Below are 72,089 nucleotides of genomic sequence, written 5' to 3' on the forward strand. Positions count from 1 at the left end.
TCTCCTTTCCCTTAATTCCTTCATTTGTATTAATTTAAATCTCCATAAAACCCAGCTGACTTGGGTATTTTTATATTTGGGAATTTTCCCATGGAGACCACTTATTTTTAATATAAATCAAGACACTAAAAATTATCTGTAGAGTTTGGCATTTACACAGATAAAGGCAAATAGATTTCTGGAATTTACATCAATAGAGAATTAAAGGAATGCTAAGCACAGATCCACAAGAGTAAAATTGTGGCTGTGCTAGGAACAGAGGAAATAATTGTGACTGGCTTGGGAACCACAGAGTGCCTTTTTATGGCATGATTATTTACAGCCCTTAAATCCTGTACAAATCTATAGATACCTTTTCCCTCTGGTCTTAGATTTGCCTTTTTATAGGGAGAATAGGTGTATTATATTTAGATTTACATGGAATTTTTATTACTTGTTTAATTAACGAGTTTATCACTAGAGAAATTCCATCAATTGCCTCTTTTGATAGGGAATACTGAGGAATTGAAGGAAGTAGACAACTTTTGCCTCAATCTGAACAGAAACAACTGCTTTGATTAGTTCTACATCTGAAGAAGATGTGGCCCAGAGAGACTCAGGTATATTAGCTGTGACTTCAAAGGTGGAGGGTTCCTTCACCCCCTGACTGTCTGAAAGGAGAAGTAACAAATTTAAAAATTCCTCCGGCAATTCTAGCATCATAGAGCCATATTTAAAGCATGTTATTGTGGCTGTACATTTGCATAAAAGTTCTCTCCCTAACAAATTTTTAGGGGAATCTGGCATTGTAAGGAAAAATTTTCTAGTGAGAGAGGTCCCACAGATACCACATGAAGAGAAATATTTGAGACCTTTAGAGGTCCTCTGGACACACCTACTACATTTAATGAGCTAATAGGATTACATTGAGAATCAGGTTTACTCACTAAAACTGACCTGGAAGCTCTAGTATTTAAAAGACAATCACAATATGTGTTCCCAATTTTCAGGGTCATATGAGGTACTTTATTTGGGGAAGAGGAATGAACTGGGATAACTGGCATTAACTTCAGGGTCTAGGAAATCAAAAGTTTCATCCTCCAATTCCAGAACTCTTACCCCAACACACCATCAGAAAGATCCCTGGCTAATCCTCTGGGTTCCCCAACACTGAGGGGGATTCCCTCATTGAGCACAGTGGTTTTGGTATGAGTTATGATTTGCCTCAATCAAATTACTATTCCTCCTATTACAATTATTAAACCACAGGCTTCTATTTTTATTTTCCTAATTCCTCCTCTTCTTACAATTCACAATTAGATGATCCACCTTTCCACAAAAATAACATGTTAGTAGTTTCTTTGTGTATTATTGTGAGCTATGACCTATCCCTGTTTTGCATTTCCACCTGTTTCAGTTAATTCTTTTATTTCCTTCCTTAAAGTCTACACTAAATTGGTGTTCTATTTATCCTTCTATCCCTGTTTTGCAGTTAATTCTTTTATTTCCTTCCTTAATGTATTCATTGAATTGGTGTTCTCTTTCTCCTTTTTCTCATGTCCATCAAAAGCATAAACTGCCACTCTTTATAATTCCTTGAGATCCATATTAGGCCAGTTTGGAGAGCTAGTCAAAAAATACTTCTTAACCATCTTACAAATGTTTTGTTTGTTTGTTTGTTTGTTTGTTTGTTTTAACAAATTATATCTTGATTTGTCTAATATCTCTTTTCCTAGAAAGGTCTAGGTCTATAAATCTGCCTCCCAGCTCAACAAGTCTATCCATACACTGAGAGGGGTTTTCATTGTCTTTCTGTTTTACTTGTTCAAATTTAGTCCACATACCAGGCCCATCAGAACAAGCTGTCATTGCTTTTAGTAATGTATTCCCAGACTGTAGTATTTGTATGTAATCCTCCTCTAAATTTGAGACCCATTTGGAATCTTCATTTGGCAAGCAAATCCCTGGGCCTGATTAAAAAGAGAACAATCTTATTTCTTTCCTTTCTGTTAGCAAGGCTTGTAGCAAATGTTCCACATTAATCAATGTGGAATTATACATGTGGAAAATGCTTTCAACCTTATTTATTACTACAATAGGCTCATTTTTTTTGAGTGTGTGCATAGACATCTGTATTACATATATAGAGAGAGCAATATTGAATAATAGAAAAATATAGGATATAGACATGTATATAAGGATGTATGCATACACATGTGTATTTTAACAGATTTACATAATAAGAATAAAGTAGGTAAAAACATGGCAAGGATAAATAATGCAAAATATGAGTCAATAACAGGTATTACTTCTCCCCAAATGAGGTTCTTTCTTGGTATCAATCCCAGAATCTAGATTAAGGTGAAAGTAATAACAAGATCTTTCTCCATGTTTGAGTTCAACTAAAAATGCTGGAATGCTATTTTAGCCTAATGTTTCTTTTAAAAAATAATTAATTAGTTAGTTTAATTTATAATATTTTTCCATGGTTACATGATTTGTATTCCTACCCTCTCCTCCTCACTCCCCGCTCCTGTAGTCAATGTGTAATTCGTCATTAATCAAGACCTATTTCCATATTATTATTTTCAAGAGTGATCATTTAGAGTCTATATCCCAAATCATATCCTCAATGAACTATGTAATCAAGGAAATGTTTTTCTCCTTCGTTTCTACTGCCATAGATTTTTCTCTGGATATAGGTAGTGTTCTTTCTCATAACTCCCCCATAATTGCCCTGGATCATTGCAATGCTAGTAGGAGAGAAGTCCATAACATTTGATTGTGCCACAGTGGATCAGTTTCTGTGTACAATATTCTCCTTGTTCTGCTCCTTTTGTTCTGCATCAATTCCTGGAGGTCATTCCAGTTCACATGGAATTCCTCCAGTTCGTTATTCCTTTTAGCACAATAGTATTCCATCACCAACAGATACAACAATTTGTTCAATCATTCCCCAATCAAAGGGCATCCCCTCATTTTCTTTTTTTTTTTGCCACCACAAAGAGCACAGGTATTAATATTTTGTACAAGTCTTTTTCCTCATTATCTCTTTGAGGTACAAACCCAGCAGTGCTATGGCTGGTTCAAAGGACAGTCAGTCTTTTAGTTACCATTGGGCAGAGTTCCAAATTGTCTTCCAGAATGGTTGGATCAATTCACAACTCCACAAGCAATGTATTAATGTCCCAATTTTTTTCACATCCCCTCCAACATTTATTATTTTCATTTGCTGTCATAATAACCAGTCCCCTAGGTGTGAGGTGGTACCTAAGATTTGTTTTGATTTGCATTTATCTAGTTAGGAGGGATTTAGAATACCTTTTCATATGCTTATTGATAGTTTTGATTTCTTTATCTGTAAAGTGCCTATTCATGCCTCTTGCCCATTTATCAATTGGGGAATTGATTTAGTTCCTTATGTATTTGAGAAATTAGACCTTTGTGTTAGATTTTTGTTATGAAGAATGTTTCTCAATTTGTTCCTTCTCTTCTAATTTTTGAATGCATTGATTTTGTTTATACAAAAACTTTTAAATTTAATGTAATCAAAATTATTCATTATACATTTTGTGATATTTTCTATTTCTCACTTGTTCTTAAATTCCTTCTTTTCCCATAGATCTGACAAGTATACTATTCTATGTTCACCTAATTTACTTATAGTTTCCTTCTTTATATTTAAGTCATTTACCCCTTCTCAATTTTTCTTGGTATAAGGTACAATGGACTCATTTTCAAAGGAAGGAGTTTTTTCTCTGAATCTCTAACTGTCTTGTGGAGAGAAAGTTGTATGATGTCTAATGTTTAGTAAGTTCTCTCATTTATTATAAGTTGGGACATCCCTAAGAGGGAATAGGCCTTTATTTTGAATTGTCTGTGATTACTACAACTTGGCTTGTTGTTTGGGTTACTTGGCTGGTAGTGGAGAGGGTTGGGGAAGTGGGTAGAGTGGGTGAATGGAGAAGGAGGGATTAGTCAGGGGCTGAGGAGGCAGGGTGAAAGGGTTTTAGGTGGCCCTGGGATTGAGCCAGAGAGTAGGGTTGTGTGTCTAGGGGTGGGGCAGAGAAGAGGGGGTTGGGGCTTAGGGTGGGACATTGAGGTACAGGGTTGGGATGGGACTTGGGTGGAGAGTAGCAGCAGGTAGGGCTGGGGGTAGGACCAGGGATGAGGAAGAGATTCGAGGTTGGGGACTAGGAGGAGATGAGAAGTGAGAAAGGACTGATTGGGGTGAGAAGGGGAGGAAGGAGGAGAAAGAGAGGGGAAGCTAGGATAAACTGAGCAGGGGAGGTGTTGGGGGATGAGACCAGGGGTCAGGAAGGAGAGAGGAAGACATAGTAGGATGGGTTCGGTTGAGAGGAGGAGGCATAGGAGGAGGGTAGGGTTGGTTAGGGGAAGGAGGACAGAAATAGCCAAGAGAGTAAGGAAAAGGATGTTTCTAATAGGAATAGGGAAGGTGGGTGGGGACTGGATAGCAGGGAAGAAGAAACTCTCTGGGGTAAGGGTAGTGGGATTTAGAGTCCAATGATAAGTGAGGATAGAGAGGTGAATTGGGAGGAATGGAGATGGGAGGAGTGGAGGATGAGCAGGGTCGGATAGGGGGAGGACCCAAAGGGGTCAAGTCCTGATTTGGGTCAGTAGGAGGAGAAACTTCCTCATAGTCTGGGTGGGAGGATGATAGGGTGTTTTGCTTGCTAGATCTAATCAAGGGTTCAGGAGGAGGAACTGAAGGAGTTAAGCCAGAATGATCTAGTTCCAAAGAAAGCATTGTCTCCTCACTTGAGGGAAATGAGGGTATGGTTAATTTATCAAAATGATATGTCCATAAGAGGCAGTATGTATAGTCTTTGGAATCTTTATTCTTAATGGCAGATTTTAAATCTTTTAAGATCTTGAAATCAAAAGAGTCATACTTTGGTCAGGTAAGGGACTTATCTGTGCAGGTTTTGCAAATGTTTAAACTGCCTTCTTTGTCATCCAAGTTTCCTTATGGAGATTAGGATTACCCCACAAAATTTAGTAGTTTATTCAGGGGTGAATCTGGAGGAATTTTTTCTGATTTCCTTTGATTTTTTTGCAATATTTCCCATGGGGTCAAATCTTCCTCTCTTAACCTTTCTATTTAAGCTGGTCTGACTATTACTGAGTGGTCAATTTAAACAATAAAAGGTTCCTAAAAAATAAATTTAAAAAAAGGTACAACTTCCTTTAATTTTATTGTAGAAGGCAACTAGAGTGAGATTAAATAAGAAGTTATTTTAAGGCACTAAGTAATTATTGCAATGAAATAGTACCAATAATAAATGTCTATAATAATTATTATTTTATTATGATGTTTGAAAAACAAAACAATGAATTAATATATTTAATTAATTAATACTTCATTGAATTAATTTGGCTTAATTTGGGTTTGTTAATTTTGTTTTATTAAATTTAATTAATTTTTATTTTATTTTATTAGTTTATTAATTTTTAATTAATAATAATTATTTTATTTAAACTTATTTGATTTGATTCAATTTGGTTTGATTTAATATTTAATATTATTTTAAATTTAATATTATTTTATTATTTTTATTTTTATTTATAATATATGTATATAATATTTATTAATATTATTTTAAAAGGAATTTTTAAAAATTGCCTGCAATTTTTACATCTCACCTGTAGGTGGCCCTACACCTATGTGTAGAGGCTAGGGCCTCTGTAAGGGCTAGAGTGGGGTATCCTAAAGTTTAGGAAGAGTGCAAAAAATTGGTGTTGTTACAGACAAATGCTAGGAATTGGGATTAGTCTTTAAAGAATGTTTTGGAGAAGAAAAAGAAAAAATACTTCCTTGTAAGAGTTCTGTCCCTTCAGACTCTCTCCCTCACCCTAGAGATAAAGTCATTGGCCACCTTCTTCCAAGACTGGGGGGTTGGGGTGTGATAGGCCTTAAGGGGAGCCACTTAACTGCCAGTGACTCACCCGTGCTGGTAGGCAGTGTCCAAGGACAGATTTTGAACTTAAGACCTACTGTTTGTAACCCTGGCTCTCAAACCACTGAGCAACCCAGCTACCCCTGCTGTACTAGGTGGGGTCAGGATCTAGGGTTGGCATCCTCAAATCCTCCTCATATATACATAAATTTATAATCCCCCCAGGATTAGTTTATGATCTGCTCAGAGGCAGGCGGACGTGAGGGTGGATACTGTGGGTTTGCTGCTCTCAGAATGGTGGCTGTCCAGGCTGTGCTGTGTGCATGGGGAACTAAGAGCCCCGTCAGCTTCAAGCTGGAAGTCTGTAGCTTTACCAGGGAAGGGGTAGAGGAACTGCTCAGGGACATATGGGGTGGGGGGCGTTTTCTTACCAGAGCAGCAGCAGGGAAGGATTCTGGGCAGGGAAGGGAAGAGGCCTGAACAACTGGGACAGACGGGAATAGCTTATCAGTAGAAGTGAGGGACTTAGCAGTCTTGGCAGGTACCCCCAGCCAGTGCCGACCAAATGGTGGGAGGGGAAGAAGCAAGGGGTTGGTGGTTTTGTGGGAGCAAAAAAATGCAAAAGGCAGCTTTGCAAAATTCATCTATTCCCTACTCTATACTTAAAGGCTTTCATAAAAAAAATTTTTTTTGGTCTATTTTAGAATTCTCTTCCTAAGGTGGTTGTCATATGTTAGGTTTAAATGAATAACTCAAGATTCTTATTTTCTTTAGACTTTAATAATAATCACTTGAAATAAAGAAAGCAAATACAAGTGTAAATTCTATTTTTTAATCTAAGTCTGACCACATGTTGATCCTCCCTCACCATCCTCCTTCAGCCTTCTTGTGCTTTGTTCTTGGGTAGTAGAGAGAGGGTTGAGTCTACACCCACCCCTCTTATCCTCTGACTCTGGCATATCACCCTGTGCAGAGTGTAGGGCCTGCACGCAAAATGTGATGAACTGGGTCAGGAATCCAAGATGGGAGGACATGAAACTCCCTCTACACACTCAGAAGTGGGCAATAGGTTACAAAGCTGTCAATATGCACCTGTTTCTATCACTAAAATATGTCAAGCATCATGTCTGTCCTGAATTTGTCTTCATTGTCTCTAGATTTCTAGGTTCATTTTCCTCTGCTTACTTAGGCTGGAAAAAAGGAATGCTTTTTCTCTTGGATTTTCCCATCAGGATTCAGTCTGGTTCATTTTCTTTAAATACTCATCTCTTTCACTTAGATCATCAGATTTATTGGTATATATGGTTCATATTTCTGGTTCTCTTTGGAAGCTTTTTTTTTTAAGTCGGGGAACTCACGGTATAACTTCTTGATATTTTGCCATACTGGTTCCAAGTTTCCAGAATCTCTTAAATCATTTCCATTAACTTTTCTTAGTTTCTGAAAAAAAAAAAACCTTCCTGCCTCAACTTCCAAATTTAAAATATGCAATTTGACTCTTAAAAATAGTGAAATTACATACAGCTTTCATAGGAGAAGCTTTTGAAACAGGTATTAGATGTAATAAGAGCATAAATATAAAATATATTCATTTGTATATAAGTAAATGTGAATCCCTTGTACCCTAAAGGATTATGAGAAATTATGAGAAAGTTGATAAGCAAGATACTTCTGGCAGGTAGAGTGTGGAATTGGTAGTCATATTTGTCAGGCCAGATCTCCTTGAAACAAGACACTGTGATCAAGTCATATACAGGACACAAATCAGGCACTATACTTCTCAAATCTGTCAGAATTCCAGAGACCATAATTAATGATTACTTTACTCTTCCCCCTGCCCCTTTTCCCTCTCTCTTTTTAGAGAGGGAAGGAAGCTGATCTATTCCAAAACTGCCTATAAGTTGCTCAAAAGTATTTAATCCTTTTAAGTTACCTCTACTTTTATTTACATAGAAAGTTGACTATTATGATAGACAATGATAATCAATACATTATTAATATATATACAAATCGTTGCTCAAATGTTAATGGAAGGATAATAGGGAAGTGCCAAGGAAAAGAGAGATACAGTTTTAAAACTTCATTATTTTGCCAGAACACTTTTTCTGGCTGGGGAAACTGAGTATAAACAAGTATTACTGATTCATGTTTACAACTATATAAATAAGAGGAAATATATTGGGGTGCTTCCAGGCAATGAATAAGAAGTGGTGGCTTGAGTTGCCCAATTATCTGGGCTGGTCTTGAGGCAGGGACCTTTATTTTTCTTCTCATTATGTCCCCCAAACCTTTTGAAAGTAAAGCCATTCTTCTAAAGAGAACAAAAATAAAAACAAAAACAAAACCTAGAGGAGTGGTTAGAGGAAATATGGAGGAGTAATAAGAATTCAAAACAATAATCCTGAAATGGACACTCCCAATCCTGGTAGTTACATCATGGATTTCAGAGGACTCGAGCCAATGAATAGCTCCAGTGACTGCTTGCAGAAGTTTCTCTCTCACAGATTCTAACGTGCTTTTCAGAGAATATGACTACCACCAGTAGATAAATTCAGACCATTGTACAGCTTGGCCAAGAATATGAAACTTGAGAGAATCACTTAGACAAAGAAGAGGTGAGATAAAGCTGACCAACAGCTCTGTTCATCAGCATCAAATCACACTGGAAATTTAACACTAGTTTGTACCCTTTTCTTTGGTACCTTAAGATAACCTCTAAGGGGGGAAAGATTTAATATTATTAAGATTAAAATTATAACTGCTTACTCTTTTCTTTGGTTGAATAAGAATGCAGACTAAGTCTGTTGTTTACCTGTAAACAACCCTCTTAAGATGGTGGTGTAGAGGAATGATAGTGGGCAGAGAAAACAGAGTTGAGACTGCAGAGGTTCTAAAGGAGATCAAATGATTCTTGGCATCCAGAAGATCTGTCTTCCACCCAGAGTGAGTTTGGAGTCTTCCAGTTGGAGATTCTTTGGAAAGAGATGTCATAAAAGCATAAATTGGAATGGCAGGAGAAAGTGGGGGCTTTCTGGTTGGGAATCCAGAGTGAAAATGTTTGCATAGGTCTCGCCCCCAGCTCTTGGCTCTTGGCCTTCCTGTTGGAGGATGCCACTAAAGGAATAGTTGGCCACACATAACTTGTGCTCTCTCTCTGGTCCATTTTTTTATTATTTAATAAATAATTAGTAATTAAGATATAATCTCTAGAAAATTTTAATCTTAATGCTAGTCCCCTCTTCCACCTCTACCTCGACACACATATATGCACATATGACACGTGTGTATATGAATAAATGTGTATACACACACACATACTGTCTGTATTGTTCAGTTGTTCAGTCATGTTTCACTCTTCCTGATTCTGTGGACTCTACTATAGATGGAGTTTTCTTGGCAAAGATACTCAATGGTTTTCCTTTTCTTTCTCCAATGAATTAAGACAAAAGAAGTTAAATGATTTCCACTGGGGCTAGTAAATATCTGAGGCCACACTTAAACCAATCTTCTTCATTCCTTGTCCAGCACTCTATCCACAGATCTCCCTATCCAACTGGCCCTATACACACATATGCCCAAATATAAATTCATAGAATATCTAGTTACATATTTTTTTCTTGAGCAGAGAATACTAAACAAAATGTATACTTTTCTTGGTGACAGCATTTTCCGTGTATTTTATATTTACTCTTTATGAAACTAGGGATGTCCTCAGGAGCTACTGTGGTATGAAAGGCTGTTTTACCCCTACACTAAAATAGAACAAGTCTTCTGGGTTTATTTTGAGTGATTTTGTGTGTAATTCCTTTCCTGTTCTCTCTCATTTTGGCAGGTTATCAGTGATTGATTCTTGCTTCTGTCAGTGTGCCTTCGTCAAGCAAATGTCTTCCCTTCTCTATGATTTTCTGTTGATTTAAATTTACCATGGTCTAAGAAAACATCCTTTATAATTTCATATAAAATAAAAGTAAATAGTTTATAAGTAACAGTCTAAATGGCTCTTGTGATAGGGAATGTTTTATGATGACTGTTTTGATTACCTGTTTTTCAGCTGTGTATCAGATACTAAACTTGTTTTTTTTAAAAAATATATTTTATTTGATCATTTCCAAGCATTATTCGTTAAAGACATAGATAATTTTCTTTTCCTCCCCCTCCCCCCCCCCCATAGCCGACGCGTAAATCCACTGGGCATTACATGTTTTCTTGATTTGAACCCATTGCTTTGTTGATAATATTTGCATTAGAGTGTTCATTTAGAGTCTCTCCTCTGTCATGTCCCCTCAACAGCTGTATTCAGGCAGTTGCTTTTCCTCGGTGTTTCCACTCCCATAGTTTATCCTTTGCTTATGAATAGTGTTTTTTTCTCCTAGATCCCTGCAAATTGTTCAGGGACATTACACCGCCATTAATGGAGAAGTCCATTATCTTCGATTATACAACAGTGTATTAGTCTCTGTGTACAATGTTCTCCTGGTTCTGCTCCTCTCGCTCTGCATCACTTCCTGGAGGTTGTTCCAGTCTCCATGGAACTCCTCCACTTTATTATTTCTTTTAGCACAATAGTATTCCATCACCAACATATACCACAATTTGCTCATCCATTCCCCAATTGATGGGCATCCCCTCGTTTTCCAGTTTTTGGCCACCACAAAGAGTGCAGCTATGAATATTTTTGTACAAGTCTTTTTGTCCATTATCTCTTTGGGGTACAGACCCAGCAGTGCTATGGCTGGATTAAAGGGTAGATATTCTTTTGTCGCCCTTTGGGCATAGTTCCAAATTGCCCTCCAGAATGGTTGGATCAGTTCACAACTCCACCAGCAATGAATTAATGTCCCTACTTTGCCACATCCCCTCCAGCATTCATTACTTTCCTTTGCTGTTATGTTAGCCAATCTGCTAGGTGTGAGGTGATACCTCAGAGTTGTTTTTATTTGCATCTCTCTGATTATAAGAGATTTAGAACACTTCTTCATGTGCTAATTAATAGTTTTGATTTCTTTATCTGAGAACTGCCTATCCATGTCCCTTGCCCACTTATCAATTGGAGAACAGCTTGATTTTTTGTACAATTGATTTAGCTCTTTATAAATATGAGTAATTAAACCTTTGTCAGAGGTTTCTATGAAGATTTTTTCCCAATTTGTTGTTTCCCTTCTGATTTTAGTTACATTGGTTTTGTTTGTACAAAAGCTTTTTAGTTTGATCTAGTCAAAATTATTTATTTTACATTTTGTGATTCTTTCTATGTCTTGCTTGGTTTTAAAGCCTTTCCCCTCCCAAAGGTCTGACATGTATACTATTCTGTGTTTACCCAATTTACTTATGGTTTCCTTCTTTATGTTTAAGTCACTCACCCATTTTGAATTTATCTTGGTGTAGGGTGTGAGGTGTTGATCTATTCCTAGTCTCTCCCACACTGTCATCCAATTTTCCCAGCAGTAGATACTAAACTTGTTAAATAAGACTTTTGAATAAGTGAGTTGTTAGTATTACTTTATTTCCAAAGGTTGCTACTTATAATTTTGACCTAGATACACAAATGCTATTGACAAGACCAATGTAGAAACAATGGTTCTTTCTTCACTAAAGATGTTGGACACCTGAGCCATGAGTATTAATTAGCACCTGTACTTGCTATCCATAGGCACTTCAGTTTTTGGACAGCTTTCAGAATCTAGATTTGTCTAAAATATTTCCTCAGAAAGAAAATTCACATCAGCTATAATTATGTTCCAATATTTTTATATGCATATCAATATATCTTTCATGAATAACTGAATGTGAATACTCCCATAGACCCATGCTAAAATAAGTCTTATTTCACTAACTGTAGGCTAGCAGCTACATAGATTCTCATTTTATAACTGTTTCTTTATGCTTGATCATCAGGCCTTCTGGGATGTATAAATGAAATTGCTAAATAGTAATAAAAGCCATCATTTATATAGCACTAACTATGTGCTAAGCTCTATAATTATTATCAATTTGATTCTCAAAACAAATTTGGGAAATCTTATTATATTCATTTTACATTAGAGGAAACTGATTCAAATAGCAGTTAAGTGACTTGCCAAAAGTCACACAACAAGAAAGTATCAAAAGTTGGATTTGAATTCAAGACTTCCTGACTAGATCTATGACCTTTATGGTTGGTCAATATGTTTAAACTCTTTTGGTCAGAGGAAGCAGTAAATGATTCTGAGATTTTACCTGTATAATCTAATGCTGAACTGTATTTGTATTTGTATCTTTTGCTTGTGTTCAGAGCCTGATAAATTAGAATTGGAAGTTTCCCAACTCTCTGAAAATCTACTCCTATAGGCACCTCTACATCCCTTATTTAATCCTCAAACATAGCTGCCTAGAAAAATTTTTTTCAATCTCCCAGTTATTCGTATTTTTCTGGTGCTAGACACCACAAACTCTTCTATATTAATGTGCTGAAGGAGAGATTAAGAATAGAACCATGCATTTCAGTCAGTCAATTCAGTCATTTCAGTCAACAATTATTTATTACAAATTTATTTTATGCCAGGCACTGTGAAAAATTCTGAAGATTAAAACAAACAAACAAAAAACAAAGACACAATCCCTAATTTCAAGGAGATGATATTCTGATTGGGGAGGCAACACAAAAAAGAAATATATACATACAAGATGTATATGTTATAAATGGGATATAATCTTAGAGGTACTAGCAGTGAGATATATTAGGAAGGAGTTGTTTCTGAATATGGGATTTGTGTAGAGTACATGGAGTATAAAGACTGAAATGAAATTCAGAGATCATGAAATTCAACTACCTTGTTTTAATAGTAAGACACAGAACCTTTGTAAAGTTAAAGAATTTACTCAATGTCCATCTAATCTCAAAGCTATATTGGTGTGAAAATTTCTTTGTAAATTTCAATAATTAAAATTAGTGCCATACAATGAGCCTAACAACATTTGACTTACTTTTTAAAATATGAAACATCACCATTTTGCAAGTTAGTTATTTTACACTATTTGTAAGAATTTACAGGCCTTTGATACATTTTTAAATACTAAGTATTGAGTCCAAGGTAGAAGAGTGGTAAAGACCAAACAATTGAGGTAAAGTGACAACCTAAGATCACATAATTAGGACGTATCTAAGGTCACATTTGAACCTAAGATTTCTCATCTCTGTGTCTGACACTATCCACTAAGTTACCTAGCGGCCCATGACACACTTTTAAATTCACCAATAAATTATATGTTTAACCTATTGGTTAAAAGTGTGCCTTTAATGAACAGCAAAATTTTTCCCAAATCTAACACTGATTATTACACAGAAGATATTATGCTAAGTGTTAAAGAACTAAATCCAGGTGAAAGTGAAAGTCAGTCACTCATCTAGCTTTTATTAAATACCTACTTTGTGCCAAGCTTTGTATTTAACTCTGAGGATAGGATATAAAGAAAAGGAAAGAAGAAACCAAAAAAAAAACCCCATAAAAAATACAGTCCTTTCCCTCAAGGAGATTACCTTCCTGTAGGGGAGACAACATGCAAATGACTGTGTACAAACAAGCAAGAAAGCAGATAAATTTTGTAGATAATCATAGAAGGAAAATATTAAATCTTCTTACAGAAACAAGAACGTTAGATGAAATCTGTGGCAAACCAATAAGTGGAGATGATGCAGTAGAGAGCTCAAGATGTGAGTATTAGCCAATGAAAAGTCAGACAGAAGTCAGGCTATTCAGTAATGTGTTCAGGAAACAGTAAAGAAACTGCTGCCACCAGATTTCTATACAAGTAAAGAATGGCAAAGTATAAGAAAACAAGAAAGATAGGAAGGAATCAGGTTAGGAAGGTCTTTAAAAGACAAACAAAATATTTCATGTTTTATACTATACTATAAGGAGCCACTTGATTTTATTGTGTAGAAGATTAATATGGACAGATCTGTAGGAAAATGCTTTAGGAAGAGTCATTTGACAATTGGATAGAGAATGGTCTTTTGAGGGATAAGACCTGAGGCAAGGAGTCTAAAGAAAAGGTTAGGATATGAAGCATGAGATACTTATGGCCTGCACTGGGGTGGTGTAAGGTGGTGTAAAAATTTAGGGTTGAGACTGAATGTAAAAATTACTGGTCACCAAATCCCAAATGAAACACTCAAGTCAGAATGGAACTTTATGGTAATTTAATTACAACAGGAGGAAGAAATTAAGAAAAAGAGAGAGTGGGAAAGAGTTAATTTAAACTGCTCTGACTCCGGCTGAACCAGGCAGGAATTCAAGGCTTTGGCCAAGGGGGACCTCCCCTGAGAGCCAAGGGAAAAGAGAGTCAGTCTTATCATTTACCATGTGACGGTCTCAAGGAATCTGTCCGAGGGAGCTCCTCCAGGCTCGAGTTCCGGGATCAAACTGGCACTCAGCCTCTTCAGGGGGAGTGACAAGAACTCCAAAGTCAGTTCTCTATGTCACTTCCCACATCTCACATCTGCCAATGGTGGCTCAAGCTTGGCTTAGGACAGCCTATGGGACAGTCAGTTGTTTTCTGATTTGTCACTTGCTAGTACATGTAAATGTAGTGTGGGTGAGTACATTCCTGGGTGCTAGACTAAGCAAAATGGAGAAAATCTAAAAATCACGTAAGGTGGCATATACTAGAGATATTTCTAAATTTAATTTGTTTTAAAGAATTTTTCCATGGTTACATCATTCATGTTTTTTCTCCTCCCCTTTCCCCTCCCCCTTTCAGAGCCAATAAACAAATTCACTGGGTTATACATGTGTTATCACCCAATACCTATTTCCATATTATTCACTTTTGTAATAAAGCAATCTTTTAAAAACTCAAACCCCAAGTCCTTCACCCATATAAACAAGTAATAATCAAACTTTTCTTCTGTGTTTCTACTCCCACATTTCTTTCTCTTGATGTGAACAGTGTTCTTCCACATAATCCCTTCAGGATTGTCCTGGATCATGGCATTGCTAATAGTAGCAAAGTAGATTACATTTGATTGGTCCACAATATTTTGCTTTTATTGTACAGTGTTCTTCTGGTTCTGCTCTTTTTACTCTTTATCAGTTCATGGAGGTCTTTCCAGTTTGTATAGAAATCAAGCAGTTTATCATTACGTACAGTACAATAATATTTCATCATCATTATATGCCAGAATTTGTTTAGCCATCCCCAAATCAAGGAATATCCCCTCAGTTTCCAATTTTTTTTTGCCACTACAAAGAGTGTGACTATGAACATTTTTGTACAAATATTTTTCATTATTATCCCCTTGGGGTACAAATCCAACAGTGGTATTGCTGTAACAAAGGGAATGCATTCTTTTAAATCCCTTTGGGCATAATTCCAAATTGCCTTTCAGAATATTTGGATTAGTTCACAACTCCACCAGCAATGCACTAAGATCCCAATTTTGCAGCATCCCCTCCAACATTTACTGTTTTCCTTTACTGTCATATTGGCCAATCTTAGGTTTGTGGTAGTATCTCATCATTGTTTTGATTTGCATTTCTCTAATTAGGAGAGATTTAAAACACTTTTTCATGTGATTATTGATAGTTTTTATTTCTCCATCTGAAAACTGCATATACTCGAGATATGACAAAGGTAGAATTAACAGAACTTGTCTGTAAATTGTATATGGAAGATATGAGAAAGTGAAAAGATGATGATACCAGTCAGATTGTGAGATGAAGAGAATGGAAGGATACCTTGAACAATAAGAGGGAATTTAAGAACAGGGGAGGGTTTTGGGAGGAAAGATAAAGAATACAATTTTGGACATGTTGTGTTTCAGATATCTACAAAATACCCAGGTAGAGATAGGCAGTTGGAGATGTGAATCATGAGGTGGGCAGGGAGGTGAGGGTGGGAGAAGTAGATCTGAGAATCATTAGCATAGTCTCACTCTACTGCCTCAACTGATTTGTATTTATTTTGTATATAATTGCATATATCCCATATCTTCCCTAATAGAATGTAACCCCATGGCCTAGCACAATTCTGGGTATATAGCAGTTGATTCACAAGTTCTTATCAATGATCAGTATTTTTGAAATAAAATATAATGCATAATAATTTTCCCCTGAGAAGCTTTAAATCTAATAAAATATAAAAATAAAGAAATTATTTGCCATTTTATTCTCAATTATGCTGGGAAATTCATAGATGATGTCAGAGAATGGGTTTTAGATTTTTAAATCAAATATTAACATGCATAAAAGGTAGGCTTTTTTCTAAGAATAACTAATATTTACTGGAGGTAGAGAAAAATAGAATAATCTTGAGACTTAAATATTGAGCCTTTAAATAAACAAAAATGTTTGTAGGCAGAAACAAAACAAAAACAACTTCCTATATGTCTTCTAAACTAACACCAAGTAGCTGGTATGGCATAATAGCAATGGAGAGGCATGGTAAATCATTGGAAATTATAGTCAGCAAGAAAGACAATCTTAATCTTAGATGTCTAGATACAAATATGTAGTGTAGATTCCATGATAGGTACTGCCTAGGGATTTAAAACAAAATGAACTAGGAATATTAACACAAGAAAGTAAAACCTCTACACTTCCATTTGAGATTTGCTGACATGTAATTCATGATTATTTTTTGTTATTGTTCAGTCATTTTTGTCATCTTCAACTCTTCATGACCTTATTTGAGGATTTCTTTGTAAAAATATTAGCATGGTTTGCCATTTCCTTCTCCATCACATTTAATAAATTAGGAAACTAAGGCAAGCAAAATTATTATTTACTCAGGGTAACAAAACTAGAAACTGAGTCCATATTTGAGTCTTCTTGAATTCCAACACAGCACTCTATATCACTATCTAGCTGCCATTCTGAGATGATTTTAATTCTTTTGACTACCACATTACTCCTAATAAGTATAAACAAAATATCAATATTTCGATTTAATTCTGAAGAAAAAGAAGTTTCTAGACATTAAGAAATGTGTTTTTAAAATAATACATGCTTGTTATTGAGGCTATTTCTCATACAAGACTTATTTTTTTCTCATTTTTGCCACTTCTATAGATTCTAAATGCTACCTGTTTACTTAGGGCATCTAGGTAGTACATTTAATAAAGCATTGGGCTTGAAACCAGGAACACTCACCTTCCTGATTTCAGATCTGGTCTCAGACACTTACTAGGTAGATGACCCTGGACAAGTTAATAAATCCTGTTTGCCTCAGTTTCCTCACCTGTAAATAAGCTGTGGAAGGAAATGGCAAGTCACGCCACAATGAATCTATGCCAAGAAAAACTTCAAAATGGGGTAACAAAAAGTCGGATGCAACTGAAAAAAAAACTCAAGAAACACAAGGGTACCTCATATAAGAACCATGAACAAAATTATGCAAAAGGATATTTAAATGCCATTCCTATTGATTAGAGTGAAAGAATTTTTCAGCAAGGGGCCAGGGTTGAATTGCTAGAATAGGTAATTTGAGGATGCTGGCAAGAGAGGAGTGAACACATTTGGGAATGACTTAATTTCATTTATAATGCAAAGAGCCAGAACCCACTCAAAGAAATAGTCCCTGAAGTAAAATTTTGTAGTTGAGAAATTCTTTCAATCCTTCCCATTTTGCTGTTAACATTCCTTAAAGCAAAACATAAGCAGCTTGGTTCAGCTCTTGTTTTAGTAAAATCTGAGGATGAAATTCTCACAGATAATACCACCTTTCTGTCACTCCTAATATCTCCATCACAGGGTCTAATAGTGCTCTCTAACCATATGGATATTCTAGTCCATTTTTCTTAAGGCTATACCTTGCCCTCAATCCTCATGCAGCTCTTTCACTGAACTCAATGGGAGCTGTATGCTTGAATCAAGGCTAAGATATATTGCCCTGAGGGTTTGCATACAAATTTAAACCCTTTGAAAGAAAACAGGATAGAGCTATAATAATAAAGGGGAAAAGTATGATAAAACGGCCACAACTGAAACTTGGAAGGGAATTAAGGGTACCACATGGAGAATTATTAGAGTATCAAGCAGTTTATTTGAAAGGACAGATAAGATAATAAATGTAGCCCCATTTGTAATGCAACATGGATATAGGACCACAAAACCTATTATGAATGAAAGTTGGAGGTTAAACTTGAACAGATTTAATAGCTAGACAAATGGTATGAATTAGGACACATTCAACAAAGTACAAGGGGGTAGTGCACAGGGATTTTTATCTATCTAGATATATTTTCAAAGCTCTTATCATTCTCTTATCTTGGTGCACAGAACAATAACCCAGATTCTCATTTCTCTGATCCATTCCATGTGCTGACCTCCCAAGCAAATGCAGACACAGATTTGGTCTTTTTGACCTTTTACAAATTACTTAACCTTTCTGGGCTACACATTTATCTTCCTGAAAATAGGAACAGCAATTTGACTACCTCACAGGTGTGTTTGGAAGATTATCTTGATTGATGTTTGTAAAGAGTTTTTTCCTATCTGTGTGAAAGGTAGACACAGAATACTGCTCTTTCTCTAGAATGTTTTCTACATATTACTTTTCCCTCATCTGTTCAATAAAGCCAGCATTAAAGAACCATGTTTCACATGACCTCTTAAAAGGAAACCACTTTTCTTTTTAAAGAACTTGGAAGAGGTGAGGGTGTTAGGATGTTGGAGAGCAAATCATCAGGGTTCATGAAAGAAATATGATTTTAAAATGTTTAACAATTGACAAAATTATATTTGAATTTCATTTCATGCTTGCCATATGACCCAGTACACTCTAAATATAATCTATAAATTATTTATTAATTGCCCTTTCCCATTCTATTCTATCAGCAATTTATGAACAGGGAATCAGAAAGTTGAAGAAATCTCTCACAAAGAAAAGGATATATATATATATATATATATATATATATATATATGTGTGTGTGTGTGTGTGTGTGTGTGTGTGTGTGTGTGTGTGTGTGTGTGTGTGTGTGTGTGTATAAAGTCAGAAAAATGCATAAGCCAATTCAACCTCTACTAAGTTGTTAGTATAGATAGTTGTGATATTCTTTATTATTAAACACCTTAGGGACTTCCAGGCTAAGATGGCTGCAGTATAGAAGGGATTTACAACAAAGTCTCTCAAAAGGACACAAATCAAAATTAGACAAGGAAAGGAGCTCTATCATAGGGCACAGCCTTGAAGGTAGGCAGGGTTTGGACATTTCCATGCTTTAAGGGGATAAAGTTACACCTACCAAAGTACAAACTGATCACACACACACACACACACACACACACACATACACACACACATACACACCACCTACTTCCCCAGAGTGAGAGCAAAGGCCAGGGCAATCTTGGAACCTGACTGAAGGCACCACAGTCTTACCCCTGAGGACAATGCAAAGCCTTGGCACTGAGACTTGGGACCAGTGGAGCACAGGAGTAGAGATAACTCAGAGAAAAGTTGCCCACAGCAGATGCTGTAGAGACTAGAAAAATAACCTCAGGGGAAAAACCACTCTGTACCTCACTACATCAAGTGCTGTCTGCCCTCCTCACTCAGACTTCTGGCTAATAAGGGAAGATAAAATTAACACAACAATGGCCACCAACATCCAAGAACTACAATCCACAAATACCAAAAAAAATAGAGAAAAGCTTCTGACATTGGATAACTTCTATGGGGAAAAGAAGCAGAGTACAGAGGCAAAGGGTGACAAACAAAAAAACACTTTCAGAATTTACCAAAGAAATGGAAATTGGTCACAAGCTCTCAAGGAGCCCAAATTGGAGCTCAAGAACCAAGTAAGAAAGATGGAGGAACAATGGGGAAAAAGTGGGAGAAAGAAAAGCAAGTAATTCACAAGAAAAATAACAAATTAAAAGACAGAATCTTCCACTTGGAAAAAGAGGCACAGAAATGACATTAAATAATAAGCAAATTGGAGACCAGAATTGACCTCCTGCAAGTCATGAAAAAGCAAGTTAGACCAAACTGAAAAGGAAAATCAAAAGATCATAGCTAAAAACCAGGCTTTAAAGACTAGAATTGGGCAAGTAGAAGCTAATGATCTTACAAGACAGCAAGAATTAATAAAGTAAAGTGAAAAGAATGACAAAATAGAGGGAAACATGAAATATCTTATTAAGAAGATGATGGACCTCTAAAACAGGTCTAGGAGAGACAATTTGAGAATCATAAGTCTACCTGGAAAGCTAGGAAAAAAAAAAAAACAGAAGCCTTGACTTCATCTTATGAGAAATGACCCAAGAAAACTGCCATGATATAATTGAATAAGAGGGCAAAATAGACATTGAGAGAGACCATAGATCACTATATATATATATATATATATATATATATATATATATATATATATATATATATATATATATATATATATATATATATATATATATATAATCTTCAAAAGGCAAGCCTCAGGAATGTAAATGCCAAATTCAAAAAGTTTTCAAGTTAAGGAGAAAATATTGCAAGAAACCAAAAAGAGACCATTCAGATATCAAGGCAATTGGGTCAGGATTACACAGGATCTAGCAGCTTCCACACTAAAGGACCACAAGGCTTAAAATATGATATTCAGAAAGGCAAGAGAATTGGGTCTACAACCAATGATCACCTACCCATCAAAACTGACTATATACTTCCAGGAGAAAGTATGAACATTTAAGAAAATAGAAAATTTCCAAGCATTGGTAAAGAAAAAACCAGAATTAAATGGAAATTTTGGTGTCTAACTATAAAATTAAAGAGAAACATGAAAAGGTAAATAAGAGGGAAAAATTGTAAGGCGTTCAGAAAGGTCAAATTGTTTATATTCCTATATGGAAAAATTATATCTATATCTATATCTATATCTAAATCTATATCTATATATCTCAAAAAATGTTTTCATTACCACAGTAGTTAGAAGAATTATTCGTAGGTAGAGGTTGGAGTACTATGTAGTTTAGGATGATGTGTTAAAAATAAAGGGGGGGGGAGGTGGAAGCAGAAGATGGCACCAAGAGAAACTTGAAGGAAGTAGAAAAATAGAATAAATTATACCACATTAAGAGATGCATGGGTGGGGGAGGGGAAGAATACTATTGTAAAAAGTAGGAAAGAGAGTATGAATAGTTAATACTTAAACCTTATGCTCAGTGGAATTAATTCTGAGAGGGAAGGGCATCTTGATCCATTGGGGTCTAGAATTCTCCCTTACCCTACAGGGAAGTTGAGAGGGAAAAACTAAGGGGGGGGGAGTGGGATGGGAAGTACAGAAAGGGAGGGTAAGAGAAGGGGGAGGAAATTTAATAGATCCTAAAGAAAAATAAGAGAGGAATAAGAAGGAGGGTGTGGGAAGGGAAGCAAAATAAGGATGGGGATTAGGGGGATTGATTAAAAGAAAAACACTGGTGTAGAGGGAAATATTTGAAGAAGAAAGGGCAGGAGTGGGAGAGGAAATCAAAATGATGGGGAATAACAGGTGGTAATCATAATTCTGAATGTGAATGGAATGAACTCACCCATAAAATGGAATCAAATAGCTGAGTGGATTAGAAACCAAAATCCTACCATATGTTGTCTACAAGAAAGACACATGGGGCAGGTAGACTCACATAGAGTAAAGATAAGAGGCTAAAGCATAGTCTGTTAGGCATCAACTGAGAAGAATAAGGCAGGAGTCACAAAGTCAAAGTAAAAAGAGATCTGATTAAAAGAGATAGGGAAGGTAATTACATCCTGATAAAAGGCAGTATAGACAATGAGGAAATATCAGTACTCAACATGTCTGCACCAAATGGCATAGCATCCAGATTCCTAAAGGAGAACTAGTGAAGCTCAAGGATGAAATAGATAGAAAAACTATACTAGTGGGAAACCTGAACTTTCCTCTATCAGAACTAGATAAATCAAACTCCAAAAATATAAATAAGAAAGAGGTAAGCGAGGTGAATGAAATCTTAGAAAAATTAGAGTTAATAGATATATGGAGAAAAATAGAGACAAAAAAGTAATATACCTAATATACCTTCTTTTCAGCAGCACATGGTACATTCACAAAGACTGACCATGTATTAGGGAATAAAAATATGGCAAAAGAAATGTAAAAAAAATAGAAAAAATAAATACAACCTTTTCAGATAACAATGTAATTGAAATATTAATTATAGCAATGCAATTAAAATAATAATTAGTAAAGTACTTGGAAAGTAAATCAAAAATTAATTTGAAATTAAATAATATGATTCTCCAAATTGGTTGCTTAAAGAACAAATCATAGAAAAAAATGATAATTTCATTGAAGAGAATGGCAATGATGAGAGAACCTTTCAAAATATATTGGATGAAGCCAAAGCTGTCCTAAGGGGAAAATTTATGTTCCTGAGTGCATATATCAACAAATAAGAAAGGGAAGAGGTCAATGAATTTGGCATGCAAATTAAAAAACTAGAAAGAGAACAAATTAAAAATCTCCAGATAAAAATGAAATTGGAAATCCTAAAAAAAAAAAGGAGAAATTGGGGGCAGCTAGGTAACTCAGTGGATTGAGAGCCAGGCCTAGAGATGGGAGGTCCTAGGTTCAAATCTGAACTCAGACACTTCCCAGCTGTGTGACCCTGGGCAAGTCACTTGACCCCCTTTGCCTAGTCCTTACCACTCTTCTGCCTTGGAGCCAATACACAGTATTGACTTCAGGAAGGAAGGTAAGGTTTTTTTTTAAAGGAGAAATTAATAAAATTGAATGTAGAAGAACTATTTAATTAAGAAATAAGGCTAGAAGTTGGTACTTTGAAAAAAAAAACAAATAAAATATAGTACTGGTTAATCTAATAAAAAAGGCAAAGAATAAACCAAATTAACAGTATAAAAGATGAAAAGGGTAACTTCACCCCTTATGAAGAGGAAATTAAAGTAATTATTAGAAACTATTTTTTCCCAATTATATGACAATAAAAATGGCAATCTAGGTGATATGGATGAATAATATTAAATAATTCATTAGTAAAAGGATTCCAGTAAGTAATCATGAGAATTATTCACTATGATCAGGTGGGATTTGTGCCAGGAATGCAAGTATGGTTTAACATTAAGAAAATTATTCACATAATCGACCACATCAACAACCAAACCAACAGAAATCACACAATTTTCTCAATAGATGCAGAAAAAGCCTTTGAAAAAATTCACTATACATTACTACTGAAAACACTAGGAAGTATAGGAATAGAAGGGCCTTTCCTAAAAAATAATAAATAGTATGTATTTAAAATAATTAGCAGCTATCATCTGCATTAGGGATAAATGAGAAGCCTTCCCAATAAGATCAGGAGTGAAGCAAGGATGCCCATTATCACCTCTATTATTTAACATTGTACTAGATATGCTAGCAGTAGTAATTAGAGAAGATAAAGAAATTGAAGGTATTAAAATAGGCATTGAGGAAACTAAACTATCACTCTTTGCAGATGATATGATGGTCTACTTAAAGAATCCTAGAGAATCAACTAAAAAGCTAGTGGAAATAATCAACAACTTTAGCAAAATTGAAGTATACAAACTAAAACCAAATAAATCATTAGCATTTTTATATATTTCCAACTCATTAAGCAGCAAGAACTAGAAAGGGAAATTCCATTTAAAATCGCTTTAGATAATATGATATTTAGGGATCTATTTGCCAAGATGAACATAGGAATTATATGAACACAACTACAAAACCCTTTAAAACATTTGGAAAAACATTAATTATTAATTATTATGTATTATTTTAGCTCATGGGTTCAATGAGCTAACACAATAAAAATGACAATCCTACCCAAATTAATCTACTTATTCAGTGCCATACCTATTAAATGACCAAGATATTTTTCTATTGAATTAGGAAAAAAACAAACAAAAAAAACCTATGACAAAGTTTATTTGGAAGAACAAAAGATCAAGAATATCAAGGGAAAAAATGTAAAAAAAAAAGTGAAGCATTCTGTCCTAGCAGTACCAGATCTTAAACTGTACTATAAAGCCATGCTCTTCAAAACAATATGGTACTGGCTAAGAGACAGAAGGGACAATCAATGGAATACACTTGGGGTAAATTACCTCTGTAAGATAGTGCATGATAAACCCAAAGTTCCAAGCTTTTGGGACAAAACCCCATTATTTGGCAAAAACTTCTGGGGAAACTGGAAAACAGTATGGGAGAGATTAGGTCTAGATCAATATCTCAAACCCTACACCAAGATAAATTCACAATGGGTGAATGACTTAAATATAAATAGAAGTAAAATATAAGTAAATTAGGTGAACACAGAATAGTAAACCTGTCAGATCTATGGGAAAGGAAAGATTTTAAGATCAGTAAGAGATAGAGAATATTACAAAAAGTAAAATGAATAATTTTGATTACATTAAATTAAAAAGATTTTGTACAAACAAAACCAATGCAACCAAAATTAGAAGGGAAATAACTAATTGGAAAAAAATCTTTATAACAAAAACCTCCTAAAAAGTTTTAATTACTCAAATTCATAAGATAAATCAAGTGTACAAAAATTCAAATCATTTCCAAATTGGTAAATGGGCAAAGGACTTGAATAGGCACTTTTAAGATGAAGAAATCAAAATTATCAATACGCACATGAAAAAGTGTTCTAAATATCTTATAATTGTAGAAATGCAATTCAAAACAACTCTGAGGTACCACCTCACACCTCGCAGATTGACTAATATGACTGCAAAGGAAAGTAACAAATGTTGGAGGGGATGTGGCATAACTGGGACACAAATGTATTGGTGGAGTTGTGGATCGATCCAAACTTTCTGGAAGGTTATTTGGAACTATGCCCAAAGAGTGCTAAAAGACTGCCTGCCCTTTGATCCAGCTACACTACTGCTGGGTTTATACCCAAAAGAGATGATAAGGGAAATAAATTGTTCAAAAATATTAATAGCCATGCTCTTTGTGGTGGCAAAAATTTTTGAAAATTAGGGGATGTCCTTCAATTGGGGAATGGCTGAACAAATCATGGTGTCTTTTGTGATGGAATACTATTGTGCTAAAAGAAATAATGAACTGAAGGAATTTTATGTGTACTAGAACAACCTCCTGGAATTGATGCAGAGTGAAAGGTACAGAGCCAGGGGAACACTGTACACAGAGATGGATACACTGGCACAATTGAACATAATGGACTTCCCCACTAGCAGCAGTGCAATTATCCAGGACAATTCTGAGGAATATATGAGAAAGAATGCTATCCTCAACCAGAGAAAGAATGTGGGAGTAGAAACACAGAGGAAAGAAAACTGCTTTGTCCCATGATTCTATGGGGATATAACTGGGCCTATAAACTCTAAATGATCACTCTATTGCAGATATTAATAATATGGAAATAGGTCTTGATCACTGATACATGTAAAACCCAGTGGAATTGCTCATTGGCTATGGGAGGGAGGTGGAAGGAGGTGAGGGAAAGATCATGAATCATTTAACCATGGAAAATATTTTCTAAATTAAATAAATAAATAAATAAAATATTTTTTAAAAACACTGTAAGATTCATATCAACATTATGTGAACCATGGAAAAATTTTCAAAATTTCTTGCCATAGGTTAGAAGAATTGCAAATATTCATTGTGAGGTTCATCTTTCAGCTTAGGGAGTAAAGTTGGACATAAGTACAATTCATTCTTATTTCTCTTGAAATAAACAGAAGCTTTTGGACCTAGGAAGCTAGAAGAACAAAATACAATCAGTTGAGAAGGGGATTAGAGCATATTCTGAATAATAAAAGCTTTACATATTTAGACATCCCCACATTTACAGAAATAAAAGTCCCAATGATTCTTAAATAATATGGAAGATTGATGGAGCAGAAAGATACATTGTATAAGTAAATGAAAAGAAAGAATAGAGATATTATATGATAGGGAATAAGAAGCTAGGCTCAGAGTTAAGAAAATTCATGTGATCACTTTCTGCCTGAGACAGTCAAAATGGTTATGGGGTCTCAGGCAAGTAACTAGACTTTTTAAAATCCCCAAGTCACTTATAAATTTTGCCAGTTGCTTGAAAACAGGCAGTTTCAATGAGAGAGTTTCCTTATGGAGAATTCTTTATATTTTTTACTACTACTACTACTACCACTACCACTACTACTATTATTATTATTATTTTTATATGTTCAGAGTTGAGTGACTTGCAAATATCACATGCTTAATGAGTGCTTATTTATTAACTCATTGTATCACAAGCCCAGATTTGCCCCAGTACTATCATCAAGGTAATGATGAGATGAGAATGAATTTTGGGTCTGGGTTATATAAAAGTGAAAATTAGTCTACAATAATTTAAATATTATATATATATATATATTTTAAGAGATTTATTAATGATCATTATAAATAAAGGAATAAAAAGATAACAAAAAAAAACATGTGAAGCAAAGAGCTCTCAAGCCCAAGCTCCTCCAAGGCCAAGTTCAAAGACTTTCCTCACAGGAAGTGACCACCAAATTTAAAGGCAGTTTTTTTGTGTCACTTCCTGTCCCTGAGGTCCACCTTTACATGTGCCAATGGTAGCTTAAACTTGGCTTCAGACTACACAGGGGGCAGTCAGTTGCTTCTGATTTCTCACTCCCTAACACATTATGTCATAGACCTTCCCCCCACAACACTTAATCCTTAAGTGGGGGTGTAAACAATTCTGGTGGCTAAAAATCTAAAGAATAAGTAGGGTGGGGTTAATCTCATCTTCACAGTTTTAAGATATTCAAAGGTATGGGGATGAGTGGTGAAATGGCATTTGTGAAGAATGAAAAACTGTGGAAGCTAAATTGATTGTAAAATTGCTACAGTGGAGAAAAGAAGAGAAGGGATTCCAAGGAAATTGATATTTTATGATCTTGCACATAGTAGAGTAGTTTGAATAAAAGAATGGAGTCAAAAAAGCAAAAGACATATTCAATAGACAATGGGAAAAACTGATTTATTAGTCTAATTACATTTCTCCACTGAGAAAATTTACTTGACAGAAGCATAGAAAGTAGAGAAAAACAGTAATAGCAAGAACCACAAGAAACAATTTTTTTAAAAAATACCAAGAAGAACTTTTAACATTTACATCCAAGGACATTGCTATTATGGGATATAGTATGGTAGTTATAGTATTTTTCAGAACTTGTCTCTTCCATCATACCTGACTCATCACCTTCTAAGTGGGAAATACAGTAGGTCAGACAATTCACTTGCTCTCCCCACTTCATACTCTTCCAGATAGAGGGCAATTTCATTTGAACACATATTAGTACCAGATATTTATTTAGCACTTCATGTATGTTGTTTCATTTTCTCCTCACATCCACAATCTAAGTGATTGTTCCCATTTAACAAATGAGGGAAGTGAGTTTCAGAAACTAAAAGGGTAGTTCCAGCTCACCCAATTAGTGAATGGAAGAGGCACTATCTGGATCCTGGTTTCTTTTAATCCTAAACTTTTTCTACTATATTCTGATACCTTTCTACACAAATATTGTTTTCTTGTGAGTTACAGTTTTGGACATCAATAGCTGGATCTCATTTCTGTGAAGAAACCCTACTATAATGCTTTTTTAAATTTTATTACGCATCTATTCTTCTAAATTTTGCACTCCCTGGAGAATACAAGATAGCTTTTCATTACAAGTAAATTTTAGTGCACTTTTCTAATTCAAGCACCAGATGGCATTTATAAAAAAAACATTAGCAGGCCTGTAACTCAAGTTTCTATAAATCCTCAGCACTAAGGCAACATCTTGCTATTCTAAGAAGTTATTAGGCCACTCTTTCCTTCCTTTCCCTGCAAAAAAAATATTGTCCAGCATATTTCTTCTCTATATGTACCCCATCACCTTAAATGGCTATCACTCTTACTTTCTCAAACAAGGAATTTTGTCAGGCTGACAAAGCACTCAAAGGAATAAAAAAAGAGAATGGATCACATTGCTCATTTGATATGTTTAATTTCCCCTCCCAACATACACATACTGTCCATTTTACTTAGTTCTTGTTAATACCTATAATCCAGTTCTATTTTTTTCAAGATATAAAAAGCTCACATCTAATAGCTTTTACTTTCACTCAAATGTAACATACTGAGGTTAATAAAGTCATATATGATGGGAAGAGAAGGAAATGAGTTCCCTTGAAAAAATGATATTAATACCACCTTGAATCCAGGGCCAAAAATGGTATCTATAATGATGGAAGTTGGAAACTTTCTTTGATTTTTCGTATTAGTGATAATGTCATTTATGGTAGGAGGAGGGAACAGATCCCTAAATAACTTTCTCCAGGTTGGGAGACATGATGATTGTTTAGACTTCCAGCTTCCAGACTTATGCATCACAGCTAGAAAATACTTTACATTCTTTTTCATATGTACCTCCTATTTGAACCAAGCCCATTCAAAGAATAATATAATATTACTCTTATTTTTGAGATCAGGAGTCTGAGGATGAGCAAAATTATATGAAAGGACCATAATCTATCAATCAATCAATCATCAGCAACTTTCATTACATTCCTGCTTTGTGCTGATGTGTGAGATGTTCAGAGAGGATCAGCACCTGTAGTGTGAGCACTTGAGTCCATTTCAGGATTCCTCATTCACCTTTATAGTCTACGTATCACTCTGACCTCACCTGTGGCTCCAAGAAGCTGGAGTAAATGTAGAAGCCACACCAGCATAAACATCTTGAAAGACAGGTTCAACCAGGTTGAGTGTAACCAAAATGCCTCAAACCCTTTGTGAATTAGAGGGTTGTCTACCCCAAACATGTGAAGAATTCTCTAAGGAGAAAAGGCCTGTGAGAACAATTCCTATTAACAGCCTTGATGGCTGCTAAATCATGGGCTAAGGATTTCTTAGAGCTTGGTCAGACCAAGATCATCCACTACTTCCCAAGCTATCAACATATAAAGACATTTGTTTTTCCACCAGCCTGGATAGACTTGTGTTAAGTTTAGATTGACTCCACCCTGATTAGTCTTTAGAATTTTAGCAAGCAGGAATTTATACATCCCCACTTAAGGATTAAGTGTGGGAGAGGAAGGTCTATGACCAGCATGTGCTAGCAAGTGACAATCAGAAACAATTGACTGACCCTCTGCACTGTCCAAAGCCAAATTTAAGCCACCATTAGTACATGTGAGACACAGGAAGTGATGTAAAGAACTGCCTTTATATTTCATGTCACTTCCTGTGAGAAGGACTCAGCAGTGGAACTTGATTGTGGAGAAGCTTGAGTGTGAGACCTCAGGCTGCTTCCCTCATACTGTCATGTGGTGAGTGCAGAGCTTATTCCCCTTTCCATGACTTTTCTGGAGGCACAAGCCTCTGGAGAGACCCACCTCTTGGGACTCCTTTTCCCTTGGTTTTTCTAGAGGCACCAGCCTCTGAGGAGGCCCCTCATTATGGAGGAGGCCTCATGCTACATTTAATTCTCTCCCTCCCCCTTGTCTGGGACCTCTGAACTCCTGCCTGGTCTCTCTCTCTCTCTTTCCTCTCTTTCTTTCTCCCTTAATATCTTCACTGTATTGTAAATAAATCACCATAAAATTCCATTCTGACTTTAGTATTTCATTGGGGTTTAGAATTTCAATCCCTGGTGACCAACTAAAATATATTCAGTCCAGCCATAAGTTTTACCCCTAACACTTGGATGGCTCTGAAAGAGAGAATGAGGCTGAAGACTTTGTTTAGTTTTCCCTCACAAGTTCAACTCAGCACCAAGACAATACATAATCCTGGAATTGCCTTGGTTGCCCTTGAAAATGAAGGAAAAACAATAACAGCAAATCTATGCCAAACACTTCTAAGTTTGGAGGATATAAAGACAAAAGTAAATCTGTCCCTGACCTCAAGGAACTCATTTTCTAAAAGAGAAAAAATAAAGGTACATAAAAATAAGTACAAGGCTGAAAATGGGGCACTGGGAGCTAAGATGGAGGGTTAAGGGATACTCAGCTTTCAAAAAAGAAAATAAAGTTCCTCAAAACAAATGAAAGGAGGAGATGTAAGCTTCACTGAAGTGAGAAAGGAGAGTAGCCCAAGAAGTATAGCATCAGGGGTAACTAGCAGAACATGAACCAGTCCTACCTATGGAAGTGATATTGGAAAGGCATGCAGCAAGACAAGAAGCAGTGGCTGAATGGTGACCTGACTGTCAATCAAATGAAATTCTGATTTGGAATGTTACTGGGAAAAGCAGTTTGGGAGCCAAACCAACTTCTGGCTGAATTCTGGTGTCTTGGCTGATGCTGTTTGCCTTTGAATCAGGGTCCTGACTGATTTCCTGGTTGCCTTTGAATCATGGAAGGAAGAAGCCCAAGAAGTGTAGCATCAGGGATAACTAGCAGAACATGGACCAGTCCTACCTCTGCTAAATTGCCTGAGGGAAGGAAATGGTAGATGAGGAGTGGCTCAATGCCAATCCAAATCCAGACCTATTGCTTCCATGCAGATTGAAGTAAGGAAAGGACAGAGTATAAAATAGGCAACAACAAGGAACCCAACAACTAGAAGAGTAGAATCCAACTGAAGAAAAAAAAAACTGTATTTTTTTCCTATAAGAAGCCAGTCAGGCCACCCCCGCAAAGTACAGATTGAGAGACAGGAACACAACTGAGCCTATTCCAAGCACCAGAGAAGCCTACACAGCAAGTTTGGAATAACATTCCCTCTATCCCAGGAACAGGGTGGAACCTCAAAAGATAGGCAATGTAACAAGGGGGAAAATAATAAATAGAAATATAAGCAAGAGACAAAGAAAAAACATTAACTTTACAAAGTTACTTTATTTAAAAGGGAGATCAAAATATAAACTCAGAAGAGGATAACAGTGGTAATAAGAAAACATTTGAAGATCCAAAGGAAAGTAAAAAATTATGTCAGACCCCCCAAAAAACTTTTGGATGAATTTTTAAAAAAAGTTTAAAAAATTAAACAATAAAATAAATGGTAGAATCAACAACTTACAAACTAGAATAAGTCAAATGGAAATGGAGGCAAAAAAGCCCCCCTAAATTAAAGAAAATGACTTTCAAAACATTAAAATGGACCAAATGAAAAATGTAACAAAATACCTATCTAAAATTAGAATTGAAAAAATAAAAACAAATATCTCCATGAGGCATCAGGAAACAATAAGACAAAATCAAAACAATGAAAAAATAGGAGGAAAAACTGAAAAACATCCCTGGAAAAACAACTGACTTGGGAAATGGATCCAGGATAAGAAAAATCTCAGTATTCCCAGAATACATGAAAACTTGATAATAAAAAAAAAAAGATCCTGAACATCAGATTGTAAAAAATCATCAGGAAAAATTGTCCCGATATCCTCAAAGAAGAGAGGAATACAAAAGTTGAAAGAATCAACCAATCACTTTTTGGAAAAGACCCTGAAATAAAACATCTCAGGACTACTATAGTAAAATTAAAAAAAAAAAACTCCCTGGCCAAAGAAGAAGTATTAAAAGCAACCAAAAGGAAACAAATCAAATGTTCTGGAACCATAGTCAGATTTACACATGACCTTTTAGCTTCTATACTAAGGAACCAGAAAGCATGGAATGTGATATTCTGAAAGACAAAGGATCTAGTCTATAAGCAAGAATCACATACACAGAAAAAGTAAGCATAATCCTCTAGGGGGAAAATGATGATTAATGAAATAGCAGTTTCCCAGGCATTTTTTACCAGAAAAGGAAAAAAAAAAACATTTGGAAAGAAACTTTGATAAACAAATTCACAACTCAAGAGAAGCATAGAAAGGTAAACAGACAACTGAGAACTTAAGTGTTTCAATAAAATCCAATTTGAGTATATTCCAATCTAGGAGGGTTATAATTAAGATACTTCGGGAGTCTTGAGATAGTTAATAAATTTAAAGTATTCAAGATACCTAAAGAACTTAAGATATTTGAGAAGTTTATTATAATTTGGACAGTAAGAAAGAGTATACATAAAAAGAACAATGGGTAGATGTGGAAGTAGATGGATTAATATCCAAAAAAAAGTTGAGGAATTGGAAAGAAAAACACATAGGGAAAAAAGAAAAGGAAAGAGAGAAGGGAATAAATTATGTCACACAAAGAGGCACTTTAGAGAAAACAATGGGGGTGTGGTAGGGAAAGCTTGAATTCTATTTCTCAGAATTAACTCAAAGTTGGAATAACTAGCTACAGTTATCAACTTTACTCTTCATGAAAGTATGAAGGAAATGAGAATAAGAGGTATATGGAGAAAAAGTAGGGCAAACTGGGAGAATTGGTGGTTAAAAGTGAAATACACATGAAAGGGAAAGGCTGAAAAGAGAGAAAAAGATAAACAAAGGGAAAATAATGTGGAGGGAAACACACAGTTGGTATTCACAACTATTGGTGTGAATGAGATGAATACTCCCATAAAATGGAAAAGGATAGCAATGTGTTAAAAAACAAAATCTCACTATATTCTGTCCACAAGGAAAACATTTGAAACAGGGAGACACACATAATTTGAAAATAAGGGGCTAAAAAGAACTGTATTTTATTACAGCTGAACTAAAAAAACAAAATAATGTAGAGGTAGCAATCATGATCTCAGACAAAGCAAAGATGTTACATCTTGATAAAAAAAAAAACACTATAGACCCATGGTAGTGAACTTATGGCATGCGTATCAGAGAGGACACACAGAGCCCCTCTCCACCATGCCTGAGGACATTTTTTTCACTTTACTCACCCTCTGCCCAGCAGTCCAATGGGAGCACTTCTTCCCTTTCCTGTCTGGAGTAAGGTAACTGGGGAAGGGGATATGTATGACACTCAAAATCTGTGGGGTGGGGCATAGCATGCAGTCTCTAAAAGGTTCACCATCACTCTCCGAAGTATTTAACTGATCATTTGACAGCATGTGTCTTTGAAATAGAAACCCTATAACTATGATGGCAAAGGTATGGCACATGTGGCAGAAAGGGCACAAAAATCCTCTCTGTGGGCATCCATGCCATCACCTGCCAGAGTTCATTACTAGAAAGGCAGAGGGACTCTGGATGAGCGTCTCCCTTCCCCTTCTCTACTACATCTGTGAACATTTTCTTACTTCACTAGTTCTTCTACCCAGCAGCCCAATTGGAGCACTTTATCCCTCTCCTATGGTGTAAGGTGGGTGGCTCAGATGGGAAGAGCTGGAGGGGAGCAAAGCTCTCAGACCACTCCCCTCCTCCTCACCATGGGCAACTGAGAACATTCCTGATTCACCTGCCCCTCTGCCCAGCAGCAGCACAATGGGAGGGCTTCAACCCTCCCTTGTCTAGAGTAAGGTGTGTGTGTGTGTATGGCATTGGGTCTTTAGAGGGACAGGATATAACACATAGCCTCTGAGTGGGGCAGGGCATGTCATATAGTCTCTAAAAGGTTCACAATCACTGCTATAGACAATGAAACAATACCAATACAAAACATATAACAATAATAAAACCAACAGAAACTATATGATTGACTAAAATAGAAACAAATATAATTCTTCATAGATAGTATGAGCCAATATAATAAAAATGACAACCCTGCCTAAATTAATTTACCTATTTTTACCATATAAATAAAACTATCAAAAATTTATTTCATAGAATTGGAAAAAGTAAAAAAAAACAAAATTCATTTGGGAAAAAAAAGGTCAAGAATATAAAGTTAATTAAAGAAAATTTTATGAAAAGATGCTTTGCTATAGATTTCAAAGTATACTATAAAGCAGCAATTATCAAAACAATTTGGTCCTGGCTAATAATTAGAATAGTGGATCATTAGAATAGGTTATGAAATCAGTCAGATTGATTTAGTGTTCAATAACCCCAAAGATCCTAGCTACTGCAGGAAAAACTCAATTTATGACAAAAATTGGTAGGAACTTGGAAAATGATATGGCTCTTAGAAACTAGGCATAGACCATTATCTCACACCATACACCAAGGGAAAGTCAAAATGGATACTTGATCTAGAAATAAAGGTTGATAACATAAACAAATAAGGGTGTAATAAAAAGATTTGTGGGTGGTAAAGATAAAACAGGATCCAGGAGAGACAGCTTATATTTTAAGGTTGACTCAGAGAGAGGAAAGGGGGTTTTGAAGAATTTTCCCCCTTTAGCCTTCCCTTCTCAGGTATGGCTGATCACACAGATTGGCACTTGTCCCCCTCCACTACTAGAGCATAAAAGGTTTCTTCTCAGGAAGATTTCTCTCTCCCTTCAAGCTGTCTCACTCACAATTGATTCAAATTTGGTAAAGGATAACCACTTCAATATAAATTAAGTCAAGTAGTGTAACACAAAGAAAATGATTGGCAGGGAAAGAAGAAAATGGGGAGGGAGTCCCTTCTCTAACTACACATTTCCCTCCTTCCTTGAGTTTTGGGGAACTCAGGCCTTGGAAGCCTGAGCCCCCGAGAGATAGTCAGGTTGACTGACCCTGGGTTTGGCCCCTGGCCACAGTTCAGACCCAGGGCACCAGGAGCTGTGAGGTAAAGTTTTGACAAAGGCTCAAAATGTCTTCTTCAGTTCCTTCAGTTTGGGAAAGGTGGGGCAGAGAATGTCCAGTCACCAGGAGAAGAAAGAGATGGATATATCCCAGGAAAAAGGCTTGGTCAGACCTTTCTTCCTAGGCTTCTCAAGGTTGAGAGAGCTATCCAACTGAAATCCCAGTCAGAATCTTCTGGTTTCTCTCAACATTCCAGACTTCCTGGGACCCCTCCCCCATGACTTTTCCTATGTCCAAACCCTCTTTCACAAGGGGAACATGGAAAAAATTTCCTGTGAGACTTACATATAGGGTTAGGATTTGTGAAAAAAACAAGACGCAAAATAACAAAAAGTGAAACTGAAAATTTTGATTGCATCAAATTTAAAAATTTTTGTACACAAAAACCTAATGCAGCCAAGATTATAAGAGGAACAACAAATTGGTTTTAAAAAAATCAAAAGTACTTCTGAAAAGGCCTCATTTCTCAATTACATAGAGAACGGCATCCAATTTAGAAGAATGTAAAGCATTCTCCAATTGAAAAATGGTCAAAGGATAGAAAAAGGAAGTTCTCAGAGGAAGAAGTTAAAATAATGTATAATTATGTGAAAAGTTGTTCCAAATCACTATTGATTGGAATATGCAAATTAAAATAATTCTGTGATCCCACCTCACATCTATCAGACTACCTAACAAGATCAAAACGGAAAATGACAAATGTTACAGAGGATGTGTGAAAATTGGGACACTGATATATGATTGCTGGAACTATGAAGTGATACAACCTTTCTGGAGAGCAATATGGAACCATGCCTAAAGGACCATAAGACTAGTAATACCTAGTATTTTGACCTAGTAATACTGCTACCGGGTCTGTAGCCAAAAGATGTAAGAGACAGGGGGAAAGGATCTATTTGCATAAAGATATTTTAGCAGTTCTCCTTATAGTGGCAAAGAACTAGAAACTGGGGGAGGGGTTGTCCATCACTTGGAAAATGGATGAACATATTAAGGTATGTAGTTTTAATGGAATACTATTGTACCATAAGAAATGATAATAGGATGAATTCAAAAACCCTGGAAAGATGTATATGAACTGGTGTAAAATGAAGTAAGTAGAATGAGAAGAAGAGTATATAAAGTAAAAGAAATAATGTTCAATGATCAGCTGTGAGTTACTTAAACTATTATCAGAAAAACAAGGTCCCAAGACAACCCCAAGGGACTCATGAGAAAAAATATTATCCAAAATTAAAAAAGGAATTGTTGGAATCTGACTGCAAGTGAAAGCTTGCTATCTTTTACTTAATTTCTTTATGTTTTTTTAAATCACATGTCTCTTATGTTTTTTCTTCATAATGGGGAATATAGAAATTTTTATTTTAATGAAAGCACTGGCATAACCATAGATCATTTACTGCCTTACGGAGTGAGGGAGGGAGAGAATCTGAATCCCAAAATGTCAGAAAACAATTATAAAAATTGTTTCTACATGTAATTAAAAAAAGAAAGTTTTAAAAAATAGATACTAGTTGATTTGGGGATCATACCCATAGTAATAATGCTGGAATTCAAACTCAATTCTTCTTACATAAAGTAGAACTTTCTTTGAACCATGACACCAAGTAAATAAGTAGTGATTCACTACTTGCGTCAGATTGCCCCAAAGCCAAGTTTATACATGTGAAATGCCTTAAGATTACGAATTGGTCTGGATGGCAGTGAAATGTCTCATTCTAAATCTTGTGATTTTATGAAATTTCCTAGTCCATTCCATCATTTCAGCTATAGTTATTTTAAACTAATAGACAAGTAGGTTTTTAGTTTATTTGTTTTAGTTATTAGTTTATGGACCATTCTGCATTATTCACAATAGAAGTATATTTACCAAAAATGGTTACCATTCAATGGAATGTGATTTTTCTAATAGTCTGTGCTTTTATGGAATTTAAAGTCTTGTGAATATGTAGCAATCATTTCAAAGTAATGCTTTCTTATTCCTTATACCTCCCTTACTTCCTATTTACTCTTCAATCTGGTGACACTGATGTCTTCCCTATTCTATGAAGAAGAAACTCATACTCTGGGCATTTTATTTGCTTGGCCCCTATATCATAGAATTCTATCCCTCCCAACTTTCCTGGCTTCCTCCCAAACCCTACTAAAATCCTAACTTTTATGAGAAATTTCTCCTAATTTCTCTCAACTCTAGTGCCTTCTCTTCATTATATATCTCTTAATAATTTATCTTGTATATCTATTGTTTGACCATACTTACACTATATATTGGAGAAACATATAGTCTTTCCAATAAAATTGTAAGTTCCTTGAAGGCAGGGACATTTTTGCTTTTCTTTGTAAATCCAGAATTTAGCACTGTTCCTGGTACATAGTGGCATTTAATAAATGTTTTTTGGTTAAATGGAATAATAAAATTATCGCAGGCTTGTGGATTGATAGACTTTCCTTCTCTGAAGTGGACCAGGCACAGAGATAATACGGATAATTAAAATCTAGAGCCAAAACACTTTTTTGTAAATAACTTTGTTTATCCCCCCTTATCTTCCTCAAACACTGCAAGCCATAGCTGCTGAAAAGTAGTATTAAAGGTAATTTAACATTCTATTTTACCTTTTGCTAGATTATCAAAGAACTTTCAAATGTCTTGTGGCTATGGACTGGAGGATGGAGAGGTAGGTGGGAAGGGGAAGAGGTAAAAGAAGCTATGTGTCTGGATAACTCTTAAGTTTAATATTCAGATTCTCCCCTTCACAATGATAACCCTGAGATTCTAATAAATCAGATCATTAAGTTATAGTATTGTACACCAGAAAAAAAGGAATTAATATGTGATGTGATTATCCAATTTGAAAAGCTTAAAGTTCAAAGCAAGGAGGAAATAAAAATAAAATTAAATAAACTCAAGTGTTAGATGAATAAAATAAATCAAATCAGGTCAAATTCAGGAAAACTCAGGGGATAAGAAAGAAAAATTCAACTTCTAGTTCAATGTGGATGTATCTGTCTCATGCTTCATTCCCCATTGGTGCAAGGTGACTGTATAACTAGATAAAGTTTTCATTTAGTTTTCTTGTTATTTCCTACATGTAAGCCCCTAGCCATGCTGTGCTCTGAATCATTATCTGTCAATCAAAAAAAAATGAATATCAACTTGGTTCAGACAATTACTATAGTGTAACTGCTCTAATAACATTCAGATAACAGTAATGATACCTTCCACTGAAAGAATCAATGAGGTCCAAGCTTTTGAATAAATGGGATAGTGGTTGCTTTTATTATCCACTGCTAAAAATATTCATGTTTCATAGTCCCTGAAAATACTCTACAGGGGAAAGAGATTTATTAGAACTGTGCAAGTGCTAAACACTGATATATACTATAGTTATTTTGGTTATAACCAGTAAGAACACCTGAACCTCTACAAATTAAGTCTCAATGACAAAGGCAAAAAAATTATTTTCTAAAGGGTAGGGTTGGGCAGAAAAACACAGATATTAAGTATCTATCTTAGAAAACATGTAACATTTTTGCATTTGGCCTTGTGCAGATATCAACTAAAATTGTATTAAGAAATATCTTGTATGGTTAAAGCTTATGAGAAGAAAATCTGGAGTAAATTCAGTTGAGGGTGAGGGATAATAGAGCATAAAAGGCATTATATGCACTATATCTGTCCTAAATTATTATGAAATGTCAAGTATTCTTTGGTCTTCTCTCTTCCTCTCCTTTCTTCCTCAATCATTTTGGAATTTTGTTACAAAATAGCTAATTAAAAATATTAGTAGTGTTTGCTTTGGCAGCACATATACTAAAACTGGAACAATACAGAGAAGATTAGCATGGCCCCTGTGCAAGGATGACATGCAAATTCGTGAAGCTTTCCATATTTTTGAACTGGAATGACCTCCAGGAATTGATGAAAAGTGAAAGGAGCAGAACCAGGAGAACATTGTATACAGAGACTGTTACTCTATGGTAAAATCAAATGTAATGGACATCTCTACTAGAGACAATGCAATGATCCATAACTATTCAGAGGGATATATGAGAAAGATTGCTATCCACATCCAGAGGAAGAACTGTGGGAAAAGAAATACAGAAGAAAAACAACTGCTTGATGACATGGGTTGATGGGGCTATGACTGGGAAAGTAGACTCTAAAAGATCACTCTAGTGCAAATATTAATAATATGGAAATGGGTCTTGATCAATGACATATGTTAAACCCAGTGGAATTGTGCCTCAGATATGGGAAGGGTGGGAGGGGAGGGAAAGAACATGAGTCTTGTAACCATGGAAAAATTTTCTAAATCATCTAATGAAATATAATTAAAAATATTAGTAACTTCTAGGGTCATATTCAGAGTCTATGATTGCTTTGAATCTAGATCATATAACTCTACCAGTAGATATTATATAATTTTGATATGTGGGGTCCTCAGGGAAATATTTTCATTATTTTAAGTAAAGGTTATCTTTGCTTTTCAACAAAATGGATTCTGGAAACTATGTCATAAATTGAATCATTATAAACAGACTATATTTACCCACAAGAACAATGTTGTAATTACAAGTGATCTTCCTTACTACAAACTTGACCTCACTTGACTTTGAGTAAATCATAGTTATATATAACAATGTCATAAAAACAAAACTCCTATGATGATTTAAAATAGCAAACTATATATATAGTCATATATGTTATAAATAAAGATATACAATATAAAATATATTTTATATATAAATATTATATATATGGTCTTACATAAGATATATAGAAATATAATATATTTATACTACATGGCTATATATAATTAATGCATTGACCATTCAAAGTTTCCTATGAAACATAATATGCACACAAATATAAAAATACTAGTTTACTATATCTCAAATAGAATATAATGTTAAATGGATATGAAATGTATTGCCAACATTAAATAGTTTATTTCAAATTGTCTTCTATCCTCCAACCAACAGAATCCATAAAATCATATTTTTTGTAGAGCTTTTTACTGGGCTCTGGGACTATGAAGGCAGAAGCAAAATATCTGGGATTCTTACACATCTTACTTTTTCCCTATGAGGGAGGAGTGGTTGAATTTTAAAAATGCAGAATTAAAAAAAATATTCATTTTCACAACTGAATGACCAATGTCTCTTTGGAATGTTGTACAGTGGATAGTGAACTAAAATCTTATTTACTATAGTTTCCTTATAGTAAATAGAGCCATTTCAAAAATCAGTCCATTGACCTTAGAACTTCACTTTGAAAGAGGTATGAACATATGGAAGTCTAAATTGAGCAAAATGAATTAATCATATGACAATAGTCTTTAGCCTGATCAGGAAACAGCATCCAATTCAGTCAGCTTATAATTATATTAACCTAAGGTTGAGTGATGCATAACTGAAAATCTGTTACCCTAAAAAAGAACTACATTTGCCAGGAGCCCACTAACTTCTTGTCATTAGTAGGGAGGGGATATTAGGCAGGAGTGTTGAGGGTCCCTTTACTTCCTGTCTCTTTACTTCCTGTCCCAAGCTTGGTGGTGGTAAGGCCGGCATTTGAGCTGGCTGATCAGCCATGGGGATGTGGTCTTTATTTCATATACTTTTATTCCTTGATTTCTAATGATCATTGTTAAATTTCCTAAAATATAATATTTTTATTATTGAGATTTAATTTAAACTTTTACATTGGTGGCGACCAGAAACTAAAGAAAAAACTCTCAATTTTTAAAGATAGCCTAGAAAGTAGAGTCAAGATGGCACCATAGAGGCAGCAAATGTCCAGATATCTGAAAACCCTTCCTTACCAATTATGAACTAAATGCTTCTAGGGGACTGAAAATCAAACCTAACAGCAAGAGTAAAGGAACCCTCCTGCTGGACTCAACTTAAAAGGTACACCCCCCCCAAGCCAGAATTTGATAACACTCCAGTTTAAGGGGAAGGAAGAAGGAAGGTCCCATGACCCCTCCCCCACCTAGAGAACTAAGCTTCCAGCAGCAGCTGGAACCTCTGGGCAGGCAAAGGCACTGGTCTAGAGGGAATACCATGTGGGGAGAGCTGTGCCAGGCTCAGAGTATCCAACACAGGCAGTGGGGAAGCAGATACAGAAGAAACAGAGAGCACAGAGTGGGCAGCAGTTGCAGCAGTGGAGACACTCCATATTGCCCCCCCCCAAGGTTTTTGCCTCAAGGCACATCCAGCAGCCCAGCAGGATTTAACCCCATCAAAGCTTTCAGAAGGAAGTGAAGCTCAAACTCCAAAACCCATCCCCCACAGAATGCTGGACTTAATCTCATCAAAGCCTCCAGAAGTCAGGGAAGCTCAAGCTCTAGCACCCATCCACCACAGACTGCACTGAGAGATTTACTGACAAAACTCCAATGGTGAAGGTGGAAATAAAAGCCCCAAATCATAAAAAGTGAGAGGAGAAAGAGCTCAGGCAACTGCAGGCAATAAAGAAGGTGTAAATATGAGCAAACAACAGAAAAAGAAAAAAGAAATTCCAAACAACAGTTATCTTTTGATGATTCTCTACAGTTCTGTGCTTGGGCATCAAATTTTCTGTCCAGGTCTGATCTTTTACTTACAAATGCTTGGAATTCTTCTATTTTGTTAAATGACCATACTTTCCCCTGTAATAATATAGTCAGTTTTCCTGGTAGTTTCCTGGAAGCAGGACACTATAAAAGAAAATAAAAAGAATGAAAAAATTGAGGAAAATATGAAGCACCTCATTCACAAATATAGGCATTGAACAAACAACACAGAGCATGATGAGGGAACACCAAGCAAAAAAACAGAAAATGCAGCAAATTGGATACAGGCTCTGGAAGAACTCAAAATACAATTCAAAACACAATTAAGAGAGGCTGAAGATAACTGTGAAAAGAACTTATAAACAAAGATAAGTCATCTGGAAACAGAGGCACTTGAACTAAAACAAGAAAATAGTTTCTTCAAAGCCAAAATTAACCAGCTTGAAAATGAGGCAAAGGAGATGAAAGAGGAGGCAAAGGAGATGAAAGATGAGGCAAAGGGGATGAAAGATGAACTCCAAAGAAAATCATACCAGAAGGAGAAGGATGACCAAAAATCCAGGGATGAAATCCAGTCTTTAAGAACCAGAATACAACTAGAATCAAGAGACTTCACAAGGCAGCAGGACACTATAAAAGAAAATCAAAAGAATGAAAAAATTGAGGAAAATATGAAGCACCTCATTCACAAAACATAAGATTTAGAAAATCATTCCAGGAGAGACAATTTAAGAATCATTGGTCTACCAGAAGACCATGGCAAAAGAAAAATCCTGGACATCATCCTACAGGAAATTATCCAAAAAAATTTCCCCAATATTCTAGAACAAGAGGGAAAAGTGGAGATTGAAAGAATCTACAGATCGCCTCCTATTATTAATCCCCAACTGACAATACCCAGGAATGTTATAGTCAAATTCAAGAACTATCATACCAAGGGAAAAAAAAAAAACATTACAAGCTGCTAAAAAGAAGTCATTCAGATACCATGGAACCACAGTGAAAATAATGCAGAACCTGGCTGCATCTAAACTGAAGGACTGAAAGGCACAGAATATGATATTCTGGAAAGCGAGGCAACTAGGTATACAAACAAGAATCAACTACCAGGAAAACTGACTATATTATTACAGGGGAAATATGGTCATTTAACAAAATAGAAGAATTCCAAGCATTTGTAAGGAAAAGATCAGACCTGGACAGAAAATTTGATGCCCAAGCACAGAACTGAAGAGAATCATCAAAAGATAATTAAGAAAGAAGGAAAAAAGGAAAACAAAAGCAAAAAACAACACAAAAACAACAAAAAATATGTTTAGAGACCCAATAAGTTAAAATGATCTGTATGTCTATAAGAAAAGAGGTCATTGGTAAATCTTAAAAATTGTTATGATCACCTGGGCAGCTAGAAGAATTACACTTAGAGGGAACAGTGACAAACTGTATAGGATGAAAGGACAAGACATAAATAGGTATATAGATATATGTATGCATAAGTATATGTATATATGTATATATATATATATAACTAGAGCTAAAAAGGGATTAATACTAAAAGAAATGGCAAAAGAAAGAAAAGGGGATACATTTATATGTCACAAAGAAGCTCAAGGCACTAGGGGGGAGAACATCAATACACTGGAGGGGTAAAGAGATTGGAGACAGAAAACACTCAACTTTTACGTGCATTGAAATTGACTCAAAGAGGAAAAACAATGCAATACATTGGGGCAGAGAATTGATTTGCACCCTATAGGGAAGTAGAAGGGTAACAAACAGACTGGTGAGGAAGGAAGAAGTACAAGGGAGGAAGAGGATGACAGGTAAAGAAAATAAGGGGGGAATTAGAAGGGAGGGATGTAGAAAGGGAAGTTAAACAAGGGTGGGAATTAGGGGGACTGATTAAAAACAAAATATTGGTGTGGAAGGAAATACTGAAAGAAGAAAAGGCAGGACAAGGAGTAGAAATCAAAATGCTGGGTAATACACAGCTGGTAACTATAACTCTGAATTTGAATAGAATGAACTCACCCAGAAAAAGGAAGTGAATAGCAGAGTGGATTAGAATCCAAAACCCTACCATATGCTGTCTACAAGAAACACACATGAGGAAGGTAGACAAGCATAGGGTAAAAGTAAGAGGATGGAGCCAAATTTATTGGGCATCAACTGATAAAAAGGAGGCAGTAGTCACAGTCATGATATCGGACAAAGCCAAAGTAAAAATAAATCTTGTTAAAAGAGATAGGGAAGGTAATTACATCCTGATAAAAGGCAGTATAGATAATAAGAAAATATCAGTACTCAACATGTATGCACCAAATGGCATCATATCCAAATTAATAAAATAGAACTAGTGCAGCTCAAGGATGAAATAGATAAGAAAACTATATTAGTGGGAGACCTAAACCTTCCTCTATAAGAACTAGATAAATCAAACCTCCAAAAAAATGAATAAGAAAAAGGTAAGAGAGGTGAATGAAATCTTAGGAAAATTAGACTTAGTAGATATGTAGAGAAAAATAAATAGTTACACAAAAAGGAATACATCTTTTTCTCAGTAGCACATGGTACATTTACAAAGATTGACCATGTATTAGGGCATAAAAATATTGCAAACAAGTGCAAAAGTGCAGAAATAATAAATGCAACCTTCTCAGATCAGAATGCAATGAAAATAATAATTAGTAAGGATACATGGAGAGGTAAATAAAAAATTAATTGGAAATTGAACAATATGATTCTCCAAAATCAGTTAGTTAAAGAAAAAATGATAGAAACAATTAATAACTTGATTGAAAAAATTGACAATGATGAGAGGACCTTTCAAAAACTGTGGGATGCACCCAAAGCAGTACTCGGGGGAAATTCATATCCATGAGTTCATAAATTAACAAATTAGAGAGGAAAGAGGTCAATGAATTGGGCATGCAAATAAAAAACTAGAAAGTGAACAAATTAAAAATCCTCAGATGAAGACTAAATTAGAGATCCTAAAAATCAAAGGAGAAACTAATAAAAGTGAAAGTCAAAGAAATATTGATTTAATAAATAAGACTAGAAGGTGGTACTTAAAAGAAAATAAATAAAATAGACAAAATACTGGTCAATCTAATTAAAAAAATAGAAGAAGAAAACCAAATTTATAGTATCCAAGATGAAAAGTGATACCTCACCTCTTTTGAAGAGGAAATTAAGACAATCATTAAAAATTATTATGCCCAATTATATGGTAAAAATATGCAATCTAGGTGATATGGATAAATATTTACAAAAAATATAAATTACCTAGACTAACAGAGGAAGAAATCAATTAACCAAAAAACCACATATCAGAAAAAGAAATTGAAAAAGCCATCAAAGAACTCTGTAAGAAAAAATCCCCAGGTACAGATGAATTCACAAATGAATTCTATCAAATATTCAAAGAACAAATAATCACAATATTATACAAACAATTTGACAGAATAAGAAAAGAAAGAGTTCTACCAAATTCCTTTTATGACACAAATATGGTACTGACTACAAATTGAGGCAGGTCAAAAACAGAGAAAGAAACTACAGACCAATCTCCTTAATGAATATAGATGCAAAAATCTTAAATAGGATACAAGCAAAAAGATCCCAACAAGTGATCATGAGGGTTATTCCCTATGACCAGGTAGAATTCATACAAGGAATGCAAGGATGGTTCAATATAAGGAAAACCATCCACATAATTGACCGTATCAACAAGCAAACCAACAAAAATCACATGATTATCTCAATAGATGCAGAAAAAGTCTTTGAGAAAATACAACACTCATTCCTATTGAAAAAAAAATGAGAAAGAATAGGAATAGAAAGGCCTTTCCTAAAAATAATGAGCAGTTTATATGTAAAACCATCAGTAAACATCATCTTCAGTGAGGACAAACTAGAAGCCTTCCCAATAAGATCAGGGGTGAAATAAGGATGCTCATTATCACCTCTATTATTTAACATTGTACTAGAAACAGAAGCTGTAGTAATGAGAGAAGAAAAAGAAACTGAAGGTATTAAAATAGGCAATGAGGAGACCAAGCTACCCCTCTTTGCAGATGATATGATGGTCTACTTAAAGAACTCCAGAGAATTAGCCAAAAAGCTAGTTGAAATGAAAAACAACTTTAGGAAAGTTGCAGGATACAAAATAAACCCTCATAAGTCATCAGCATTTCTGTATCTCTCCAACACATCCAACAGCAAGAATTAGAGAGAAATTCCATTTAAAATAACCCTAGACAATATATAATACTTAGGAATCTATCTGCCAAGACAAACACAGGAACTATATGAACACAACTATAAAATAATCCACATAATTAAAACTAGAAATTGGAAAAACATCGACTGCTCATGGCTAAGAGGTGCTAACATAATAAAAATGACCATCCTACCCAAACTTATTTATTTATTTAGTGCCATACCCATCGAGCTACCAAAAAACTTTTTTACTGAATTGGAAAAAAAAAAACATAATAAAGTTCATTTGGAAGAACAGATGATCGTGGATATCCAGGGAAGTCATGAAAGAAAAATGTGAAGAAAGGAGGCCTTTCAGTACCAGATCTCAAACTAAACTATAAAGCAGTGGTCCTCAAAACAATATGGTACTGTCTAAGAGACAAAAAAAGGAGGATCTGTGAAATAGAATTGGATTAAGTGACCTCAGCAAGACAGTCTATTGCAAGCCCAAAGAAGCCAGCTTTTGGGACAAAAATCAACTATTTGATAAAAACTACTGAGAAAATTGGAAAACCTTTTTGGAGATGTTAGGTTTGGATCAACACCTCACACTCTAGACCAAGACAAACAGAATGGGTGAATGACTTGGACATAAAGAAGGAAATTATAAGTAAACTATGTGAACACAGAATAGTATACATATTAGATCTTTGGCATAAGAAAGATTTTAAAATCAAGCAAGACTTAGAAAAAGTCGCAAAATGTGAAATAAATAATTTTGATTACTTAAAATTAAAAAGTTTTTCTACAAACAAAACCAATGTAACCAAAATTAGAAGGGAAGTAACAAATTGGGAAACAATCTTCATAACAAGAACCTCTGACAAAATTCTAATTACTCAAATTTATAAAGAGCTAAGCCAATTGTACAAAAAACCAAGCCATTCTCCAATTGATAAATGGGCAAGGGACATAAATAGGCAATTTTCAGTCAAAGAAATCAAAACTATTAATAAGCACATGAAAAAGTTTTCTAAATCTCTTCTAATCAGAGAGATTCAAATCAAAACCATTTTGAGATATCACCTCACAACCAGCAGATTGACTAACATGACAGCAAAGGCAAATAATGAATGATGGATAGGATGTAGCCTAGTTGGGACATTAATGCATTGCTGGTGGAGTTGTGAATTGATCCAACCATTGTGGAGGGCAATTTGGAACTATGCCTAAAGGGTGATAAAAGACTGTCTGCCCTTTGATCCAGCCATAGCATTGCTGGGTTTGTACCCCAAAGAGATAATAAGGAAAAAGACTTGTACAAGAGTATTCATAGCTGCACTCTTTGAGGTGGCAAAAAAATTCAAAAATGAGGGGATGCTCTTCAATTGGGAATGACCGAACAAATTGTGGTATATGTTGGTGATAGAATACTACTGTGCTCAAAGGAATAATAAACTGGAGGATATCCATGGAAACTAGAATGACCTCCAGGAATTGATGAAGTGAGAGGAACAGAACCAGAGGAACCTTGTACGCAGAGACCAATACACTGTGGTACAATCAAATGTAATGGACTTCTCCATTAGTGGCAATTCAGTGATCCTGAACAAGTTGGAGGAATCTATGAGAAAAAACATTTTCCACATTCAGAGGAAAAACTTTGGGAGTAGAAACACAGAAGAAAAACAACTGCTTGTTTACATGGGTTGAGAGGATATGGCTGGGGATATAGCCTCTCAATGAACATCCTAATGCAAACACCAAGAATATGGTAGGTTCTGATCAAGTACACATGTAATACCCAATGAAATTGAGCATTGGCTAAAAATATCATATTCATTGCCCTCTATTATCTAGTGATAATCAGGACCTATTTTGTCATGTATTTCATGGATTGTAAACATAAAACTATGCAGTACCTGAAAATTGGGATACAATTTTTTCACTGTATCCTTCATCTCTATGTACTTCCTTATATTCTTGTTTAGATTTGATTCAAAGTTGATCCTAATAATAATTATTAAACCTTAATAGTTACTTGTTGTAAGGGCACATGCCTGTAATTCCTATGTATAATTGAAACATCCTTTACCCTAAAAAAGAACTACATTTCCCAGGAGCCCATTGACTTACTGTCATTATGTACTTCCTATAGACATGGGGTATCAGGCAATTAGGCAAGGACACGAAGGGTCCCACCTCTTTACTACCAGTCCCAAGCTTGGTGGTGGTAAAGCAAGTGTCTGAACTGGCTGATCAGCCATGGGTACATAGTCTTTATTTTGTATTTTCTTTATTTCTAATGATTAATAAACATCTTAAATATAATATTTTTTATTATTGGGATTTAATTTTAACTTTTACATTGATGGCAACCACTAGTTGGAGAAGAACCTCTAAATTTTTTAAGATAGCCTAGATAAATTTTTTTAAGCCATGTTTTTCCTGCCAAGGCTTTACATCCATGCCCACCCATCCTTGTAAACTCTGAACTCTCTTTGGAGCTTCTGCCTTTTTCTTAAATCCCTACTTTTTGCCTCCTTATTAGTCTGGCTGTTTTAAGTTTGAGAACTCTTGCCCAACTGCTTAAACACCTGTTCCTGTTCCTAGTTCCTTGCTGCTGACTTTGGTGTTGCTGATACTGCTTCCTCCTGACATTCTCAATCCAGATCACTCACCCAGCCATAGTCTCACATCCCAGGCTGCTGGTAACTGCCTCCGTGTCTTCAGAATCACAAACCAACTGGTAAAAACTGGGGTTCTTTCCTTCAGCCTCCATGTGGCAGGTGACCCCAGGGGGGAAGGGAAGGGAAGAAGGAAGTTAGTCTTCCAAATAGAAAGTTGATTACAAGCATGGCTTATTCCATGAAAGAGCAATGTATTACATATTTCAAACAGCTTCCAGTTTTAGGATGATTTTTCATGAGTTCACTGATATTTTCACTTATCTTGCCTGAGATTCAGGGGAGAAGTTCATCTCCCTGAAACTCTTTGCCATTTCCTTCCCAGTTTGAGATTCCTAAAACCCATGTTTTCCCTCGCTATGGGATATACCACAATTCTGACAATATGGATCTGAATGTTAGAAAAAGGAATTTTAAAGGGTCTGGAGGTGAAATTTTAAGCTATTTCAGACTCCATTTTTTAATGAAAGTCTGTGTCTTATTGTATTTTACTGATTGTTTTGTTTAAGATTTAATTTTGTTGCTTTCAATTCTTATATTAGTAATAGTAATAGTATTCAATACTATTCTATTACACTGAATCAGTTTAATCGACTCTGTTTTAACTATTAGATATATTCTATTACCTTTCCCCTATGACTACTGAAAAAATATTGTAATATTGTAAAAGCCTATAAACACCTTTTTCTTCCATTTTGCATTGTTATGTGTCACATAGATTTTGGATGAACTCAACCTGGCTAACAACCTTTGGAGAATTTAATGAGCTAAGCATTTAAATGGTAATTCTAAGGAATCTTCAGAAATAATTTTAATTAACTAGTGGTTTCTGAATGGATTTTTTTTAATATTTATATTTTAAAGAATACTGTATTAAAGGTAGAGAATCAAAGAAATGTTCCTACCAAGGTGTTTCTATGAATCAGGAAGCCGAAAAAAATAACTCCTGAAAAACCTCTTCAAGTTAATTTACTTCCAGGAGAATAAATTAGATTTTTTTATCATGTTCTAGACTCAAATAAGTTTTACTTTGTTTAAATATATATTTCCCAAGGTTGAAATATTTGCTACATCTGTAAAAATTGTGACAAATATCCATCAATCCATAGGTTTTTATGTCATACAACAGCTTATATGAAATATGATAGTGGGTTTGTTTGATATTGTAATTAACTGGGCTATTTTGAATTTTGGGGACTTTGATATTTTTTGAATGTGCATTACATGCTGTACTACAGTTCTTTATAAAAAAAAAGCCTGTTACTTTGTGAAAATCATTTGTTTATACTCACAGTGGATTATGGCCAGGTTTTAAGAGGAAATCGATGTCATTTTTTGGTGAGAAACCTTTCTAGTCTACCTATCCTTAGCTGACACAGAGTGTCAATAATTGTAAGCTAGATATTTTTGTTTTTTAAGAATTTTATAATTGTTTTTTCTTGCATGTGGAATATATGATTTCAGGGTTTTTTTTTCATTTTTTTTCCTTTTTGTATTTGAATCACATGTCAACAGTATTGAGATTTTCTTTAACTTTATTGATTTTGTAGTAATATAAGTTTAAAAATATATTTGCTATAATGTCAATGCATACCCAGAAAGCTTTAGACTATAAAAATGATGCCACTGATTGTTTAAAAAATATGGGACTTTAGGGGGCAGCTGGGTGGCTCAGTGGATTGAGAGCCAGGCCTAGAGACGGGAGGTCCTAGGTTCAAATCTGGTCTCAGACACTTCCCAGCTGTGTGACCTTGAGCAAGTCACTTGACCCCCATTGCCTAGCCCTTACCACTCTTCTGCCTTGGAGCCAATACATGGTATTGAATCCAAGACAGAAGGTAAGGGTTTAAAAAAATATGGGACTTTCCTTAATGATTCTGTCTGATTCCAGGACAAGAGAACAAAAAAGAGCCATTGCATAGTGCCAAAGAAGCACAAAGTTAAACTGCATAATGCCAATTGAGCACAAGGCAAAGAGACCAACCAATCCTGATCGGATTGATGAAAATTTCGAGCCAAGACAAGAGGAGGTGAACTGTGTGGGGTTTGAGGTTGCAGCTATTTAACGTGTTAAAGGCAGGTCTTCCTTGTCCCACATTCTACCAAATATTTCAAATTTGGCTCCTACCTGGTTCCTATAATCTAGTACCTTTTCTGTCTTTCATGGTATGTCAAACTTTCTATAGTCCTGACTACTGATTGGGTTAATGCATAATTGATTAAATCACTTTAATTGGGCCCTGATTCAAGGACCTGTTATAAGTTTATTTTTTCCTTTACACATAAGACTTTGATAATCTGTATTTCATCCACAAATTATTTTCTCTTTTATTTGGATTTTTTGATGTTTTTGATTTCTCTTGCCAATTGATTCATATACCTCATAACTCAGTCATGCATTCCTAAGTGATTCCTGGGTTTTTTAAACACCCTCTTCAGGGTTGGATTATTATTATTATTAATATTATTATTCTAAATTGCAAAGTTTAAATTATTTTTGAAAGTAATTTTAGGATAAGAAACATGCTACCTCTCTGAATACAGAAAGTGAACTGTTTGGAGAAGGCACTATGAAGATGCCTCCACAGACCACAAGCTGCACCAGAAGATCCAAAGTGAACTTTGGGATGTGGTGATTTGAACTGTGTGGGTTGAATGTATTTGTTTTGTATATATATTCTTATGCCAAAGGGAAATGCCCCCTAACTGGCTTTTTGTCAATGCACCTAGCAATCATTGCTTTTGTTCTCTTTTCCTTTTATCCCCAAATTATTGTAATTTCAAAGTTGGTTATGTTTACAAGATCCATTGGAGAGACCAGTCTTCCACGTATCGCAGAGGGAAATGTATCATTGAAAATCTGCTACCCTAAAAAAGACCTACATTTCCCAGGAGCCCACTGACTTCCTGTCATTATGTACTTCCTATAGACAGGGGATAATAGGCAAGGTTGTAAAGGGTTGAGCATCTTCTGCTCCCAAGCTTGGTGGTGGTAAGGCGGGTGTTTGAATGGCTGATCAGCCATGGGTACATGATCTACATTTTGTATCTTTTTTAATCTGTGATTTCTAATGATCATTAATAAATCTCTTAAGTATAATATGTTTATTATTGAGATTTAATTTTAACTTACATCTCCCACTGGGGAGGCAAAGGCTAGTGGATTGCTTCTGCTCAGAATTTTGTGTCGTAGGATGGCTAAAAGCTAATTGGCTGTTCTTAGAGTTTAGTCTCAATATAGTAAACCCTTAGGAACAGGGGAAGTAGTGAGTGAATGAGAGTGAACATGACGCAGGTCAAAGTTTCAGTACCAATCACCAATGATATTGGGGCTTCTATCCCTTGCTCTTCTAGTTTGAGTGAGATAGAGAGACAGCTGTAGTTAATCAATCAAATAGTAAGTTAATAAATAAACCTATAGATAAAAAAATAAATACACAAACCTTAATTCTGATTAGGATGGTATGCTTTCTGATTTTATTTTTTGCTACTTCCATAATCTTCTTAATAAACTTTCTAGTGACAGCATTAGGACAACTGAAAATGAGAAGAGATTGCTCAAGGACAAGCATAGAGTCCACTTAATACAAAAAGTCAAGACTCATAAACCTCCCTGGACAACAGAAAAGGGGTAATTATCTAAAGTGAACTTTCCTAAATGAGGAAATTTTCTAAGGGATTTCACAGTGCACAGCTAATCCAGTTGTTTCAACCATTTTGCTGATTCCTTCAGGTAGAAAGGTAGCCACTAAAATCAAACACTACAGTTAACCATTAAGATGATAGTCTAAAATACTAGTTCACCCAATACTATAGAAAGACCAGTAAGGGAAAAGAGAGCAAGATACAATGAATCATACCTCCCCAAACTGATTCATTTGAAATCTAAGATGGAATATGAAGAAACATATGATTAAAATATTAAAAAGTTATCCTAATTTTACAACCTGTTTTATTATCAGGTATGCAATCTGATTTTTTTTCTAGGTTCTGCATGACTTTTTAACAATAAGCTAATATGTTTGATTTTTTTGAGTATAGTATAAAAATTTTTCCTCCTTCCAGATATGAATTTGTGAACCCATAATTATATAGATTTGAGTGACTATTTTTGCCCAATCCCATTTACTCCTGAGCCTTCCCCTACTGTTGAAGATGCTAATTACTATAGCATGGGGTTGATGTCTTCTGTTGCTAGAGTTCTCCTCAATGGAGAGGGTTCTAACAGACTGGTTCTAACAAATCCTTCCACTCTAGCTCTATCCTGCTCTATTTGGAGAAGTCAACAAAGTCTCAAAAGCCAAATTCTAGGTTCACCCTCCTTCATGGGCTTTCTGATTAAAGTTAAAAGGAGTTCCAAGATCAGCATATATAAAAACTTAGAGCCAAGATAAAAAAAACAAAATCTTACTTTTTGAGACTTTTGCTTAGGAATAGTAGGGAATAAGAGGGGAAAGGAAAAAGCGGGAATGGGGATTCACAGACACCAGGAGAGATGGAGAGACTGAGTGTATGAAAGATAGGGAAAGGGCAAGAGAGAGTGAGGGAAAAGGGGAGAAAAGGGAGAGGGAGTAAAGGAAAGAAAAGGTTCCCTTAGGTGTGCTACTGATGGCAAGAGTTTATCTACTGTAATGATTATATCTGTATCTGTATGATTATAAATCATACAGATAAATCTGTAATGATTATAAAATCTTTTATGTCAAGAACAAAGTTTCATGCCCTCCATCTCCTTTTCCTCAGCACTTATGACAGTGTTTCAAGTCGGTATATCAATGTTTCTGATTTTATTTGTATACTAAAAAGTCATTTGTCAACAGTCCTGGGAACCTAATCAATAAGAAATATGCTAGATGTTTTCTCCACAGTTTAAAATACATCCTTTAGTCAGCTAAATAGTGAGGTGCATAGAGATTTGGACTTAAGATTCTGGAAGATTTGATTTCAAATCTTACCTGAGACCTTCATTATCTACAAGCAAGTCAAATAGTCTTTGCTAGTGTCAGTTTACTAATATATGAAATGGAGATAATAATAGGATCTACTTTGCAGAATTGTGACAAGGGTCAAATGAGGGTAATATATGAAAAGTGCTTTGTAAACTTTAAAGTACTATATAAGTACTTTCAATTATTATTGTTAATGAAATAAATGGCAGGAATTTGGGATTTGATGAGGCCCTAGAAGCTGGGGAAAATTAGTAAGAACCCCATCAATTATTTATTTGAGAAAATGTTCCAAGATCCACACATCTGTAATAGATTATTCTAAGACAGAGTGCGTCTATTTATTTACCTTGAAAACTACTGTGATGTCAAAAGGAAGTTAAAACTACTACTTTTAATTGCTGTGTTCAGATATAATATATCTGTCTCTAGAGTTCAGTTCTTCATCCATCTCCAAAAAAGAAATTGCTATATATTTCAATATAAAGTTCCTGACTTATAGGAAGAGAAAGCTTATTTATTCATTCAACAGATATCCAGTAAAATAAAAATGCACATGCACCATCTTATTAGTTAGCAGCTGTTTACAGAATATCCTGTTTGGGCAACTCAAAAGAGAAGTTTAGATAAGATTCAAGTTTTAGTTAAAATGAAGAAACTTCATCATGGACCTTAAAATGACTGAATCTTATGATCATGATCTAGAGCTAGAATGGAGGAAATACATATTTATTAGAAATCTACTCCATTCCAGGCATTTAAAAATATTCTCTCATTTGGTCCTCATAATAACCATGTGAAATAGGTGTTATTATTACTATTATCAATTTAACTAGTAAATTCTGAAGGTCTGTTGAAATGCAGGTCTTTTTAACTCCAAGTCCAAAGCTGTCTTCAAAGTGTCACCTAGTTCCTGTGTTTCTAAGATGGTGGTAATGAGGTTTGTACAGTAGTGACAAGGGAAACAGAAGGGAGAGAAAAAATCCCCATCACAATTGTCATGGAAGTTGAATTGATAAGACAGTATCTGATTGAAAAAGAGAGATGAGGGTGAAGAAAGAAACAGTGATAACCCTAAATATTTAAATGTGACATTTTATTAATGATGTTAGAGTTAGAGATAGTAAAGGAACATGTTTACACACAAAAAAACCAACAAATACAGCTTTACATATGGTGAATTTTAGGCTTTAGGGAACTGTCCAGGTTAGAAAAGTCCTACGGTATATTGAGATGAGGGTCTGAAGGTCAGGAATACATTCAAGAATAGAAATATACACTGGAAAATCTTGACACAAAGATAGTACCTGTGTCTGTGGGTGTGTTTAAAATTTCCAAGGAAGAAGGCCAGGGCCTTCTCTTCCAAAGAATAGAAGGACATATACACTTGGTTATTGTGGTAAATTTTCATTTTTTAATTATGGTAATAAACTTCCATTCTGCATAAAACAATCCATTTATTTTATATCTTTCCCATTTGAAAAACAAACAAACAAACAAAAACCCTAAGCTACCAATCAATATTTATCAGTAAAGGTCCCAAACACTAACATAGGCTTGGATGAGAGATTAGGGATGATCTATTAGAGACAGGTATCACTGACTTTGTCATCATTGTCCAGATCCTGCGTGTACTATATGCCTATACCTTTACTCAGGTTTTGTTGGCAGAGCCCAGTCTGAAACATGAAACAGAAATGAAAGTGCTCTGAAAGCAGAAAACAGAAAACCACCCAGGAAATCAAGTTTTCCAGAGACAAATTGTTCTCATCTGATTTTGTTTTTCTCCTCATAACATGATTAACATTTGGGAACACAATTTCAGATACTTTGGCTTTCCCTGACTTTCATATGCTACCTATTGGCTTCAAAATCCAAAAGTGATGAATGCCCTTTTGGGGATATTGACAGCAGTTTCTATCTTCCTGCACCCATGGTTAAACTCCAGAGAATTTCTGTTTCTCATATTGTGGTAACAGTCAAACTAGTGCATTCTTTCCCATCATGAAGGAAGGAGCAAAAAGAATGGCATTCACCTCCATAATGTTTTGAGACTATAAGTCCCAGGTGTTTCATTTTTAAAGATGTTACAGCAATAAAAATGTTATTAAAGTGGTGTGTTCATGCTGTTATGGCTGAGGATGTGTCAGCATTTCCATTATAAACTCTTCTTTTCTGAGGGAAATGCTCTGGTCCATCAGGTAAATAACATACATTTTACCACTATACAGAGACCAGAAGAAGCCTGGAATATTTAAAGATAGGGTTGATTTAATTTCTTGTTTTAATGCTGTACCGTCATTAGGGCCTCTCAGTTTTGTTTCAAATAATGTCCCAGTTAAGGGCAATTTCAATATCCTTCACCTATGTTTTTAAACAGTTTATTAACTATATTTGGGTAACAACTTAAAAAAATCATGAATGTCAATTGTTTTTATACCACTGTCCAAAGGTTTAATGATAAGGATAGTAAGGAGTAGTTGTCCTGGAAATGGTTTCTAGGTTAATGTGTATGTGGAATAAGGAAGAGGGATTGTCTTCAGTATATGTCAATTGAATGTCAATTTAACAAACATTTATTAAATACCTACTATGGGTCAGACACTGTACTAAGCACTGGGGATACAAAGACAATCCCTTCACTCATAGCTATAACTGTATAATGGGGGAAACAGCATTCAGACAACTATGTACAAAAAAAGAGATACATTAGATAATTGAAGATAATCAACAGACAGAAAGCAGAAAAGAAGATCAGCGAAGACTTCTTGAAGCCAGAAAATCCAGGAGGCAGAGAAAATAAGCCAGGGAATCTAGGAGGCAGAGAAAATAAGGAAGAAAATTCAAGGGGGGTCTTATCTGTTTGAACTTCCAAGTATGTGTTAGTGTATTTGAAGGTTTTTCTTGTGAACTAGAGATTAGAATTATTTCATCCTGCACCAGAGATCAGTACCAGGAACAATAGCTATATGTTATTAAGAGTCAACTTAGTTAGTGTCAGGAATAATTGGAGCTCTTTTGACTTCTCCTTTACTTGTAGGGCTTCAAGCACAGGCTGAATTTGTTGGCTATTTTAGATGAGAAATTGCTTAGTTTGGAATAGATGTCTTCAAAGTTCTGTTCCAACTCTCAAATTTTGTGATTCTAGGATAGGAAGCTTTTTAGCAGCAAGTATGTGTATGTGCTAACATGTTACCTTGTAGTATCCATGGAAATCCTTTGAGAGGAGAGCCAGCCATCTCTTAGAGGGGAAGGTCCTTCTGTCTAGAGTGTGGCAATTCAGTAAGATAAATAATGAGAGGTACTGTATGCTCAGTTCCATGTCAGGCATCACACAGTGCTCTGCTGTGGCACAGAGGTTGGTTTATTTTATAGGCTCAGTGAGTACATACTTTTCTGGCACACAATCATTTTTCAACATAACATGTTTCCAAAGAACCTAACAACAGATGAGAAGCCTAAGAAGATAGTCAATGAAACATTGTTACTATGGCATAAATAAATGAATGACATAAAAAGGGTGATCTGGAGGTTAGTTCTCCCTGACCTAAGGGTTGACCAGTTAGGAGAATCATGGTTACTTTCGGTCAGCCTTCACAATCAATCACAATTACTTAGGAGATGGTAACAAAACATTTCGTAGCTAGGTACAGGGTAAGAGGGTAATTTAATACAGACCAGAATTGGGATTTTCCTCAGTTTCCAAGTTGTATATTTCTTGTGTTTGATTCAGGCATCTGGCAAGTTTGCTTGGTTGTTATGTAACAAATCAGTGGAGTGTGTCCTGTAGACCTGGGCTTCAAGATTATTGATGGTCTTGATTTGCCTGACTTGTAATGGGAATGAATGTAACTCTGTGGAGAGGGAAAGGAGGAGGGTAATGAGTAATAATTTTTAGATTTTAATTCTGTTAATGTAATCTTTTAGGGTAATAATCTGGGGGGATTAAGGTGGGCTATATGTGTATTAACCCTATAAGTATTTGCTCTCATATTATTTCTCTTGTATTTCAGAGATAACAATAATCATAGCAATTCCATTAGTAGGTGAAGTTAGAGGAAGAAGTCATACAGAAGGGGGTTCAGTGGGTACCTTTTTTCCCAGGGGCTGCTTTGAAGTCTCCATTTCCCCAGACTGACTGTCAGACAGCAGGAGTATGATGGCTCTCCACAGAAATGAATGAAGGCTGTAGTGAAGAAAAGTCTCTCTAAACCCATGATGGTGAGCCTATGACATGTGTGTCAGAACTGACACTCATAGCCATTTTTGATAACACGTGGCCACATGTGGGCTCAGCATGCCCCAGGGCCCTTGAGCTGCCCAGGGAGCCATGAGCCCACAGCCATGGCATTGTTCCAATCCAGCCGGGAGGTAGGGGGGATTGAGGAGGGCTGCTCTATGCATTGGCCATGTGGGCAGTGGGCTAGAGTCAGGTGGAGTGTGCCAGGTTACTGGGGCATGTGGGGCTCATGAAAGGGTGGAGAGGAGGAGCCCGCGTGAAAGGAACATGAGAGTGGGTATGAAGGCTGGCAGGGGCAGCCAATGCTCTTGCTGCATCCCTGGGCCAGCCACCTGGGGAGGGAAGGGGAAAGGAGGGGCCAGCAGAAGACTGGGCAGGGCTCTGGCCCATGTGCAGCAGATGAGTGCCTGGAACCCATTACCACATAATTTTAGCACCCTGAAAAATATAGCAATGGATTTACTCATAATTTTTCTCTATGCACTTTTGTGAGACCTTATTCTCAGCATTAAATAATATCAAGACCAACAAAAGAAACTGTCTGACAGATGAACAAAGAAGTCACTAAGCAGAAAAGTTAAATAATTCATTTTTGGTTTATTAAATACAGTTATATATTATAATTATACATTTTTGTTATTTAAACTATAAATATCATGAAACTATGTGGTGGTGGTGGTTGTTTTTTTCTCAAAGTGATATTCCTCCCATGTGATGCAACTGATAAGATTTTTAGGAGAATTGGATAAATAGAAAAGCAAATCATGTCTTAATTTAAAACTCATGTTTCTTCCATGTATAATTCCATGTAAGAAATCACTTGCATCTTCTTTGACTAGTTCTACCCTTCATATATTTCTAGTTATTGAACTCTTGAAAGCTAAAATCTAGATCTTTACTTTCCTCAATTTATCTTCTCAGATCTCATTATGGATCTCTCTTTGAACTAGCTTTTATCTCTGGCATGAGCTTCTGCTGCTGGACTTCCTTCCTCGTGGGCTCCTCCTCTTCACCCTTGCAGGAGCCCCACATGCCCCAGTAACCTGGCACACTCCAACTGACTCTAGCCCGCTGCCCACATGGCCAGTGCGTAGAGCAGCCCTCCTCATCCCCCCCACCTCCTGGCTGGATTGGCACAATGCCATGGCTTTGGCTCATGGCTCCCTGGGCAGCTCAAGGGCCCTGAGGCATGCTGAGCCCACATGTGGCCATGTATTATCAAAAATGGCTATGAGTGTCAGTGCTGACACACATGTCATAGGCTCACCATCATGGGTTTAGAGAGACTTTTCTTCACTACAGCCTTCATTCATGGACTTGTCAACTTGGCCCTGAGATTTTGCAGACTGTTCTGAGAAACCAAGTGTTCATTTGCCTGAAATCTTGTTTTAATCAATTTGTTGAGACTAAAGGGATTTCCAAAAGATTCATGTTTTCTAGTCAATGATGAAAAAAGTCATTATGTTTGGTTCACTTAAATGAAGGCTACACTCCTTAAGAGAAGCAGGAATAAAAAGAGCACTAGGATACTTGAATTTTCTTCATTCACTTAATGAGAGACAAATCTCCAAAATAGGAAAGGAAAAGAGCAGGTGATATTACCAAATAAGTAGCAATGGTATCCTCTGACAATGGGGTCTTCAAGTCATGGTGAGAAGAGAAAATCTATCTTCTAGTAAGAGAAATACTCCCAGAATTTTTGTGGGGTTACATCCATATGTAGTTAGGGCTGCTGGATAAGAGTAGTTCAGATATTTCCTTGTTTTAAAATAGGGAATTGGAAGGTTCTTGTTCTGGTATGTTTGATTACTTTGCAACTACTAAAGTCACAGTCAAGGGGAAACCAGTTATGGAAAAAAAAAAACTAGGTGTTTGGGGGCTAAAGAAAAAAAATCTGCAATGAACTAATTTCTGTGTATACATAGTAGATAATGCATAGTATATAATAGAATGATATAATATTTCAATTTTAAATATATGTATTATTTATTTCCTATTATTCTACACATACTTGTCTGCTCTTATTCACTTAACTTATTTAGAGAATTGTTTCATTCTTTACATCCCCAGAACCTAGCATAGTTTCTGGTATATAATAAGTGCTTAACAAATATACACTGATTAATTGATGGAAGCAGAAAATTCCACATGCAGTATAAGACAGAACAAAAGATGCAACATGATTGTAGAGAACTACTATGGCTAAAATATGGATATTGTGATAAGAGGATTAGTAAGAAGGGCTATTTTCTTGGATCATAGTTTTATAAAGGCCAGGGAGATGGTTTTCCTAAATAACGTATTTTTTCCAGAATGTCATGGTATTCAGTAAGTAATATTAAACCTTAGGTCAAAAGAGGAGCCAGATCTTCTTCTGACTTCATTCATTCCATCTCCTACTGCTTATATCCCCTGAGGGAAGACAGTGAGGTTGCTAACCTGTTTTTCTTTTCCATCTGTGCCAGAACAACAAAACTCCAAGGAAATAGGGAGCTATATAGTTTATTGAGTAGTGTAAAGATAAGTTTAGCTTTGTAACTTGAAATCTAAATAATTGGTCACCAGGAAAAAATTCCCAAATAATAAAATACCCAAGTCAGCTGGGAATTATGGTGATTTTAATTAATATAGAGAGAAAGAATTAAGGAAAAGAGAGAGAGAGAAAGAAAGGATTAATTTAAACTGTTCTGTCTCAGGCTGAGCCAGGAAATAGTTAAAGTCCTTGGCCAAAGTGGCCTCCCTGAGCCTAAGGGAAAGGGAGTTAGTCTTATCACTCACCATGAGACAGTCTCCAAGGAAGCTTGTCTGAGTGAGATTCTCCAGGCTGAGTTCCAGTCCTGAACTGAACTCCAAATCCATTTGCACTCTGAACTGAATTCAATTTTTTGAACTGACTTTTTTAGCCTCCTTTTAAAGAAATTTTCTCTTATGTCACCTTCCCTAAATTTTTACATCTACCAATCACAGTAGACACTTTTTCCAGGACTGCCTATTCTTTAGTTCTCACATTCTTTGATTAGATTTTCTCCAGGACTATCCAATCTTTAGTTCTCACCTTTTCTGGTTAGATTATATCTTCTGAGGTACTTCACACTTCTTTGTTAAGCTTACCTTTTGTTAGTTACTTGACCTTTTTGTGATTAATTTAACCTTTATAGCTACTTAACATCCTTTTGTATTAGATCTAAAATTGACTTAACTTAAGTTTTAGCTTCACTATAAGGTATGAGTTAAGTACCTTCATGGTTCAATCAGTAGTTTACAACTTTATCTTCCCCTAAAGTACTGTCTAATTAGGGTGGAGTAATTTCCAAGTTCACAATCCATTCCTGATTCTGTTAGATCAAGTATCTCCATTTTTACAATAAGGAAATAGCTAAATCAAATCTTCTACAGTACAGTCTGAGTAGTTTTTTAAAATTCATAATCCCCCCTGATGATCATTGGGAGACTAGTCTCCCTACTGATCATTTAACATAATCATCTTGTAGTCTCAAAGCACTTCTAACTACAGATATATACAATATTCAATTTCTAAAAGGGAATTACAATCGTTATGGAGAAGTAGAAAACAGTGAAATCAAAACCAATGTTTTGATAGGTGCATTGACAAAAAGCCAAATTAGGGGCAGTCCCCTTTGGCATAAAAGTGTACATTTACAATATATGTTCAATCAAACTTCAGTTCAATCAACCACACCCAAAGTTCATTCTGGATCTTCCTGATGTAGTGGCATCTTTCTGCAGCAGTTCATTCTCTGGATTTAGGAGTTATCAAGCTTCTTCCTTGAAGATCTTTCTTGAACAAAATTCAAAATCTTGGATTTTATTAAAATACAGTTGGTGAGTTAGTGACATTCAATTTAGGGAAACCACTTTGCCATTTAATGTAGGATGAACTGAAAAGAGGAACATTTTGGAGCAGGGAGACTATTTAAGGGGCAAGTGTAATAGTTTATCATAAATGTAATGCGGTTCTCAAATAAAATAGTAGTTGTATGGGTTGGGAGAAGAAAACAGATGAGATATATTGTGAAAGAAGAAACAAGTAGCCTTGGTAATTAATTAGAATTGTGGAGTGAAGGAGAATGAAAAGTCAAAGCACTATGCTAAGTTCTGGAGATTTAAGGACTACAAAATTGTCCCTGTTTTCAAAGAAATCCTGTAACTTTTATCATCTGGTCATACTCACAGCTTTCCCTGATGTTCCCAGTCCCTATCCAGGTAAACCATTAGGGGGCTGTACTGGGAGATTTTGTATGAGCCCAGTCTAAACTTGGATTAAAGAAAAGTACTTAATGTGCTTTGCTATATTATCAGAAATACTATATGATAACCAATATGAAGTTAAAAATTATTAGAGAAACTGGGAGCCTTTTCTAATCATGATGAACCAGAACCATAAAGAAAGAAGGAAGTCATTTAATTGTAATGCAGTTTTTGTGCTGGTAGAGGCAAGATACATCTGCTGACCTCTAATGACTGTATCTACATTTGCTCAGCCAAGTATTGCTTCAGTCCTCAGTTGTGGTTATAAAGTATTGCATTAATGTTGAAAGAATAAAAAACAAAAAAGCTCCATTTATGACACAAATTCCATTTTGGTTTTTGGTCAATCTTGTCTTATAAAACAGTTATTTAGTAACCATAGGGCTTATAGAGGTTAAGGGAAATTGGAATAATAATTTCTTTACATGATAAATGCAAATAATTAAGATAATTTAGCAATTTGAAATATCTAGCAATCTTCTGATAATGTAGTTTTCCCCATAATTTAATTTAAGTATGCAACCCAACCATTGGAAAAAATACAATGGTTTGCTTAACTAGATAGTCATGTTCAACATCCCATTTAAGAAACATCTTCCTTAGTCCTTAGACTGGTAATTTCCTTCATAACTAGACATTTTAGCCATTTTATCTCTTGTTCTCTGTCATACTAAATGTCAAATTTAAGTACAAAACATTTGCTCTTAGGTTGTCATACCATTTACTCAGTGGTTTTCTTTTCTTTTTTCTTTTTAGTGAGGGGATTGGTGAGCATAGATTTAATCAAGAATTGCACCTTTAGCATCACCTGTAAATAAGATATGACAACACTTCACTATATAACTATAGAGGGAAAAACTGTTGAAAAATTTGATGTTTTTAAGAGACAAAGTAAAAACTAGAATTAATACCATTCAGTTTTGTGTTGGACTTTGAGGTTAATTTTGCTGGTCTAACACACTTGGAGTAGTTTATACTGGACAGCAAATAAAACTTTTCATTTTTTCTCTGCCCAAACTGGATTTTCATGCAGCTATTGTGGATAATGAATGTGTTTTTTCCCAAAAATTCAGACATGAAGGATAAGTAGGTATGCCTTATATGTATAACATGTAGAAAAGTATATATAATACATATATTATAGATACAAAATTGTACATATAGATATGTGACCAGACTTATACAAACACATATATACATGTGCATACATGTGTATATATATATATATATATATATATATATATATATATATATGGCAGAAAACATAAAGATGTATGATATCCATGATCTCCATTTATTATGACAGAGACAAATTTTTATAATGAGAGAGTTCTGTTAGGCAATAGATCCATGTCATTCATGGATACATTCTCTGATGAGACATCTGCCTGTGAAATGCCATAAAGATTTTTGTTGGAGTTGGTATAAGAAGTCTGATCCCTGGAACAGAACATAAACATCTCTTAGAGACTTATGAAAACACTTCAAAATGAGCTGTGGACATTTCCTCAGATAAGATACATATAAGAGTTTGCTGTGAGAGCTTTGTTTGGTGCATGACTTTTGGCCTAGAGCAGCAATGTGTGTGAGAGATTCAGACATTGCCAGCAATCTCAGGCAAACTTATAAGCATGCCTATTTTCCTCAGTGGGCTTAATTTGTCCTAGGTATTTCCATATATCCATAGTTTACCAAAATAAAAAATAAATAATATTTAATAAGGAATAATATAATATTTAATTTAAGGAATAATAATATATTTAATAAGGAATATGAGGTCGTTTCCCTAGAATAACATTGTTTATTAATGTGATCACACACTCCTTGAACAAAGATGAATCTTTCACTTGCCTCTTCATCAAGCAAAAGATTACCTGTGAGTCCTGCCTCTTACCTTTTTAGGAAGCTGTATCCTTTTTTATTTTTTTGATCCACCAGACAGTTAAAACTTTATATGTCCTCTAACCATGCCCATGGGAGGATATTTTAAAAGAGATGGACTTAGAGACCTCAACTTCTCCTTTATTATTTCATCACAGAAGAGGTAATTGTTTACCCAAATAAATAAAATATAAAAATACCAAGAAACCGGACTTTCACCAGCCAAGAAACCATTGCCTGATACACCTTATTTTCAAATGGGTGAAAGTTCATCAGCTAAAGAAATGTGGGCAACTTGCCCTTCTCTGGTATGTTAAGAAATTGAATGTATAGGAGCTTATGAAATTCAGCTTCTTATAGAAATCTTTGGCTGGATTCAAGTAGGTTTTCAGGGGCTTTCCTCTATCTAGGGACCTGGTCACCCCAAACCTAGATGATGTTTTTAGCAAGTACAAGGAGAGTTTATGCTTTCAAATACCTAAGAAAGAGTTATTGATTATAGATAAAAAAGGAACAGGGATCTTTCCTTTATATGATGGGTGATTATTCAAGGTGGGATATTTCTCTGTATTCCCAAAGAACAAAGGAAGAAGGATTGAATTTGAGCCTCAAAGAGATAGCTGCATAAATATAAATAATCCAATATATTAAAGTTAATCCTCCCACTAGTCAAGAGGGAGACATTGGAGATCAATTAATAGAGGAGTGAGATGGTCGCACCTGTACAGAGGAAATCACTTTGGCATCTGTGGTCATTGGAGAGGAGAGAGCCTTGAAGTACAGAAAACAATTAGGAAACTATTGAAATAGTACAAGTCACATTGTATGTGATGGTTTTGTGAGTAGAGATAAAAAAGTTAAGTATAAGAGATGTAGGGACTATAAAAATATCATAATTTAGTAGCTTACTGGAGATATGAAGGCTAAAGGAAAATGTGATAACAAGCTAGATATAACGGTTATGAAACTGAGTAATAATAAAAATGACTATTCTTGATAAGAATAGAGATTTTTAGAAGAGGAATGGTTTGGGGGTTGTGGGAGATAATGTCATGTAGATTGCAACCTATCCATACCTCCTCATTCTGTATGACTCCCTTTGTTCTATTCAAAATGAGTGAATACTCATTTGAATAAGAAATTACTCTGGGCTTTTCATTGGAAATTTAAATATTGAAGTTGATGCTTAAATATTTTGACCACATAATGCGAAGAGAGTACTCACTAGAAAAAAACTCTGATGTTGGGAAAAATTGAATGCAAGAGGAGGGGATGGCAGAGGATGAAATGAATAGATAGGGTCATGGAATTAAAAAAATATATGCTTCAACAGATTTGGAGAGATAATGGAGGATAAAAGAGACTGGTATTCTAAGGTCCACGAGGAAACAGAGATGGACTTGATTGAATGACTGAACAATAACACAGGAGGGTTGGTCATTGCCTAAATGGAAAAACTAAATTGTAAGGAACATCCCTCATAGGAAGTCATTTTGGGATCACAGTGGGTTTAATTAGAGAGATATTTTCTTTTTTCTTTCTTTATATTGTAATTAATTTCTTATTTATTTGTACCACTTACATGTAATTGGTAACAAATTTTTTACATAAGTTTTCCAGTTATATGATCTAAACTGTTTCTCATTTCTCCCATATCCCTTCCAGAACTGGCATGGATTTGCTATGGGTTATACATGTATTATCATTCAATACATATTTATTTCCATATTGTTTATTTTAGGAAGTGAATGATCACATGAAATTAAAACCTAAATAAACAAATAAAGTTGTATTCTTTGATCTGCATTCCAACTCTAAAAATTCTTTTTCTAGAGGTGAATAGAATTTTTTGTAATAAGCCCCTCAGAATTGTCTTGGATCACTGTATTGCTGAGAGTAACTAAATTTATCACAGCTGAACATTCTAAATATTGCTCTTATTGTGTAGAATATGCTCCTGGAAGTGCTTATTTCACTCTGCATCAGTTAATGTAAGACTTTCTAACGTTTTCTTAAATCATCCTGTTCATTTCTTACAGTACAATAGCATTCCATCATGTAACACAATTTTATCAGCCAATTACCAACTGATGGACATCCATCCAATTTCAAATTCTTTGCCACCACAAAAAGAGGAGCTATTAATATTTTCATATAAATTTTAGTAAAGTTGCAGGATACATTTTAGCACAACTACAAAATACTTTTGACACAGATAAATCTAAACAATTGGAAAAATATTAATTGCTCATGGATAGAACAACCTAATGTAATAAAAATGACAATCTTACCTAAAATAAATCACTTATTTAGTGCAGTACCTATAAAACTACCCAAAATTTTTGATAAAATTGGAAAAAAAATTATCCCAAAGTTTATCTGTAAGAATAAAAGATCAAGAATACCAAGGGAAATGATGAAAAAAAAATTGAAGTTTGGGGGCTCAGCAGTACCAGATCTTAAACTGTACTATAAAGCAGTGGTCATCAAAACAATATGGTACTGGGAAGACAGAAGGGTACATAAATGAAATAAATTACCTTAGTAAGCTAGTGTTTGATAAACCCAAAGACCCAAGATTTTAGGACAAGAACTCACTATTTGATAAAAACTGCTGGGAAAATTGGAAACAGTATGCGAAAAAATATTTTTAATCAACATCTTACACATTACACCAAGATAAAATCAAAATGGGCAAATGAATTAAATATTAAGAGTGAAATCATAAAAAAATTAGATTAACATAGAATAATATACTTGTCAATTCTATGAGAAATGAAAGAATTTAAGACAAAGCAAGATATAGAGAACATTATAAAATGGAAAATGGATGATTTTGATTATATTATATTAAAAAGTTTTGGATAAATAAAACTAAAATTAGAAGAGAAGCAACAAATTGGGGAAAATATTTATAACAAAACTCTGACAAGGTTCTAATTTCCCAACTATATAAAGAACTACGTCAAATATACAAGAAGTCAAGCCATGCCCCTATTAACAATGGGTCAAAGGATATGAATAGTCCATTTTCAGATGAAGAAATCAAAATGATCAATAATAACATTTAAAAAAGTGTTCTAAATCCCTCCTAAATAGAGAAAAGCAAATCAAATTAAAAGAACTCTGACATACCATCTAATTCCTAGCAGATTGGCCAAAATTAAAGTTAAGGAAAATAATGAATGTTGAAGGGGATGTTACATAATTAGGACACTAATACTCTGCTGTGGAGTTGTGAATTGATCCAACAATTATGGAAGGCAATTAGGAATTATAACAAAATGACTTTAAAAGAATGCATGCCCTTTGATCTAGCAATACCACTACTAGATTTGTACACAAAAAAAGATAATAAGGAAAAATATTCCTTGTACTGGCAAAAAATTGGAAAACGAGGGAGCATCCCTCAATTGGGGAATGGCTGAATAAATTGTGGTATATGATGGTGACGGAATACAATTTTTGCTATAAGGAATAATAAACTACTTGATTTCCATATAAGCAAGTATAAAGATTAAAATTAATATTCAATACTCCAAGTATTGTTTTAATACTATTTATTAAAATCCACTTAGAGCAAAGAGGACTTGAAAAAAATTAAGGAAAAAACTGCTCCCTTCTTCCACTCTGGTACAAGCCAGAGAGAGTGAGGTGATGGGAGAGCACCAGTGTGAAGGAAGTTTAAACTGAATACCAAATTAACCAATGATGCCCAACAGAAAAAGGAAAAAGGGATTGTGGAAAATGTAGTCTCTTGGGTTCAAGATTCTAAATCAATATATTCCCCCAGTGACCCCTTGGGAGACCAGTCTCTCAAATGGATCATAAAAACATAACTAATTCAACTTGAAGTAGAGGTATATACAAATATTACAGTTTTTAAAGGGCAATTACAATAATTTGAGAATAAGAGGAAAACAGAAAGAAACAAAACCAAAAATAGGTGCATTGACAAGAATTCAATTAGGGGGTAGTCCCCTTTGGCATAAGAATATACATTCAAAACAAAATCATTTCAAACCCCCCCTCCAAAACAAAAAGTTCAAATTCACCATATATCAAAGTTCAATCTGGATCTTCTGGTGCAGTGTGAGGTCTCTGCAGGCATCTTCAAGGTGCCTTCTAGATTCTGGGAGTTAGTCTCTTGTTCTAAATTAGGCTCAAATTCAAGTCAAAGTTTATAACAATAACATAATTCCCCCCTGAGGAAAATAATAATACATCCCCCCCAAGGAGGATACAGAGATACATGTAGGAATTACATAGGGATACATAGTCAAGTCATAAGGCATATGAATCAATTATCAAAAACATCAAGAGTCAAAGAAATTTTTAAAATAACATCAGAGTGAAATGTAGAATATAAAAACAAAACTTGAAAAAAATCTGGGAAGAAGGAAAAAAGGAAAAAAATAATCACAAATCACAACAGATTCGTGTAGTGATCCAGGTCCCATAATCATGAAACAACAGTCACTCACGAACCCAATTTAGCCATCTGGATTAAAGTAAATTGTCACATCATGGGTAAATGGTTGTGCCTGAATAGGTGGATGTCCAAAAAGAATCTCAAAAGGTGAGATGTGCAAATAACCTCTGTGTCTGCTTCTGAGATAAAATAGGGCCAGAGATAGAATGTCAAGCCATTTTAAATGAGTCTCCATGCACAATTTGCCAGTGATAGTCTTAAGTTCTTTATTCATTCATTCAACTGGGCTGGAGCTCTGGGGATGATATGATATATGAAATTTAGGAGTTATCTTCAAACATGAATATATTTGAGATAAGACCAAATCAGTAAAATTAGTTCCTTTAACCAAACCAAATCAATATGTTCTGGCAGGCCAAAATGTAGAACAATTTCTGTAAAAAGGATTTGATCAACAAAAGCCAAAGTGGCATGAGGAATAGGAAATGCTTCAGGTCACCTGGTCAGTTGATTGACTCTGACAAGACAAAATTTATACTGTCCAGCTTTTGTCATAAAGTTAATTTGTAGGTGCTCAAATGGTGTGTAAATAAGAAGAAATCCACCAAAGGCTTTTCCTCAAAAGGCATGTTGATTAAAGGTGTGGCAGATAGGACAAGCTGTACATACTTTGGAGGCAATTGTAGTTATTCCAGGTGCTATCCCATCTCTTTTAACAGAGTCTACAATTCCCTGGGTGCCAAAATGGCCATGTTTATGAATGGAATGACAAATCTGGTTATAGGAAGCTCTAGGGAGCAGCGGTTTTCCATCTGATGATACCCATACTCCATTAATCTGTTTTGCTTTGAATCTCTGCTTCCATTTTTTCATTTCCTTGTCATTATAAGAAAGGTATAGATCCAAGTGATCAGTAATTGTCAGTGGTATAATTAAATCAGGTGCTTCTAAAGCTGCTAGATTGGCCATCACATCTGCTTGGCTATTTCCCCTGGAGACAGGGTCAGTACCACCCATGTGTGCAGAGCTATGAATGATAGCTATAGCTTCAGAGAGATATATGGCAGAAAGAAGTTCAGTAATAAGGTTTGCATCAACAATACATTTTCCAGCTGATGTTAAGAATCCCCTCTGAAGCCATAGCATGCAAACAGCATGGCATATGCCAATGGCAGAGTGGGAGTCTGTGTACATTGTGACACTTTTATCTTTTGGAATGATACAGGTATGTTTCAAAGCTGTGAGTTCTGCACCTTGTGTGTTTAAATTTGAGGGTAAGGAAGCTGACCACAGAGTATCAAATTCAGTAACCACCACGGCTCATGTATAGCCACACCATACCTCATAAATGAAGAACCATCTATAAATAATATTAAATCCAAATTATCCAAAGTGGTATCAAGTAAATCATTACAAGGTTTATCAACTGTGGACATTAAAGATGTACTCATGTAACGGTTCTTCAGTAATTTGGTAAATCAGGGAGAAAGGTTGCAGAATTAAGAACTCCACAGCATTTTATTGTGATAAGTTCATTGTTTAGTAGGGTTATCTCATACCTAGTAATCCTTAGGTCAGTAAATGCCTGTGTCCAATGTCTTAATAACAATGCTTCTACCTTGTGTGGGCACATTATGGTCAGAGGGCATTCCAATACCAGATTGGAGATTTGGTTACCATTAAAGCTGTGGCAGCCTATCCTCTAAGGCATGGTGGTGCTTCAGCAGCTACTAGGTAAAGCTGGGCTGAATAATAGGCCACCAGCTTGGCTAAATACTAGACACTTAACTTTTGGATATTTTCATTATGCTTGGGAGAAATTAAAAGGGACCCAACAGTCAAAATGAAACCTAAATATTGTACCTTGTGGAGACACTATTGAACTTTGTCTTTGGAGACCTTGTGGCCTCTCTTATGCAGCTCTAAAAATGGTGCTTGCTATCCTCTTGGCATGCTTCAGCTTTTGGTAAGTCCAAGAGCAAATCATCCATGTACTGAATTAAGCAGCTGTATTTTCATTTTATGGCATCTGTATCAGCAGTTAAGAATTGTGTGGACAGGGTGGGGAAGTCTACCAACCCTTGGGGAAAATAAGCCCAAGTCTATGAAAGCCCTTCTAGGTGAAAGCAAAGATACACCTGGAGTTCTCATGTATGGGTATAGAAAAGAAAACTGAGCACAAGTCTACTAATTTACAATATGTACCTGAGCTAGAAATAGAAGAAATAAGTGTTTGTGTTAGAAACTACAGTGTCTTTCTTTATAATGTGATTTTTCACAGTTCTCACATCCTGAACAAATTGATAGAGATGCTTACCATAAGTTCCCAGTTTTGGCTTTTTAACAGGCAGGATGGGAGTATTGTATTCATATTTACATGGAATTATGATGTCTTGGTCAATCATGGAATTTATTAGTGGTGTAATGTGATCAATTGCCTCCTTCAAAAGAGGGTACTGAGGAATGGAAAGAGGTGGAATAGATTTTGTTTGAATTTGGACAGGGACAGCCATTTTAGGTAGGTCAACATCTGAAGATAATGTGGCCCAGATAGACTCAGGTATATCATTTGGGATCTCAAAAATAGGAGTCTCCTTAATCTCATGAACATCTGAATGAAGTACAGGGAATACAGTTGAGGATTCGTCAGGTAATTCCAGTGTCATAGAGCCATCTGGAGAACAAGTTATTGTGGCCCTAAGCTTGCATAAAGATCTCTCCCCAGCAAATTAATAGGGGAACCAAGCATTAAGAAGAAAGAGTTCTACACTAAAGAATCCTAAGGACACTTTTCTTGGGGAAAGCTTGGAAACTTTAGGGGTGTCCTTGATATCCCCATGAAATTAATTGAGTCAATGGAACTGCAATCTGAATCAGGTGTACTCTTCAATAAAGACCAGGAAGCTCCAGTGTCCAAAAGATAATCATAACAGGTGTTAAATGGGGCTCATCAGGATGGGGGGGGCAGTGGATAGAGACAATGGTCAATAAGATTCAGGGTCTGAAGAATCCAAGGTTGTATCTTCTGATTTGGTGCCCCAACCACCCCACCCCCCATAATCTTTGGGTACTACCTTGGGCTCCCCAGTGAAGGGCAGTAGTACCTTGGTTAGTTCAGGGACAAGCTCTGCTCAAAATATACTGCTGTGGGGTCATTCAGTATGCGTTGTCAGGTACCTGATTTATGTCCTTAGGATTATTGTTATCAGTCCTAAAGTTACAATTTCTGAAAATTTTAATTATTATTTCTATAATTGTTTCTTTGATAATTTTCTAGTGGATATTGTTTCTTACTGCCTGAAACAAAGTCCTATATTCCTTAATTTTGTGACCTTTCCTCTGACAGAAGTGGCAGGAAGGGGAGTGATAGTTAGATTCTTGGAGAGGGGCTAGTGCCATTCATTGAGCATCATGCCATTTTTCTTGTTTATCAAGTCTACCCTTTAAAGATTTCATTTTTTTCAAGGTTTCTATGACATTATTGCCCTCTTCCTGTTTTTCTTTTGGGCCTTTAAAGACATAAGCAGCAGTGGTCCTCAACTCTTCACGTTCCATCTGAGCCTACCTTGGGCAATGCATCTTCAAATAGTCATAGACCACCTTGCAAGAGTTGTTGATAAAATGTCTTTTTATTTGCTTAATATCTTTGTCTTAAGAAATATTAAGGTCCAGGTGCCAACCCCCAAACTCAATGAGCTTATCCATGAATTGTGAGTCTGATTGTCTAAGGCTTTCAAATTTTTACTATACTTCCATATTCTCAGAGCATTCTCATATAGCTGTTATAATGGCCTCCCTACTAAAATTTAATACCATCTGGTCCTCGGAACTGTTATAATCACATGCAAGATCCTGAGCTGGCAAATATGCTGCACTATGCTCCTGAGGCTTGTTAACATAAGAGATGATCTTATTTTTCTCATGTTCCATTAGAAAAGCATTGAGGAAATTCTCAACATACTTATAGGACAGGTCATATTGATAAAATATATCATCCATTTTCTTGGTCACCACCAGAGTTTCACATTCAAAATGAGGTTCATTATATTTCACTTCTCTAATTTCTTAAGGAATGAAATGTTTATGGTGTCTTAGGGTCTCCATATCCTCATTGGGTCCTATTTTGGGCACTGCCCTTAAGGGCAAAAGGACTTCATAGGAGTCATTCGATGGCTGTGACTCCTTAGATGTTGACTGTGGGGATACTGAGGCAACTTGGGTAGGAACAAATATAGTGTCAGGATGAGATTTCTTTGGGGCTGGGGCTGGTCATGGGGTGAGAGAAAGGACAGGAGAGGATGGGGGATTAGAAGAAGTATCAGGGAGGTAAGATCAGTCAGGAGTTGCAGAGCAAGAGACAGATGTTGCAGAGTATGAGAGAGAAGGGTCTTTACCTGATGTATACAAGAAGGGTGTCTTGTCTCCATTTCAGGAGAAA

General features: G+C 35.5%; 1 non-coding gene across 1 annotated transcript; it reads left to right on the forward strand.

Moving 5' to 3' along the window:
* Positions 1-38,223: 38,223 nt before the first annotated feature.
* On the forward strand, positions 38,224-38,330 carry LOC130454848 (U6 spliceosomal RNA). The gene has a single exon (XR_008912637.1). It is a non-coding gene; the product is annotated as a U6 spliceosomal RNA (small nuclear RNA).
* Positions 38,331-72,089: the final 33,759 nt, after the last annotated feature.

This window comes from Monodelphis domestica, chromosome 5 (assembly GCF_027887165.1).
Source record: "Monodelphis domestica isolate mMonDom1 chromosome 5, mMonDom1.pri, whole genome shotgun sequence".
NCBI classification, from domain to species: domain Eukaryota; kingdom Metazoa; phylum Chordata; class Mammalia; order Didelphimorphia; family Didelphidae; genus Monodelphis; species Monodelphis domestica.